General features: G+C 45.8%; 1 protein-coding gene across 1 annotated transcript; it reads left to right on the top strand.

The window, feature by feature from the left end:
- Positions 1 to 10111: 10111 nt before the first annotated feature.
- Positions 10112 to 29540, top strand: LOC119435081 (sorting nexin-17-like). The gene is made up of 10 exons (XM_037702038.2): positions 10112 to 10324; positions 11851 to 11925; positions 14410 to 14527; positions 18120 to 18295; positions 20399 to 20486; positions 23163 to 23247; positions 24535 to 24697; positions 27441 to 27581; positions 28913 to 28975; positions 29355 to 29540. Exons 1-10 carry the CDS (start codon positions 10265 to 10267, stop codon positions 29523 to 29525), a joined length of 1140 nt encoding a protein of 379 aa, XP_037557966.1. The 5' UTR covers positions 10112 to 10264; the 3' UTR covers positions 29526 to 29540.
- The last annotated feature ends 30461 nt before the right edge of the window (positions 29541 to 60001 follow it).

Here is a 60001-nt window from a genome sequence, read left to right as displayed (position 1 = left end):
TACGTTATAAGCAGTCTACACTGTAATAGTACGCGAGTCCAGGCTGACCACGACTGTGAGGGTGCACAACAGTCTCGACGCGGAGAAGTGGAGATGAGACGATTCATGAAGCGGCGTCAATCTCACCAAAGGTCGGTGTATTGGACCGTCGGACAGGCTACCAGAGCATGGCAGCTCTGGCTTGGAGGGAGAAGGAAGGTGGCTGGCCAGCACGAGTAGACGGCGGCGGCGTTCTGGCCAGGCAGCTGGGTGTGGAACTCGGGCCCGTAGCCCCACTGCTCTTGTTCTGCCCACGGGCGCAGAAGCTCGCCGGCCTTGGGCAGCAGTTCACAATCGGGTAGAGTGGCAACACCCAGGAACGGGTTGGCAGGAATCCCCGGTCGGGTTAAGTCCTGGTGGCTCGGGTCTGGAACCCGACGGCCCGTCTTCAACTCCCGGTCCGGTGGCCGACCTCCTCCTGGCGTCACTTCCTGGAACTCTCCCCTCTTCTGCCAGCGCGCCTCGCTTTTCTACCGCTCTGGCCGATTCGTCGTTTGCTCATTGGCCGCTCGAAGCTTCGTGGTCTCTTGCGATTGGATGCCTTTTTCTATTGTTTTCTCTTCTTGCGACGCGTGTTCACGTGCCGGACGCTCTTCGACGTTGTCATTTTCCATCCAGCACGAAATTCGCCTCCATGCGCGCACTACTTGTCTGCTACTTCTTGTTATCTCCATTCACCGCACCGTGTCGCGCGCTCCACACACCACATACGTGTACCGTTCGAAAAAGTCGCATTGTGGCACCAAACCTGCCTGCAGACATTTACAGATGCATGTGTGACCATGCTAAGCCAGAAAAAGAAAACGAAGTTGGTTATTGTGCATGTAAAATGTGCTTAAATCTATTTAGATTGTCGAGATGAGTGGGGCATAAAAGGGGTGATTAGAATTATAATTAGTAATGGAAACATCATGTGCAAATTGGTGTCTTCATACAGGAATCTGTGCATGGTATCACAACACCTTGTCTATACTGCAGTGTCTTTCGCTTATGCAAGGATCTTTTGTTTTTCTTAGACCTGCTGTGTTCTTGATTTTTGTTGCAGTGGTTGTGTGCATCAAATCCTTATGTGTCTTCTGAGCTGCGTTAAGCTTCGTATCCTACAAATTGTTAATATACTTGAAGAAGTACCTGCGGGTTGTTTTGGACATTGGAGAACTGAAACTGCATAATGTTTATAGTAGAGCCAGACAATGTTTTTAGGAATCTTTTAAGTGTACAGAAACATTAAACCGATATTCTATATTTAATAACAATTGTGAAAGCTGCAGCCTGGCTGTGGTTAAGTTGGAAGCTGAAAAATGTACTGTAACTAGGGGTGTGCAAATATTTGAAATTTATAATGTGAATCAAATAGTCCCTGTTATTGGATTTGAGAATTCACTTTTCTAAGTTGTCAAATATTCGTTTCTTTAGAGTCTCTGAGGATAAAACATTTATCACATGATCAAGGTTGAGGCCTGTTCCAAAAGATTATGCTGCAGAATAGCTGCGGTTTAGCAGGGCCACCAGTTGCTGAGCGTGCACGGGGCAGATAACTTCTACTCAGTAATTTCCATTCAATAAGAATGGCTCACTTTTAAGCATCTTATATACAAATTTGTTCTGATTTATAATTTGGCCTGTTTCACCATGTTTGCATCTCTTGACAACAATGCGTGGAGCTGTAGTGTCCTTCAGCGAACACAACACTGTAGATGCATCTGGTAACATGCTGTTGCCTTGTTTCATTACTGTCATTGCCGTGCTGCCCCAGATAATTGAAAGCAGTTGTTTATCACTTACAAGCCCCTCAGTTGTTTGGACATCCAATTGTGGACGGTATTACAGTTGAATCTCGATACAGTATAGACCACTTATAACGTAACCGTTTATAGTGCAGAACTGGCTACAACGCGGCCTTTTCCGACTCCCGTTTACCGTCCCATAGAACTCCATGTATACACATACCGCTTACAGTGCAGCCACGTGAGACGAAATGCCGGTTATAATGCGGCTTCCGCGGGAAAATCTCGCCGACAAGTGCGGCAGCGAGCACGCTTCTCAACAAGATGCGTGCTGCCGGCCAGCGTATGCATTATTCAATGCAATCAAACTCTCGTTACTTTGGACTTATTTGGCCGCACATTGGTTAATCCGGACTACTTTCGGAGCTAGGTGAGCGAGGAGCGCCGCAAATGTGCGACGCAAAAGAGCAAGAACGGCGCTAGCGTCCAACCGAAACGAAGCGGCGGAGTCCGCATCGCCACAGCCATCAGTTGAAATCATACGTGAATGACAGCAACGCCGGAACGCTTCGAGCCTATTTGTGTCTTTAAAGCCTGTATTCTTGCGTTTACCGCCGCGTATAACACCGCGTTGGCCGCGGGCTTTCTTAACTGCGTAGTCGTCATCCACGATCGCGTCGATAGCGGCCGCGGTTGCGGCAAACAGTAGTTTCGTTTTTACTCGGTACGCACGTTGGCCGCGTGCCTAAAAAACTGCGTAGTCGCCAACGATGATCGCATAGATAGCGACCGCGGTTTCAACTGCAGTTGTTGCAGCGAATGGTAGTTAATTCGTCCAGACTCCGTGTGTGCGTCGGGTGCGTGCCTTCAGCACCGCAAAGTCGCCGTTCATAATCGTGTCGATAGCGGTCATGGTTTTTTCTGCAGCGGTTGCGGCAAACAGTTGTTTCATTTTGACTCGGTGCAAAGCTGTCGAGCTTGAAGAGCACTGGCTACATCGCGATTATGTTTTCGCCAGCTCACTGGCGAAAACGTAATCGCGATGTGGGCGCGATAGTACAAAGCGTGTCTTCATGCTTGGTCTGCATGTTTTGCATACGTGCAGTGCTTGAAAATCGTTGTTTTGGTTATAGTGTGGTACTGCTTATAGTGCAGATATTCGCGACTACGGCGACTTACGTTATAAGCGGTCTAGACTGTATAATGAAGTCGGTAAAATTGGCACTTTAGTTCGTTATATTGAAATTATGGTATATTGAAATTTGGCTTTTTATGCAAATAAGTACAGTCACCAACAAATTTTTCTTATGCAGAAGGAGCCATAAGTTTTCCAAATTATGGGGTAATCGGACATTAATTTTCAAAAGAAAAGAAATTATTTTGTTGAACTTGTCATTACATTGGCTGTACGAAGCGAAGCCTGCAAAGATTTTGTGTCCACTCCGCCACCATAACTCACTCGCAGTGGGTCAGTGCTATCATGAAGAGCACAGGCAGAGGGTAGCAACTGCTTCATCTGTCTTTCGCTTCAACGCTTCTCTGAAACTCAAGATTACGCTACCTCCAGCGCAATTTGACAGTGCACATGACGCCACGGCCATCTCGGCTCCACAGATTACCACCCACCACAGATTACCTCCAGCATAGGGTGCACGGGCCACGTATGCACTCATCCGCGCTGACAGTCATGCGGCTAGGCTAAAAGAGGAGGCAGACTCACCTGCCTGCCCTAGTGCGCGCTTTATCACGTTACCCAGCTCACGCTGAAAGACGGCGCGCATCAAGCCATACTTTACAGCTCACCCTCACCTGCCTGTCCTAGTGCGCGCTTTATCACGTTACCCAGCTCACGCTGAAAGACGGCGCGCATCGATCGCTGAAAGACGGCGCGGGACCCGAGCCCCCTCCAGAGTTCCTTCCCCCCCCTCCCCTGGCGATGCCGAAGCATTTTCTTCTGCTCAATGTCTCCAAAGACCAGTGCAAGACATCACCTCAGCCTTGTGGTCACTGATGGTCAATTTGAGTCTTGTCAACTGCATGCAAACATGGGAAGACTGTTGCAGCTGTCTACAGCGTAGATGTCTACAAGAACATCTTCAACGAAGCAATTTTGGATAGGTGTGCCAACTACAGCATATGAAGGGCTCCAGTGATGAATATGACCAGGAAGCTACCGATACCACAAATGCACCTCCATTATTCTTGATATCGATTGCTTTAATCTTCATTGTCTCGCACCAAAGTCTTTTCACCTATAATGACGTCAACAGCTTGAAAAACTTCAGTGCCATTATCGGGTCAACACTGCTTAAACAGACTTCAATCGCCATTTCTATCAATAAGCGCAGTCTGCGTCATTTTCACCTATAAAGCCTCAATTCTTCACCTTGTTCAGTCCTTTATTGTTAGTTTTGAGGGCAAGTTCAGTTATAACAAGCTGCTGATATAGTGCACTCATTTTGGGCAACAAAGGTGTTCATTGTATCCGGGCTCGACTGTATATATGTACAATCGACCGGTTCCATAACAGTACCATGCAAGCGTCGACTAGCCAGCCAGTCAGCGCCTTCTAATGGCGCGAAGCGATGATATGTGCAAGAGCAAGATAGATCAGCAAGAGATGAGCAAGATCTTGTGGTTTTGCACCGTTAGAAGGCCTGACCGGCTGGCCAGTCGGCACTTGCGCGGTACCGTTAAAGAATCTGTCGACTGTACATTACACCAAGGTGTCTCAAAAATGCACATGCCATTGTTTTCAGTCTGTTGGGGTACAAGCTGACGGAAGGCAAACTAGTAATGTTCCTTTTGTCTTCTTTTCTCTGGTGTTGACTGCACCTGTGTCTGTATCCTACACATTTATTATAGCACTACAGTTAACCCAGGATATAACGAAATTGACAAATTCCCGAAAAACTTCGTTATAAAGAGGATTTCGGTATATGCAGGTTCGGCACGAAAATTCGAAAAGAGAAACTCTTACTGTATTTACTCCGTTCTTACGCGCCCTCAATTGTAACGCGCACCCGTTTTCCGTTTTCGTCGAAGCACTCAACCTTGGAATGTCACACCAGGTACTGGATGTATGGACGCGTGTCGTTTCGCAAAAGCGCGACATCGGAAACGAAGAGCGAGCGTAACGATGGCGTCGTAGCGTCGTATAGTGTTACAGTAGAACCCCGCTGTTACGTTCCAGGGGGCTGCGTTTTCCCTTCTGTTACGTCGTTTTCGGCCGGTCCCAGCACAGCTCCCATAGAAGCCAATGCATTGGTAACCCCGCTGTTGCGTCGCAACTGCGGGACCGTTCCCGCATCGTACGTTGCGAACTAGCGGCCATTTTGACTTTTCATGTCACTTGGCTTGGTGGCTTGACGATGGCATTGGCCGCCGAAAATGCCGGGGGCGACAACTATGACGTATTTTCGGTTTCTGCCAGCAAAAGTATGGCCCTTGAGATCTGTAATTGCTATGTAAAGATGGTGTCTATGACACATTGTGGCCCTAAAATTTGTTTTGGCTCATAGATATTGCTTATAAAGTCCAAGGGCGATAACGCAGTCGCTGCGCGCCGTATGCTGTATGTGCGAGTGAAAACGTGCGAGGGGAGCCGACGACCACGTCTAAATCTCGCGCGCGCAAGAAAAGCAGGGAGGAAGTGCGCCTTCTTCCGTTGCGCTCGAGGCACCGGTGAGGGTGCGAGGGGGGAGGGATAGCGGGGCGGCGTTGTACTGTACTCTGGCATCAACTGCGTACTGCGCGGCGCCGCGCGGACACGCGGGCCGTATCTTGAAAGCGATATGCGTTGGGGCAGACCCTAGTAGTGTAAGTGTGTCGGCGGCTCGTAGCTTTGTGCGTGCTGTGTGTTTTTGGCGCTCGGTTTGCGTTGAAGCGATAGACAGCAGCACGAAGGTCACTTCACTCGCTTCTCCAGCGGCGCTTCCACACGCCGCAAGCGTTTGACAACGCGTGTCCGCGCTCATCGAGTGTGATGTGTCACAGCGTGTACCAGCTAGCACTTCGGCGACATCAACCGGAAAAAGAGAGAGTGCCGGCTTGGGGGGGGCTAGGCCAGCTGCAGTAAGCGGCAGGATCAGGTTTGAATGAAGGGAGGGTGAAGGTCACGCCCGCGATCGCCGGGTCGAGGGATGCAGGCCTGCCTCGCACACGCATGCATGCACACGTGCGATCGCTTCGCATTCCGTCGCGGCGGAGAAGGTGCTTCTGGTTGCTGCTCGCGCAAAAATGACAAAATTTGGGGCGAAATCTCTAGGTTGCCGGAGGGGAAAATTCGTTATATCGAGGGGCTCCCGCGGCCACTTCGTTACATAGAGGTCTCAAATATATGTGCTTCTATGGAGTAACGGCGGGGAATAGAAAAACTTCGTTATATCCAGGAATTCGTTATATGCAGGTTCGTTATAAGCAGGTTTAACTGTATTTTGTATTATAGTGCCGGAGGACTTTGCTGAAAGAAAGGAATTGGACAATGCCAGTGATACCTTCCAATTCCTTTCTTAGTTTTCGAAGTATGCAATGATACGGACTTACTGAGCTGATGGTATTGTCCCATGTAGTATACAGTATGCCTGGTCAGCAATTCGATATCCCTGAAGTTTCCGTGCTCCAAAAATGTCTGTGGGCATCTGCTCATACAATGTGTAATTTTGTGCAACTCTGAACCTTTTCCTTTCTTTACCCTCCCAGGTGTGGAACCTGTGCAGAACGACTGGAATCCTGTGGACTGCATCAACTTCCGAAACATTGTAAAGGACAGGCTGTTTGTGGCGCGCATTATGGCTAAGAGGCCCGACACCAAGACGGGCGTTGAGGGTGCCCAGCACCTTGTGGTGCGTCTCGTCGACACCTCCAGCAGCGACGACGTTTACATTGCCCAGCTTCTCGCTGAGCGTGGTATTGTGCGCCTTGTCTCAACCTGATATTTACCATACAGCGCATGATCAGCTTTATAGCTATTGCTGCTGGAAGCTTCAAAATCTCTCCCCCACCTTTCCATTTGTCATGCCTTACTTTTTTTTTTTTCTTTTCACAATTTACTATCATCATTGCCTTGTAACTATTTTTTTGGTTCCCCTTCCTGAACTGGTGGAAAGGGACAATGAGTATGCATGCATATGTTTTCTGTTGTGTTTTTACTACTGGCTAACTTATTATTGCTTGCAAGTTGCAGGGAGGTACGAGACGGCCTTCCTTCATTTCTTTGCATTAGGGGGTGTCTGAAACAATGTTTTACCTTGACTGCCCCCACTGTAGCCCTTTGGTTTCGTTAACTTGGGGTCATCATGGTCTGTAACTACAGACTGTTTAATAGATGCCTCGATCTACTCATTTTCACCTCATTTGCAAGAGTAACTTTAATAAGTGGTAGGCCTCAGATGCTCTGCTCAAAAATGCACATGGAAGGCTAACATTCCCAAGGATTCTTCTTTGTGTGGCATTGTAAGTGGAAGCAATGTCAGTTGGTGCACTTTGCTTTTTTAGACTTCTTGCGAAATTGTTTGAAAGCTAGTTTTTTATGCTATGTTGCCTTACTAGACAGTTGCCTCTGGCTAGTTTGTGCTGAATTTGTGCGTGTGTTTGTGGTTGTAAGTCTGCCATTCTCCCTAAAATTTATTTCACGCCTTCAGGCACCAGTTGAGTTTATTTTTTCCGTCATCATCTGAAAACCTTACATTCAGGGAGAGAAACACCTGATGTAGACCATGCGTGCTTGCCGACTATGCACTACACCCCCCCCCCCCCCCCCCTTCCTGAGTGCGGTGCACATTGTGTGCGCATGTATGCAAAGATGTCATGTGGAGCATAAACACAAGCTTGTATAGTGCCGTTGGCACAGATGTGCATTTCTGGGATTCAGGGCCTTGTAATGCTCAAGATTTATGTATCTGCCTTCTGTTGACCTTTTATAGGTAGTGTGCTATGACATGGCCAAAACCTACCATTGTGTCATCTGGAAGCGTTGATCATGACCTTGCTGTGCTTGTTTAACATTTTTAGTGGAAGTACTGTTTTCTATCATCATCATGATAACGGCTGAAAATGGTTTGTTTGCGAATAAGCGATATTAAGTCTCCGCAAAAAGGCTGGTGGAATGACACAACGGCTGCTAAATTTTCATTTCTTACCACATGTACATGTGTACATGTTCAGTGTGTCAGTAACCCCACTTCTGTTCTTTTGCCTTTCTTTGTACCCTGTGGATTTTAGGGACAAGCTCAACTTTTTTATCTCCTTGTGCAATAGCAATAGTACTGTGATCTATTAAGGAACAAGCTTTGCTTTGAGACCACCAGATTTGCAGTGTGACTTACAGGTTTCAAACATGCAGAGGGTCATATAAATGGCATATGCACTGGATACCCTGTAAAGCAGCATGGTGTTCAGCGTGGGTTTAAGTATGCATAGCACTGTTTCACTCATTAATCTCAAGTTTTGCACATATGTTGCCTATGATAGAGCATTGCATGGAGCTATGAGTGTTAACATGTTTGTTTTTGTTTTTCCCCATACATGTGCAATATACTGAATTATGGAGAGTTTGTATTGATTGTCATGCTTGGTGCAATCATATAGCCACTCTCCTCTTAAGCTTTCCGTAAGGTACCACGTAGGCTTATGTTTGCTATTATATCCCTGCTTGGGTGTTGTGATCTCTTAAGCATTTTTCATTGCTGCAAGTAGGCTGCTAATTTTTGTTTGCATTGTTTGTGCTGTACTTTGACAAATTATTTGATGTAGTATAGTTTTATTTAAACCTTTGTAAGTTTGCTTTGGTTTTTTAGAAACAATTCTATAGCTGACCTCTGTCTTGCTTCATGCTGTTGTCTTTCAATTTATGTCTTGAAATGAGTGATGGTACAATATAGGTAGTTGAGTACTGTGGGCATAGCAATCATTAACTGTGTTATTTTGCAGGTATTTTGCCGTAACCTTGGTTATATATATTTCACTATATGGTATACTCTATTGTGGCACCTTAAAGCTATGTGTTGTTTAATATGGGTGTCACATGGTGCACTTTCGGTTGCGATTGCCTCCTTTGTGGAAGCTGCGAAAGGAGCCAATCACAGTCAATGATTGTGATCCCGATTGGACTAAATCAGCATAGAAAGTGGCTGTGTGACACCAGTATGAGATATGGTAAGCTCTGCATTGTTGCAACAGCATTGCAGAACACTTGTTACAGCTCTGTATTTAACACTAAAATCCTATTTAATATTTAAACTAGTAGGTACAAGTACAGCAGCGCTTTGCAACTTACGGGGGGGAGTGTTAAACTGTGCACTATAGTTGCTCCTGGGTACTAGTTCTAGAAACTAAAGCGAAGGTCCAAGGCTGCATCATTACTTTATGAATGCATGATGTTATTTTTTTTTTAATTAGTGTAACAAGTGTGTTCCTAAGTCACTTATAAAAAAGCTCTGTGTGTTGTCAGAGACAAATATAACTCAACCCTTTTGCTACTCTAGGGTGCCTGGCATCAACATTTAGCTGTATCATTTATGATTAGGTATGCAGCGCCGCAGTGCATTAACATTTGGCCTTTCTTCTTTTTCTTAGAAGCAGAAGTTACTGCTGCTTTCATACTCAGTGCCGTAAGCAAGCGGATGTTGGTGCCAAGTATTCCTTTTTCAGATCAGTTCCTAGATGCTCCTTTGCACCCATGTATAAGTTCTACATGTTAAATGCGTATAGGTGCAGGAGAATGCCAAACAGCAGGAGAAGGAATGTTACTGAGATCTGTACGTCCACATTGCTTATGCATTTTTCTACAATAAACCTGCATTCCAAATTGTGATCAAGTATTGCGTTTGTCGTGCCTCTCTGGAAAACGCGGCTATCTGTTGAATGTCGCATGTGCCGGCAACACCAGTAGGTATTTGCCACCTAGTGCAACACCACGCATGTTGGAAGAAATTTTCTTGGAGAGAGAGAAAAAACGAAACTTAACCCATGCACTGCGCCGCCGGCTCACAGGTGCGTACATTCGATTGCATGCTTTACAATCGCGCCTTCTTAACCGTAGCCCAGGCGCAGTTTTATGGCGCACTTTTACAGCGTTCCGCGGTAGAAAACTTAACAGCTGGCTGCGCAGCAGCTACCGCCAACGTTTGCTACCGCGCTACCCTAGCGCGCTGCCGCTGTGGCTGCTGCAGATACTAAGCCCCAAGCCGCGATGTGCAGCTTGCCAACGGTTTTTTTTTTTTTTTTTGCGTTTATTTTATTTTAAAATGTGCGTTTTTTAGCAACCGTGTACGGTTTTAGCATGTCAAGAACGCGAGCTTTCTTTTGTTGTAGCTTTTCGTAGAGCTATTTGCATTAGACTGCGTAAGGACACAACCGTCGCGGCGGAGGACCGCGGTGTAGGGTCGTCGTTCGGTTCAGGGGGAATGGCCAGCCGAAACATATGTAGCAGAAACATAGCTACTGCTACTTATTTTGTTCTCCATGTGCTCTGGTGAAGCCCCGTTGCTGGCTTAACGATGCATTTTTCCATACCGGATACGCAAGAACTTAAAGACGAAAGCGGCTCCACATACGTCGTAAGTAAAATGCTTGCGATCCGAGCAGCTTTGTTGGGGGAACCCCGCTGTGTCTCAAGTTGAGCGGGATCGCGTAGACCGTGGCGTAGTTGGAAGTTTGTCTGGATTTTTGATGATCGGTTTCACGACTACTTGCTGCCGCTCAATTTTCGATGTGCACAAACACGTGCATATGATGGTGGCAAAAAGTTCAGTCAACTCGCATGTGTGTTTCGTAACTTGGGTGGTTTAGAGAACAAGTGAAATTTTTCTCACTACTGCTGTTCTTTTCGTCCACTACACATCGCTAGCACTTCGATAGTTTGTATCATTTATAGGTGCAGGTCGTTCTTCCTTATTTTTTTTATTTTTTTTTTGCAACCATCGAGAGATCGCTGTATTGAAAGCAGTTTTCAAAGTAGGCCGCTGCTCCCGTTCCCCTGTTAGTATACTGATCACTGTTGTGGTTTAAAGCCAAAAACACTGATTGAGAGAAAGTATATTAAGTTGTGTAACTTGGTGCGTAGTCCTCATATGTGTGATCGAGCGTTGAAAACGTGATGAAAAAATCCGCATGAACTGACACCTTATCTTATTTTCATCTCGAGGATCTTGGTACTTAAGATGAAGACGCGATACGAAGTGAAGTATTACGTTGATGCTTCTCTATCATAAGATGTGGAAATGTAGGCAAAAAATCCTTCCTATCATATATTTATGGAAAAAAAGTGCAACGTGTTTTATTTTGTTACATGGCGCAATACGAGACACTGTAGGGTTGTATATATATATGCATGCATACGGACACGAAAATGTATAAGAACATGTACAGATCACTAAAGAAAATGTAGTGAAACTTGAGAGACTGACAACTTCATACAGTGATGTATGTTTCGTCAAAGGAAACGCATCATAATTATTATGATCGAAGCATCTGTAATATTGTACACTGTGCACCGCTTGAAAACCGCATGTGATATTCGTAACTTAAGTGTATAAGAGCCCTTCAGCTTGAAATACGAGCCGATGACATATTGGCAAGTTGCCACTTGTCGAAAAAAGGCTTTCCAATGTTTCTGCTTACATGAATTCACATTGAAAAATTACTTTAAGCTGCCTGGTATTGGAATGCGACAAGAATGCATATACGAAGTGGGGCACCTGAAAGAGCTCATGTGCTTTGATTTTGTTTAAAAAGTTCATTACAGCTTAACCTTCGTTATTTGAAACTTCCCTTGTGACACGGGTGTTAGGTCCTCAATGTACAGCCTTTTGCGAATTTAAAATACACTGACTACTCCGCACATTCACTATATATGTTTGTTCGGCTTATTGGTGCAGTTCTCCTGACAATCACATCTGGATGGCATGTATGAGAGTACTTTTAATTCCCAGGGGTGTTACCTATGGCATACAAAAGAAACTCCTTTAAACAGTCACAGGTAGTGTAGCGAGTAACATCGCCCATATACGTTTGACAAAGACTGTACATATACCAGGGCTGTGCTCGGTGTAAAGTAACTCTGGTGTGATGCTTTACCCCTCAGGCGTACAACATACACGTGAATGGAGCCTTTCATTGTGCCGTTCGCTACAAGCAGCTCCACAGTCTGCATGACCAGGTGAGTTATTTCTTTGCTTGAATTGTTCACTTGTCCATGTGGGAATGAGGAACTGGCATTTCAGCAGTGGGCTACACCTTGGTTAAGCAAAATTGGAGTATGGATCCCTGATTGTTGAGTGCTATTTGTTGCGGTGGCTACTGAATACAAGCAGGCGGTTGTGGGTTCAATTCCAGGCTACAGCGGCTGGATTCTTACAAGGGAGGAATACAAAAACTGTTGTCTACCAAGCTCTGGTAGGGTATTAAAGAACTCCAGGTGATTAACAGGGATCCGGAGTGCTCCACTACAGCGCTTGTCATAGTCCCTGTGTTGCCTTTTGACATTAAACCTCATCAATGAATCTAGTGGGGAGAGCTGTGCTTCTACAACCAGTGTTTGTTAAACATGTCTAGATTTAAGCAGAATTCTGAATCTCTTGAAGAAGGTTCATGGTTTTGCTGCAGTGAGAATACGTGGCTATCTTTTTCTTCACTGTGTGGCCACATCAGTCATGATTTTGAAATGAAGTATAAGGCTTGAGGCATTTTCTTCTTTTTGCACGCGAGGCTATTGAGTTTTCATTGCTGTATGTCTGTCTTTATTGCCAGGCATACAGAATGCACATAGTTTTGAACTCTCTCTTCTTTAAACTAATACCCGTGTCACATGGCCAAATTTAGTGCCACTTTGAGCAAGTGCACTTCGGCTCAATGAGTGTCACTTCGGCGGCGCACTGCTCCCTTGGAATTGATGACACTGGCAATGGGTGAATCAGAAACCACAACATATATTTGTGATTTTATTTTATAATCTTATAACATTTAGAATCACAAAACGGGTGGTTTGAAATTACTACCGATTCTGCTTTCTATTTATCGTTTAACCACTGCTACCAAGGCTGCGCACTTCGGCGCAGCGAAGTGAGTTGGGCGAACGCACTCGCCGGCAAGTGTGCATTGCAGCAAGTGTTGCTACGCGTCCCCGTGTGACAGCGTGCGAATGACACTCGTGGTGAAGTGCACTGAAGTTGCCCTGTGTGACACAGGTATAAGAGGGGAACAGAATAGTTTATTTCTGTGTTTTCTTTATTTTGCTTTCAAATGTTTTCAAACTCGATTTTACAATCATTTGAGAAGGAAAAAAAGCTTAAAAAATGTTGACACTAATTGTTACCTTACCTATTAGAGGCATATTCTTATAACTAGTGTCATTTAAGTCAAATGGGATCAGAAGACGTGCCATGGAATGCTGCGAAATGCTTTCTGCTGGCAACTGAGCCCATGAAAAAAGGAATGTTTGCCAAGAAACAAAATTAGTATGTTGACTTAAAGCACTAGCATTGTAAGCTGGGCAAGTTCATGCTTGTTTAAAGGAGCACTGAACATCTCAAATGACAAGGAGCGAAGGAGGTAGATGCGAGCAAGTGTTGGCTTGCAACTAAAATTTATTTAGGAAGAGCAATAACTATATGCTCAAGAGATCATTGAGCATGCATGAAAATAGTGGAAACAACGAAACACACACAAAAAAGGAACAGGCGCTGTATCTTAAGATTTTTTTCATTTTTCACTCTTCTTGCTATGCGTAATTGGCTGGCATGAAGCTGTGCCGTTGCTATCGCTGGGATCAGCCACTCAGCAGGGCACATGAGAAGAAATGAATTGCCCATGAAAAGAATCCTTAAAAAATACTGCGCCAGGTTGAGCTATTGCTCAACAATGTTCAGGAAGGACCTTTACCATGCAGAACAGCTGAAGATTTTCTTGGGTTTATTTTTCTTTTTTGTGACATGCCTATGTGTCAAACAATGGGATGCAGCCATACACCTTTCAGTGCAAAGCAAAAAAATGGATAAGAACTATAGAAAGTTAAGCTAGTTGGTAGGGTATCATTATGAAAGAAGGTAAGGCGTGCGGACACAGACACAAGAGAAGAGAACCAGACAACACAAACGGCGTGTTGTCCGGTTCTCTTGTGTGTTGCGGCGTTTGTGTTGTCTGGCTCTCTTCTCTTGTGTCCGTCGTGTCTGCATGCCTTACCTTCTTTCATGATGAATGGATAAGTTATTTTTTAGACAAAGGTTGTTTCTCGTTATCTAATCTTATATTGAAACACAATTCCATTTGACCTTGTGTAATTTATTTCATATGTGGTAGTTTCCTCCTCAATGCACTAAACAAATGATTTTGCTTGTCTGATTGACGAGCCTGGCTTGTAACAACCAATTTCATTTATTATATCTTTTGCCTTTCGCCATTGGCTCAGAGGCTGCAGTGTCACCGTTATCACCAGAATTGGTCACTTGGCATGGTAGATGATAAGAAAAGAACAATGGAAAATGAAATGAATCTTTACAAAATATGATGCCTAGTTGCTCTTTCATGGTTATATTAGTCATTATTGGGGGAGCTGCTGCAATATTCTAGTCACAACACTCTGCAGGGGTTGGAAATTGTTTCTGTAGAAAAGGTTGCAGAATAGTATTTAATCTTTATTTTTCAGCTAAAAAAGGTGTTTGGATCAGCAGCACTTCCTCCATTCCCACCGAAAAAGCTGTTACCATTGACACCAACGCAAACTGAGGAACGACGAGGATTCCTTGAAAAATACATCCAGCTAGGTGCGTGTGCATGTCAGCTGTGATTTGATGTTTGTGTTAATGTGTTTTGTGCTTGTGTGTATTGCATGCCTTCATTTGCAGTCAAGAGCATCATAAGAGGAAATGTTTAATTCGTTCTTAAGCAGCAATTACTCATGATGTGTGGGTTCGAATCTTGCGTGTCAACTTCTTGCCATCATGTATTCAGTCCCGCTCAACACATAGAAATATTGGCTTTCATCAGATGTCGAGACGCTGCCGATACACATGCTTGCGCGTGCTGCTCTTTTTTAAATGCAAAGCATTTCTTGGCGAACATTTGCCACTTTGACAGTACCTATCTATCTATCTAGCTGCCTAAGGCTTTGTGCTCTCACGTTCGTTTCGTTAATTTGATATGTACCAAAATTGGCATAGTATGACAAAGAGTGCATGACAAACATAAATGATAGGTCATAACATGAATGTCATGACATGCGTGTCATGTAGGTCATGAAACAGCCGCCGACGTCTTGGTGTTCTCGTGATCGTTTCGTTAACTTGGTATGTACCAAAATTGGCATAGTATGACAATAGTGTGTGACGAACATAAATGATAGGTCATGACAAAAATGTCATGACATGAGTGTCATGTAGGTCATCACAATGACACAGCGAACAAAGATTTAACACTCAGAAACCACTGAAATGGGTTCAGAGGTTGGTACTAAGTGAAGGAAACACTAAAGGGTGATTGTAGAAGTCATAGTCATGAACATGACTCAGAAAAAATGACAATAACTCAGCGGAAAAAAATTAACACTCAGAAGCCACTGAATTGGGTTCTGACGTGGTACTAAGGGAAGCAAAACACTAAAGGATGATGGTAGAAGTCATAGTCATTAGTATGATTCAGCAAAAATGCCGACTCAGCGAAAAAAGATTAACACTCATAAACCACTGAAATGGGTTCAGACGTGGGTACTAATTGAAGGAAACACCAAAGGATGGTGGTAGAAGTCATAGTTATGACCATGACTCAGTGAATAGATTAACACGCAGAAACCAATGGAATGGGTTCGGGTGTGGTACAAAGTGAAGGCAAAGGCTTAAGGCTGATGGTCATAGGTGATCATCAACCGAAGTCATAGGCATCAGCATGACTAAAGCGTTCGCCTTAAGGTCTCTTAGGCATAGCTAAAGCGACTCCTGAGGACTCATGACATGAATATCGTGACATGCGTGTCATGTCATGAAACAGCAGTCGACGTCTTGTTGCTCTCATGGTCGTTTCATTAATTTGGTGGACCTCCCGCACACTGCTTCGCGTAACATCGACTCTCACAGGGCATGGGATCTGCCGGCTTTTTTTCTCTTGTGCTTGTTACACCAAGTTTTGTGGACTCTTCCATCTTTAATTGCAATTTGCAACGTCTGTGTACTGAGGGCAGCTCTTTTTTAACAGCACACTTGAAGGAACTTGTACATGATTTTTTTCGTGGCTAAAATCTTTGAGATGACAATATAGATATATATGTATATTTTTTTGCATGAGCTGAGAGAAGCTTAAGGTAATTTTAGTACTGAGGAGAAATATATTCTGCGTTAAAATGACCACTAAATATCCTCAGATGAGAGCACTGAAGATGAAAGTGACAGTGAGAAAGTTCATAGAAAATGGTTTTTGTGGTGATCACCTACAACATGATGGTGTCCAAAGACTGTGCAGAGTACAAGAGCCCCAGGAAGAAAGGAAGTTATCACGAATAAATCTGTACATGATTGTTCATCCAAGTGCTCTTTCTTCAAATCACCTAAGACTCGCAAAATGGTTCCCGACTGGAACGACAGCTAAGTGGGACACAGAGTCACATGACTACAAAGAGCCAAGTGGGACACATGACGACACAGAGTCATGATATATAACAAGTATCTTTCGCTTTGCACATTGCCTTGTTTAATGTATTTATACAGGGAATGTGTGTATAGCCACTATGGTCTTCTGAAAGCAATTTTTATGTTCCCTTTCATATTGCTTGCGAGTGTAACAGCTGGTAGCATATGTGCTGGCATGATTATGACCTTTAGGGCTGCTTGACGTGGTATGCACTAATCACGGGAACTTGATCCTTATGTTTTAATGTGCCACTCGACACAATGCAGGTGTATGTCAAGTCATTGGTGAGGATTCAGTGACATTAGAGAGTTTTAGAATAGGGGCCCCAGAAGTTTGGGGCCCCAAAGAGCTTTGCGGGTGTTAGCGTTGGGGCATGCAGCAGTCAAGAGTTTTAGAATATGGCTTTGCAATTGCGGATAGCGTCATGCGCTTGCAGTGCCGCTACGGTGTCAAATAAAAACTATTATAAATATTAAAATAAACCATTCCATTTTATGATAAGAAGAGTAATTTTGACTTTTGTGTTTTTGCATTTAATTACAATTTAGAGGTTATTCTATTAGCAGCAAGAGGTTTGTTGCACCTAATTTTGAGTAACCAACTTTACGTGCCTTCACCAGCCAAGCTAATCCACATTAGGCCTACGAGCCATGAAATCGACAATCGAATTCAGAATCAATGGCGTCTAATGAATCAATCTTCATTACACACGTTAGTTGAGAGAATGCGATAACCGCAGTCACTTCTCCTAGCTTACGAACTTCACGCGTTACCACGAATCGAGCCCAGTTTGGTGCTTGGTTTAAGCCGTCGCTTCGATGGCGCCGCCATGTTTGTTGACTTGTGCAAAGCTTTTGGGGCTCCTGCTGAGTCAGTGAAAAAGTTTGCCTGACGCAAAACCCAAGCGCAGTTTGCGTCTTGCGCATGTGCAGTGGCTTCGACACAATTTCTTTGGGGCCTCAAAACGTTTGGGGGCCCCTATTCTAAAACTCTGTATTGAAACTTTACTGCCGTCTTACGTGTTCTGGCAATGCACTAAGTTATGTCGGAAGGGAAGCAAATTTCTTTGCCCTGTACATGCTCAGATAATGCGAAATGAAAGTAAAGCCATTTGTTGTTGTCACCGAAGTGTCAGCTGAACATAAAAAAAAAAAAAAAATTATTGCTTATTTTAGGTCTGTTGAATATTTTCAAAAACTATTGCCGTTTTTTGGGCCTACTGGCATATTGGGAATACTGGATCTCGTTCAGTATAGCTTGAAAGCTTGAACTGCATTTGCAAATAATTATTAGGAGCATGTAATAAATACACTTCATTTAAGGGAGGGGGTTGGGGAGCGGATTTGGAAATTCCTGGAACAAATGGCACTTTTACTAATAATTTTTAGCTACAGAAGAATCTCTTAGTGTCTGGCGAGCTTGATGAGAAGCAACGTTTACTGATCTTTTGCTCTGTTGCATTTGCATGTTATGTGTCATTTATTTAAGATTGAGCTAACAATTTCTTCAAGTTATTTCTTTATGCTAGTTATATTGCCATTTGCCGTAGTGGAAGTTGAAGTCCTTGACAAGTAATAGCGTGTACTGAGTATAGCGTATACTCAGTATATGCTATAATAGCGTACACAACGTATGCTTGTTTGTGAGACGTTGAGCTGGGAAAACTAGTTGAAGTAGTGATGGATGGCCCTTAGCCAACATCGGAAGTGCCTGCTCATGGCTGTGTTGTCTCTGCAGCCAGCCAAGATGCTCGTGTGTCATCCGACGAGGCTTTCACAGGCTTCCTGCTGTCTGCTCAGCAGGAGACCATGGGTGCCCCTCCCAAGGAGGTCGACTTTGACGTGTTTCTAATGAACTGGCAAAAGGTCACCGTCTCTGTGCTCTCTACAGACCCCACTGACGTGGTTATGGATGTAAGTTGTCTCATCTTACAGCAGTGGCTGAAACAAGTTTATGTGCACGCATGCATATGCTTAGGCTGCGCTGCAAGAGTACAGTCGTTCACGAAAGCTTACGGGACACGATTCGCCAAAAGCTGAATTTCTGTGAAGCCCGGGCACACAGCCTTGAACTAAAAGTTTTAATTTGTAGCAATTCTTGCACCCTACACTGTAATCCATTATATTAGAAGTGCCATGCCTAAACAGAGCCGAAATTTACATTTGTTGTGGAACCAGTGTCCCGTACACTTTTGCCGTGGATTGTATCTGCCTCACATAGCCTTCATAGTTAGTTCAGGTACGTGAATCGCATACATATACATCGCATACAATTCAGGTACATATACGTTCCACTTTAATATATGTGCGAAAATGCTTTTCAGCAGCAAAGAGGCACATTTCTCTCATTCGTTTGGTGCTGCCTTCTACTTGGAGGTTTCAACACTTCATGCAAGAATAGTTTTGAGAATGGGTACTAAATGGTGACAAGCAGGCAAAATATAGAAAACTTGTTTTCATTGTTGGAACGCTTTCTGAATTTGGCAACCACTTGCCAGAAAAAAAGTTCTCAAGATGCCTGATAAGGTACTCCTCTTTCCTGCATTTAGATATGCATCTTCGGCTCACAATAAGCACCGATTTTTGTATCCTGAGGTGATAGCTAGTCTGTAAAACTAGCTGAATGCATACGTAAAAGCACGCACGTGACACAAAGGCGCTGATGCCATTGGTGGTTGGTGCTCTGCCGAAAAGTATGCTCAAACATTTTGTTTGTCGCCTCTGTTGTGCCACTTTGTCTGTCGTGCTTCGGTCCGTTTTAGGAGGTACGGGGTTGCACACAATTTTTTATTGAGACCCTCGAAGGTCAGTGGGCCAAATGAGTGGCACTTTTTAAAATAAATGGCTTGCTGTGCAGAAGTGTAATTAGTTGCAAACTACTTCTAAACACCTCATTTGCTTATATGACAACGAAATATTTTGAGAGTTTTGGGTCATGAGGCAAGTGGTCAGAAATAATTTTGCATTGAGAGCCTAGAGGGTCAATGGGACGTATGCGTCCCACTATTTGAAAAACCATTTAGTGTCAGTGGGACAAATGTGTTCCACTCTTAAAAAAGGTTGGCATAGCGAAGTGAAATTTGTTGTAAACTATTTCTACGCATCTCATTTATTCATACCACACAAAAAGTTCGAGTTTTGTAAAAAAATATAGGCTGTCCTACAAAAGGAAAAAAAGAATGTTTTTTTTTGTGTTGCTGATTTCTTTTTAAATGCGTAAGCATTTCTATGGTTACCTGGCGAGAAAACTATCCGAGCGTACGTCCATCCTTCACATAAGACGATCGCTTTCAAGGTAGAGCCAGCAGAATGTTTTCGCCAGCTGTGGAAGAAGACTAAGAATGCATGAGCAGTGGCACGAGCGCGAGGGGCAGTATGGGAACGCTGGCATGATCAGTCGGCATTGGAGCCAGCTGTGGAAGAGGACGACGAACACGCGCACAGTGGCACGAGCATGTCTCTGTGACCATGTGACGTGTGTAATCTGGCAATGCACTAGGCACACCTTTAGTAAGCCAGAACTGTGGAGCAGCCGTGGCTTCGGATCGGAACGTCATCAGCGCACTTGGCGCCGCCACCTGCAGTAGTTTGCTTACCTCATCAATTCACTGTTGCGCCGCCTTCCGCAGCAGTTCGTGTCCGCCGCAGCCACTGAGCAGTGCTGGGATTACCAGCAGTGTTGAGCACTGAACACCACGTCACTACTACGAAATGCTTATGCATCATTCAGATTCTGTGAAGATTCTTCATAAATTTTTTTCTTTCTTTACAAATGGCTTACGAAGATTTAATTGAAGCCGGACTTTTAGCTTAGATTGCACTATTCACTTGCTTCCTAAATTTTTCTGTACGGGCAATTTAAATGCATCTTGTGTCTGCAAACTTCAGATTATAATTGTGTCTTGCCTGAAGCAAGAAGAAACCTTGAAAATATTTGATCATGGTAGCTATCTTGTCATCGTTTAAATCTGTTTCCTCAGTTACAGGCTCTTATCACTGTTTGTGTTCTCATTGCAGGCAGTAGCAAGGGAGATTGGATTGCCTCCAGACCTCATATGCTACTTTGCTTTGTTTTTAGTAAAAAGGGCAGATGCGGACATAATCAGTGAGTTTGAACTTCAACTATGTTCAAAATATTGTGTTTTAACACTCGTATAATTTTTCATGACAAGAGCACTTGCAGTAAGACAAGGCCGTTACATAAGGTTTTATTGGCTTGAGTGATTATATTGATAAAGTTGATGAGAAAGTAAAGAAAGCAAGGTGAAATGTGAGTAAAAACACTTCGTAGCCTAGAATATGAGCTGGGTTAGGAATACTACACCAATTGTGCCATTTTGATACTCAAGCAAATTGGTGTGCCAAATTGCGCCGAAAGTGGAAAAATGACTGATATTGTGCCATGCTGCACCAGATTAACTTTGAGAAGTGTCAGCAAAAGATCACTGGCGCAGTGCAGGGCATTGTGTTTTTAGTCTCTGAGGGAATGCAAAAGTAACTTTCATATTCTGGCCGCCAGTGGGCATGAACAGCCACACATAGTTAAGTCCCATGAATAAAACTAGAAGTAGCGACACAGGGGGTCTGGGGCTTATTCGTGCCTAACGGTTAGTGAAGCGGAATCACATGGTTAGGCTGGCACTGTTTTCGTGGAAACGCATGCTGCTGGCCGCGTCTTTTTCCTTGTTTTTGTGGCTCGTGCTGGTGCCATGACAGTTGCTCTTGATCACGGTGCTTAGCGCCACGACTGCGAATCCTGATATTGCATCGATCACATTGCTGCACAGTGCAATCGCGGTGATCAAAAATCTCAAACTGAGAAGGTGAGTGGTAAGGGAAGGCGTGTGCGGTGAGGGGACTTGGAAAAGAAGAGGCCAAGAAAACAGGAATGTCACTCCCTTTAGCTAATTGAGGGGGCTTACACCTAGAGCACTGCACGGGCCTGGGCCGACCCGAAAGCGTGAGCCCGACCCGGCCCGCGGGCCGGGCCGTCCGAAGCCATGTCGGCGGGCTCAGGCCGGGCTCGGGCTTAAGGCCGCGGGCCTGGGCCGGACTCGGGCTTGAAGCCACGAGCCCGGGCCAGACTCGGGCCCGCTCATTAAGGGGCGAAGTAGGCCTTCCGAGCACACGCAAACGTTATGCATTGCATGGTTCAATGGATTCTGTGCCAAGCTGAAGTGACACGTGCAAGAAAGATGACTGTATATCTTATCGAAGAAAATGGGAAAACAGATGAAGTTCCCATTTTTGACAGCGGAGCTGTTTCAGCCGGGCGTAATGTGTCTGCTGAATCCAAAAATGTGGGCCAATCCTGGCAGCAGTGCAGAAAGGATCCGAGCGCAATGGCACATACACCTGTGAACTACCGAAGCTGAGCCTTGATAAGCCTAGCTAATATGGTTGGGACTACTTAAGCTTAGTCAGTCATTGATAGGCAATTGACAGCAGCCAATCAATAGCTAATCGATAATCCATCAATAATCAATAAATTCCAGAAAATGCTGGGGATGACTTGGTAGTGCTTAGCCTAGCCCAAATACGTGGCCAATACCTTGCGATAGCCAATCAATAGCTAATTTATAATCAATCAATACATTCCGGGAAATGATGGGGATGACTTGGTAGTGCTTAGCCTAGCCCAAAAGCCAGGACTCTTTAGCATTGCGCCGCTAGTGCAAGCTATGCTAATTTTTTTCTTTTCCACAAAAACAAACATTGTTTCCGCGTAAAGAAAAACAAATTATACAAAGAACTGCTCCTCAAACCATTTCCATGTTAACCGTTTTTGCGATTGCACTATTACCAGTGTCGATACTATTGCATTATTTTAGCGCTAAGGCAAGGGGTGTCTTTACTTATGCGTTTATTTGATGCTGTATGCTTGTGAATTCGCCTGCTTACATATACATAGAAACAAAGCCACAAGAACACGTCTGAAGCCCCAGGCACGAAGATCAGACAAATCCATGTAATACCAATCATATACACGGGGTGTTTCACTTTAGCTGCCCCAAATTTTTAAAATTTGCCTGTGGCAGATAGCACAATTATAATCCTTGATCTAAACTACTCGATGAGGCAGCCATTACTTTCACGAGAAATCAAAATGCCTAATTAAATAATTAACCTTAGTACGCTAATTAACTTGTTAATTATTTTACGGCACGTCTTTCAATCTACAAATTATAGCCGTTGAGTTCGCAAGGTGATAGTATCCACTTGGAACGAATTCTCAGGAGTGAACCAGTTTCGAGATATCAATTTTCAAAGTGTCCGACGAAATGCATGGGCGTTTCAGTTACTTTTGTACTTTAATGCATAAAACAGCGTTTTCCTCAAAAAGTTAACTGGAACTGGAGTCTTATTACGTATAGTCTACACATCACGAGAAACACTACATTAGGTATGAGGCAATATGCTCAACATTTATTCATGCTCACTGCGCCATTATAATTATGTAAAGCTTACCGCTTTCCACCAACATTGTGGACAAGTAGCCCATACAGGGCTCCAAATGTTAGTTATAATTGTATCCGTTTTTCTGGTGGTAACAGATTTTATTTCAAATATAAATGTCTGCATAAATGTGAACTATTTTGCTATAGAGAAAAGACAACAAAGCAGAGCACTTATAAAACTGAGTTTTACCAAATTTTTTAGTGTTTGTCTGGACTCTTTCAGAACTTACAACTTCTTTGAAACAAGAAAAATTGTCAACTTATGCATGCACTTCCTGAAGTACTCTTTAGAATTTTCTTGCCTCTTTTCATTGCTTTTTCAGTTCAGAAACGGCTAGAAAACTTTGAGGCCCCTTACCTCTCCCAAACGTCAGCTGGTCCAGGTCACTGTATTGTTATCAGGAAAAGGTATGCCAGCAAAGCATATTCCAGCTTTGTTTAAGCTCTTAATGGTGTTGGGCTCATAAAATAAAGTGTCACAAAAGATGACTGAATGCAACTTATTAAGGATAGTTTTCATGTCTTACTCAAGCATTTGAAAGGACGGGAGTGTCATAGAGCACTTGGCACATGTCTGGCCTGTACGTCACATACTGCATGCATAGTAAATGTAATTTGCACTATGCGTTTTATAGTGGGCTTGGCCTCTTCGCATTGAAGAACAGATGTGTTTTCATCACTGTTGTTCTTGTATGTCATTGTGGTACAAGCGAGAGGTTTCGGGTTTTATTCTGAGCTGCGATGTCTGTATTCCAACAATGGTGGAATTAAAAATGTTGGTGTAATTAGATATACATGCACATTAAAGAACTCCAGGTGGTCGGGATTAATCCAGAGCCCTGCATTATAGCATTTCTCACAGCCTGTGTGTGGATATGTCAGATGCTACAATCAATCGAATCGAAATCAATCAATCAAATTATTGGTGTATTTTCTCTTATGTTAAATTTGAATAGCCAAGCCTCACTTCTTCCTCTTTTTTTTCTTAGGTTGTACATATTTTTAAATACAGTGGAATCTGGTTGATGAGATTCTGCATAATACGTTTTTCGGGACAATACGTTTTTTGTTAATTTCTGAGCCAGTGTCTTATAGGAGCAATGTGTTCCGGATAATACAATTTTCGGATGATACATTTTATTTTCCGGTTCACGTGAAAATCGTATCAACGAGATCGCACTGTAATCCTTCATTTGTCACAAGAGGAATTATGCCACTTCAACAGGTTTAGTTTATAAGGCGGACATGACTTGCACAATAAACATCAGTTATCAAATGGCTAACTAAACAAGTCCACTAGTCAGTTTTTAATTACTTAGCACGGAGTATCATTTATGGAATTGAAACTGAGCAGTGCTGAAGTCCTGTCTATTTAGCAGAAATCAAAAGAGAAGCACTAGTATTGGGACGTCCATTCTCAAAAGTGCCTCACAATGCATTGGCATCCCACTTATGATTTTCCCAAGAAGCGTTTCTTATGTACTGTAGGACAAAATGAAACATCATATTTCATGACACATTTTGAGGATGAGTTTCTTAAACTTAGTGCTGGTCACAGTAGTATTGCTGTTTAGTTAGCATGTTAGCACTGTCTGGCTTCAATTCTTTTTTGTCAACAGAAGCTCAAGTTTGTGATTACCTTTCTACTGGTTCATGTAATAATGACAAACCCTTCTTATTTTCCTGCAACAACAGCTACTGGGACAGCGGTTGGGACGACGCACTGATGGTTGACCGTGTCGCTCTGAACCTAGCCTACGTGCAGACGTTAAGTGACGTGGAACGTGGCTGGGTGGTCGTGCCCAAAGACACACAGCGACAGCTAGCCACCCTTCAAGCCAAGGGCTCCAAAAAGGAGGTCTGCCTGTTTCTTTAATGCATCCAATGCAATTCTGCAGAACTTTCGAAAACTTAGAAGTCGATTCTCTGCACTGGCATGGTAAAAGGAACATCTGCATTTCAATGCTTCTTTTACCATGGCAGTGCGTCTTTTCGGTTATGCATGCAATGCCAATGTCCTCTGTAGCATGATGGTTAAGTTCGTCACCATTGCTGGCATCTGGTTGGCTATGTGTTATAAGGCTGCACCTCAACTTTATAAAGGACAGGCCTTATTGCGATTGTGAGAGAAAAAAATTGTAAAGCCTTGTGCAGTGCATATGAAGTTGAACATTGATAGCCTGGTGCGTGCTTTCCATGAGCTTTATGCTTGCTGTCTTTGGCTGGTGTGAGCACTTCATGCAGAACCATTATGAAAACACTCATTATGACTGCTGCGGTGCTGCGAGAAGCCTTGGCACAGGTCACCAACATTCATGATTTTTCGAAAGTCCGGCACTTTGCAAATATGCAAAACCATGAGCTGGGAAAACAGGCTATTTAAGAAGTAAAACACTGTGCAGATGGTACAGCGAATTCGTAGCTATGCCAGAAGGCCCGTCAGTTAAGTTTCGTAAGTCACAGATTTCATTGCAAAGGTTCTTCCTCATGTCGTAAATCTAGATTGCAAACTAGTCAATGGAAGCTATAAACAGTGCATATGCTCACACAAGCCCAAAACCTCCACTCTTCCTGCTGCACTCTGTCTCATGCATCCATGTGGGGATTCACACTATGTGTAAACCCAAGAGAGCTGTTACTCCAAAGAGCAGAGCAGGTTCTGAGTCATGGAAGAATTATAATGCGGTTCTCTTTTAAAGGGAACACCGATTTAATATATTTGGCTACTGATTACAGCTTATATATAACATGAAGGCATGCAGACTACTTCTAAATGCATAGATGTGAGCCTATTTTAACCTTTTCAAGCAACGTTCGCCATTTTCCGCGGAAAAAAATTTTTTTTTTCTGCTATAGACCTTCTGTATTCCCAGGACCATATAAGACCAAATGACAAGGTTGGTAAAAACCAAAAATGGTGTATTTTTTACAAGAGTGTACACAATTGCATAAAATGTGCTCAGTGGTCGTGAAACCAGCATAGGGATTTTAGTTGTGAAATGGTAAGATGTGACTCCGTTTATTGGTGTTGCTCAGTCCTACCTGGCACTTCATGTAAAATATTCTCGAGTGGCCCTTGCATCCCTCAGAATTTAATCTGGACGAGTCTGCTTGTTTTGGCCCAAGCTTCAAGCCAGTGCTCAATGGCATCTTACTGGGCATCTGCATTTGGTCGCTGAACACATTTTTTTTCCTGGAAACTTCGGGCGACTGGTCTTAAATTTTATGTGGTAATATCCCACACTTCCTTGCACTTGGCACAGATATAATGAGTGCTGCTGTAACCTGTAGTCAAACGTGAATCAAGTTTAGGAGCTTTGTCCTTCTTCCTTCTGAATAATCCTTGATAAGCAATAAGGAGCTTTCCTACTTCTTAATTAGGATGTGCTGACGTTTAGGGGTGTCTGAACACTGTGTAGGTTGGTTCTGTAATGTGCTCAAAAACGGATTCGGGTAAATATGTGTATATTTCAAATATAGTTGTATGGAATAGTACACAATTCATCTTGCTGCCAGTGAGGCTGCAGAACTTCGTCTTAGGTGGAGGTAAATATTGTTTCCTTCTCTATTGAAAGTTCCTGTGAACATTGTCTGATTCTTGCAGTAATGCATCTGGCAGCTTGTTTTCATCTTTGTGGGCAAAACGCTGGGAATAAATCATTCCTGGCCAACCTCATCTTCATCGCTTTCACCAAAATCTGATACGTTATGAGAAGCAATCAGAAGCAGTGTCCTCAAGCAATGTCATTTCCACCTATTATTTTGTGACTTTTTCTTCTAGAATGTTGCACAGGGTACACACAAGATCTCTGGGGGAAAGAAAAAAAAAAAGAAGAGCTAACACATGCGGCTGGTTATTGCATCATGCACAAGGAGTGTGTGTGTGGGGGGGGGGGGGTCACTTCACGTCCATTATCATGCTTTGGAACACATTCGTCACCATGCACTAATTCCGCTGTTTGCCAGAGTACTCTAGAAGCAAGGCAATATACTTTGTTGTATGTACAGCCTGAAGAATTTCACTTAATTGTCGAATTTATAAACATTACAGGTTATTTGAGAAAATCAGAAAATAAATTTTATTTGCGCTTACCTGCTGACGCAGCCACAGGCATGACCAAGCTGTTTGTTTTGGTGTGCATACCATAGCAAAGGGTTCAGATCTTAAGGCTCAGTTTCAAAAGAGAGAACAAAGCAAGTTTATTTTCCCTGCCTGCTTTCTTCCTTTTGCTTTAGGACCAGTACAAAGAAATTGGCTTTCGAGTCAGTAGGATACAATGCTGGAGGATCACAATCTTGATTGTTTTTCTCGATAAAGTAGGAAGGTTTAAGTTAGCTTTTTTTACCTGCTGGGTGTATTCTTTTAAGATAGAACCGTACTGTACATTCATTCTGGTTCTCGGCCGTCTTGTCTGCCACATCTGTAAGATGTTTTAAGTTATTGAATCGGTTGTAAATCCATAATAAATGCGACAGAGTACTGTTATGCAGAATATAAGCTCATTAAGCTAGTACCGCTTGTTTATTGGTCTTAATTTGTTGTGCAGAACATGTGGTGTGCGTTTATGGCTGTGTTACTGAAGTCCTTTCAATTCCTGTAGTACCTACAACTGGCACGGACGCTCAAGTATTATGGCTATCTCCAATTTGCTCCCTGCTTTTGCGACTATCCACAACCTGACACTCGGGTTCTCATTAGTGCTGGTGGTAGAGAGCTCAACTTCAGGCTTGCCTTAGCACAGGTAAGTGGGCATTGGTTTAGGGGTTCTTGTCTCACTTATTGGTCGGATATTGCTAAGCTGTTATTATATGCCTCTGCCAAATTCGAACATTTAGAGAAAGTGCATATAATGTTATTTCCAAATACCGATAATCTTTTTCATTTTGATATACATTGGCACCATTGCACAGGGTGTGCTTGCATAAATGTCTGTGGTCATGTTATTCAGGATAATGTGGTCATGTAGTGTGCATCGGTTACACTGCGTGCGTAGCTAGCACTGAAAACAAGTTCTGGATTTAGCCCCACGCTTGGTCAATCCGTAATGCATCCCTAACGAAACGGTGCAAGTAAATTGCCGCCGTGTGGGTTGTGCCAATAAGACAAAACGGTGACATACACAAGTATTGCTTGGGATATAAACAGAAGGAGACTTGGTGGGCGGCTTTCTCTTCATAAACAATAGTAGAAGAGTGGGAAAGCTTGTCATCTCACCTTTTGTTGCGCGTATTTGCGTGTCGAGCTTGCTTACGGGGCAATGTTAGGTAATGCATCCGCCAAAGAAACCAAAAGCTGGACAGAGGGAGAACGTTTCATTCTTGAACATTCTTTTATTCTATTTCTTGTTAACTCAATGTAAGGTCCATCCTCCTCACTGAAGGGACAGATATTGTCCATTTTCTTGCAAATTTAGAACAAGTACACGCTGCTTTACCACAGTGACTGGGGGAAGCAGAAAGGGGGCCATGTCCATGTTCTCACAGGTGTCTCACACCAGTCATCTCATTTCGTGCATATTTTAAATATTGTCATTCTTTCTCAGTGCATTCTTCATTTCTATAGTAGACCTCATTAGTCATTGCCATGATTTTAGTACATGTATATTTTACGCACTTTACAGCGACTATTTTTAGGCCCCTTTACAGCCACGCCTCATCTACTTCTCAGAATTCATCGCTCCATTGCAAACTCACAAACACTGGCGTGGCGCTCTTTGGCCATATCTTGCCCTTGCGCCACTAAACAACACACATTCATTCATTTATTCATTCATTATTCATTCATTCATTCATTTCGTGCGTTCATGTCCTGGTGCAGTTTTTCGAGTAGAGGTGCATGCTAAGTTCATCTTTAAATACATCTTGTACATGTTGTTCCATGGCTTCTACAAAATTAATTTTTTAATGCTAAGAAATACCACTCTTGATTTATAATTTGATGAAAATAGAGCGAGAAAGAAAGAAGTGAAAGAGCGAATTGTATCAGGGAAAGTGTGCGATCTTAGGCTTCAGTTTCAGAAAAGAGGAGGAAGCAAATTTATTTTCCCTACCTGTTCTCTTTGTTTTTCGTTAGGACCAGTACAAAGAAATCAGCTTTCGAGTCACAAGGATACGATGTTGGAGGATCACGACAGCTGTGAGTCACTAAATAAGATCGTCTTTTCCATGTTGAAGTTAACCATTGTGTATTCTCAAAATCATGAGTATATATATCTAATATCAGAGTGTCATGTTCTTGTTCTCAGTGCCTTGAAAGGGCTCAGAATTGTTATTAGCAGCAGTGTATATATCTAGCAAGATGACCAGTATTTTGGAAGAATGGTGTTCTTTTGATTATGCTGCTGCAGAAAGGCAGTTCATGAACATTTATGATGTAATTGTAACTCTTATTCACACCCATTATACATTTCCATTGGAGCATCTCTATATTTTATTACAATTTCATGCATAGTGTGACCCCTTGTGTGAGTGTGCAGCATCATTTCCTGGTATACATGAGAATCCTTGCTTCTTAGGTGATAGACCATGCAAATGGAGAATGTTCTGGGAACTCTCAAAGTTCAGATGGAAAGCACCAGAGACTGGAGCTTTCGTTCGAGTACCTGATGAGCAAGAACAAGCTCCAGTGGATCACAGTGGTCAGCAGTCAGGTATGTGGCAAATTAAACGAAAAGAGTTTGCATTAGGCTGGACTTGCTGAGCATGAGTTGAGGGGCAATTTGGTTTGACATACTAAGACAGCAGTGCAGGAAGCACAAAAGAACAAAAGTGTGTGTAGGATCAACAGGCCATTGTCTCAACAGGAGGATCAGGGAACATAAATGCAACATAAGCATGCTGTTTCAATGCATTTAGTCTTCTGCGGCAGGGACTGTGGCTGCATGTCAGAGTTTGAAAAGATGACAGTTGTGAGTAGAAGTAAAGCTAAAACTGCATACGAAACTTTAAATGCTGAAGAAATCTTAACGCTACAAGACACCTGTGTCAGCAACCCTTCACATTCACTTTTCGATAAAAGAACTTGAATTCCTGCGCACTTAAATCAAATCTGATCACGTGCTGTAATAAGCGATTAGTCTGCCGTAATAAATCTTAGTGTTTGCGATGCTGCTTGTTTCCATGCTCACCATACTGCTATGCTGCACTTATACAGTCTACGTCCAATTTTTCGGACTCGCTAAGGACTGCGAAAATATCAAAAAAAATCTGACAGTCCGAAAAAAAAAAGAATGCATGCTTTTTACTGCCCTTACACTTATTAGACACCTTGATACTCATACTGTGACAGGAGACGGTGGGAGCGCACATGTTTAAATAACGAACACTACTATGTCCCGCGACAGTAGCCCCTCTGCACTCGTAGTATGCTTCACTGCAATATGTTGCAGTATACTTGACCGCGTAACATCACTGTATTGCGGCAAAGTTGACTATCGGGATGCAGAAATGCTTTCTGCGCTTCGACACCATCAGTGAGGATGACGAAGATGGAGTCGGTGCTATTGCTGACAGCAGCGAACCCTCTCAGTGAAAAACATGGCACCGAAGAGCAGGAAGCTTAGTAGAGAACATCGAAGCAGCTAGGCCTAGCGTTGCAGAGCACATGACTGTGCAAAACAACGAAGTCACTAACAAACATCATGTGGCCAAACACAAATGTCTACGGTGACCACGGTGGCTACAGCTGGCTATCCAGTGTATCGGCGCGAGAGCGCTGGTTCGTGGCTGCCAGATAATCATAATGACGGGGTTGGTGGCTTTGAATAATGCCGTTTCATACCTGCAGGCACGGCAAAAAGTCATCAAATGGCAAAGGGTTTTAATGTCTGAAATTTAGTATGTCTTTATACTTTGACTCATGGTGGGGACGCGAACGCATCTGAATTATCAGGCATGTCCGAAAAATCTGTCGTCGGAAAAATTTAGCATTTGAAAAATTGGCCGTTGGCTGTATATGTCGGTTTGTCAGCAATAAAACTTGGTTGTTCAGCGCTTGTTCTTTTGCCCTTCGTTCTTCCTGTGCTTGCTGCCTTAGTATTACAATGGACATTCATGACATCAGTGCCTGTTCTGGCCAGCTGGGAATAACCAAGGATTGTGTTTCCTTTGCTTTTTTTTTTACTGTTGCAGCTACAGAATCTTTTATCTGCAATTGGGTTGCCTGTTTCAAAAGTTTTTTTTTTTTTTTGAATGCAAGTAATCAGGAAGACAAAATATTGCTGTGCCTGAATGGTATCTGAAAGATCTTTAGTGCGGTTCTAATGCCATTGCTCCTTAACACAGTAGCTTAACATTTTTAAGTTTTTTTAACCAAAGCATCAATTAATATGTTGTCTTTGTGGCTCTCTGTAGAGGAAACATGCACAGGAGTTCTATGACAAATTGTTCATAAGAACTGCTTTGTGGCCTAATTGGTACTTGCTCAAAGGCATTGCTGAAAATGTCTTTGTAGCTGCAAAGATGTATTTCGACATAGTGTTGCTGGCTGAAAAACAATAGGGCTGTGATGACATGCTTTTAATAGTAAGGAATGGAAGGTTGTGATGAACTGTTGTTGAAGGCAGGGAAAGAATTTAAGGGGGCAAAGCTTGGTCACTAGTTTTGGCTGTTATAATATACAGTAGAACCCCGCTGTTACGTTCCCGGGTGCTGCGTTTTCCCGGGTGCTGCGTCGTTTTCGGCCGGTCCCGGCACAGCTCCCATAGAACCCAATGCATTGGTAACCCCGCTGTTACGTCGCAACTGTGGGACCGTTCCCGCATCATACGTTGCGAACTGCCACACCGCGCCGGCCCGAGCGGCCATTTTGACTTTTCATGTCGCTTGGCTTGGTTGTTTGACGATGGCATTGGCCGCCCAAAGTGCTGGGGGCGACATTTATTACGTATTTTCGGTTTCCGCCAGCAAAAGTATGGCCTTTGATATCCGCTTTTGCTATCTAAAGATGATGTCTATGACGCGTTGCGGCCCTAAAATTGGTTTTGGCTCATAGATGTTCCGTATAAAGTCCAAGGGCGATAACGCCGTCGCCGCGCGCCGTATGCTTTCTTTCGCGCGCGAGACGCAGTCGTCGGCTCCCCTCGCACGCTTTCACTCGCACATACAGCATACGTCGCCGCGCGCCGTATGCTGTATGTGCGAGTGAAAGCGTGCGAGGGAAGCCGCGCGGCCGTATGCTGAATGTGCGAGTGAAAGCGTGCGAGGGGAGCCGACGACCGCGTCTCGCGCGCGAAAGAAAAGCAGAGAGGAAGCGCGCCTCCTTCCGTTGCGCTCGAGGCACCAGCGAGGGAGCGAGGGGGGGGAGGGGGGGGGGGGTAGCGGGCAGCGTTGTGCTCTGGCATCATACTGCGCGGCGGCGCGCGCGCGGTCCCGCAGGCCCTATCTTGAAAGCGATCTGCGTGGGGGTAGATTCTACGCAGTGTAGGTGCGTCGGCGGCTCGTGGCTTTGTGCGTGCTGCGTGTTCTCGGCGCTCAGTTAAGGTTGAAGCGATAGACAACAGCACGAAGGTCACTTCGCTCGCTTCTGCAGCGGCGCTTAACTGCGCGTGTCCGGGCTCATCGAGTGTGATGTGTTCATGTTTGCCTGTGGGCGCTGACACTATGTTTGTTAATTAGTTAATAACCGAATGTTTACAAGTTTATACAGACGATAAAACTACTATTCTTACTTTGTATAGCTCACCGCAATCGATACTTCGGCTGTCGGGCGAAACTACTTTTTGTCGCACGTAAGAATTAATAATATTGTGTGCAGTTCAACACTACTCCCATTTCTCAATTTTTTCTGTTTCCTGGCTCTTGCGTTTCCCGGCTCTTACGTTTTTTTTTTACGGTCCCATGAAAAACGTAACAGCGGGGTTCTACTGTATTCATAATGCGGAATCATGTTCATAATTGCTGGTTCCAGGAGTTTTTAGAATTACTAAATGAAAACAGGTTTTTCTTGAACATAGTTCTTTGAGGCGACAGAAACAGGGCTCTGGTGTCATAGCTTAACTGCATGAAATATGGGATGCTGTTCGGGTAACGCACGTGCCACATCTCTTCCGCTGCTGGTACATGCCCCTTCCCCCTCATTCTGTGCTGTTGTGACGGGAGAGTGCAAACTGGTAGCTATATCATGTTGCAGAGTTCTGCCCATGGAATATATATATTTTTCAGCACGCGGACAAGAAACATTACCAGCTCTTAATGCAAATCTTGTGTCTCATTTTATATTGGCAAACTGTGTACATCGCAAAAGACATTTTGTGGGGTAGAAAAAGAAGGAATATGCTTGTTGAGGCAACATGTGAAAGCAGTGCAGTGACAAGATGAGTAGAGGAAGGCAAATTAAGTGCTTAACTATGAAGCTTTATTAATTGATGTGAAGCACCATTAGGATTGGTTAACATGTTTTCTGTGTTTGGCACCCATCCAGGTAGCCTTAGTCACACAATATTTATAATCATAAGCAATTGTGCGTCCGGTGGTAGGTATTCAAGCCCCAGTGCAGCAGCCCAATGTTCTACCTATTATGCCTCAAGTGCCTGCATAGGTTGGTATAATAAAACTTTACCAGTTCTTCTCTCATCCAAGTTAGCATTTCATAGCAACAGTTCACTTGTAAAAGTGAGAGCACGCCAGTTTCTTCAAGCAGGTATACTTCAGTGGTGTGTTTGTGTGTTTCCTAATTCTCAGCACTAATATGCTGTGCTTTGTACTGCAGATGACATTAGGCTTTCTTTCAATTGTAGCCTCTGCACTGCACCTGCAAAGCCAGTTGTAGGAAGATGTTTGAGAGTTCTCTCTCGTACACACCACTAGTACCATGCTGATGTGTGCAGGTGTTTCCTTGTTCTTGTGCGTTATACTCAAGGTGGTGTTGTGCGATCTGCTGAACATGGCTTTGGGGAAGTTCAAGTCACAATCATGCTGTATAAGCTTGGGTGCTTAGAGGCTCAGGCTGCTTCTGTTGACCATGAAAAACTTCTCAGAAGAACAGCCTTTCTTGGGATTTTTGTTTGTGTGATTGCTTATGTGTATGTGAGAGCGTTCTCTTGCACTCTGAAACAATTTACCAACCTGCTTCTGTTGACCCTTTAGCAAGTCCCGGCAGTGTAAGTGATGTGCACACAAATTGAAAATTATAGCATCTCATCACATGTGTTGTGTGGTAGACATTTCACATTGACGTAGATATCCATAGTGCATAGGAAATGTGTAAGCATGCATTTCTTTAAAACTTGCCTAGAACATAATCAGCAAACTTTGAACAGCAGAGATTGACAAGAAACTCGCTGCTTTTAGATGACAGTGACGAAAGGTTTGAAGACCTACGAGCAAATCTTTCTCACGAACAAAATTTTTCGTTATGTCTCGCACGAAGTTAGTACAGTCAAGCCTCGATTAACGAAATTTGTGATGTAACGGAACTATTTTATTTCCCAATCTTAGTTCCATTGAATTTAGGAAACCTCGAATTAACGAAATTTGCGATATAACCAAGTTTTTTGCTGCAAGTACAACTTCGTTATATTGAGGTTGGACTGTAAAATAAAAAAAAATTAGCCGAAATTTGTAAACTTCATGAAAACTTTGAGAGAGTTCGCGGGTATTGAGCAGAACACTTTATTTCAACCATTACATAACCTTGTTGCTGCAAGAACCCTCTCTGGAATCTCACTTGATGCGCCATTGTTCCTTAATGCTCCTGGAACTTTCATTGCACTTTGAACGGAACGACATAAGTTTAGTAGACACAGAAGTCATAAGATACAGAGAGAATAAACATGTATTGCTGGTCCCAAATGTGTGGGCCTTGAGTCCTTATTTGTTACAAATTTACAGGATGAACTCCACCAAGGTTTTCCAGAGCTGTGGATCGGAATACAGTTAAACCTGCTTATAACGAACCCCCATATAACTAATTCCTGGATATAACGAAGTTTTTCTATTCTCGGCCGTTACTCCATAGAAGCACATGCATTTGAGACCTCTACATAACAAAGTGGCAGCGGGAGACCCCCTCGAAATAACGAATTTTCCCCGCTGACAACCTAGACATTTCGCCCCAAATTTTGTCATTTATGCGCGAGCAGCAACTGGAAGCACCTTCTCCGCCGCGACGGAATGCGAAGCGGCGGCGTCGCGCCTGGCGCGCTCGAATTCACGGCGACTGCGAGGCCAGAGCGAGCGCGCGTGCGCGAGGCAGGCCTGCACCCTCGACCCGGCGATCTTGCCGCCGCGGTCGTGTCCCCCTCACTTCATTCAAAGTGAAAGAAGCCGCCGCTTGCTGCAGCTGGCCTAGCCCGCCAAGCCGGCACTCTCCTTTTCCAGTTGATATTGCCGAAGAAAAAAAGAAGAAAAACGTCCTTTTTTTTTTTCAACGCGCTGGCAGCGCCACTCTTTGGTTACTGCGCAAGTCTCTGCGCTTCACTTCACTAACCTGACACTAGGTGACACTATAGGGCCGTTTATACTAGGGTTCCTCGATGCGCGCGCCCCCCTCCGCCGCCGTGGAGGGTGGAGCCATTCTGTGAAGGGGTGAATGCCGCCTTTCGACCGGCGGCCGCCATTGCGCTCCCCACGCATCGTCGTGGTTGGTTCAGTGAGACACGTGTGCGGCGTCTTCTAGGGCAAAATGCCCGGGTGTTGCGTGCCACAGGGCACAAACCACTCGCGAAACGTTGCGCTTGGCATTGGAAACAATACAAGGCATGCAGATGGGCAGCACATCACAGTGGAAGCCCTCACAAGCAGGCCTCATGATTGCAACGACAGTGGTCCTTCGTTTGCAAGATGTTTTGCTCAAAACGGATGATTGATTACAAGTTCTTCCTAACTGGGAGACTTCCGCAGGACTGCCTGGAGAATCTTTTTTTTTTTTTTTTCTGTTGTGCGCCAAAGAAAACCCGTTCCAAACGCGTACGACAAGAAATGCGCTTTAAAGCTCGTGTGTGTCAGTGAATTTTTGCACACGCCAGCGACCTCGAGTTATGGGACAGATGATTCTGAGTATCTGGCTGACATGATTTCACAAAGACAACGAGAGTGTGGCGGAAATGTTGAAGAGGAAATCGATGATGCAGAAATTCTTTTCATTGAAGCACTGACTTCAATTGAGTGCAGCGTTCTGCACCATATTGGTGGATTTCTTGTGAAAGGAATTTTGAAAATAACGGACTGCGAGCAGTGCAGGGCCTCAATGCAGGGCTCGGCGAGCCATGAGCATGCATATTTAACTGCATTGAAAGAGTATGTTCAAGATGGTAGTAACTTGTGTTATCCGAGCGGTGAGGTTATGAGCTCGCTCATATCCTGTGAAGAACACTTCAAGGGGATCACATCCTGGACTGAAAACCTGTTCACCCTGAAGTCCCCCCTAAAAGCTGTCACAGAATATTTAATCAAGAGGGCCAAGTGCAGTCTACAGACGTGCCAGCGACATAAGGGTTCCCTGGAAAACATGTTGATATCAAGTTATGCACGAGTAAGGCTACGCATTCACCTGCGCCAGCTCGAAGCCGCGAGAATCAGTGGGAGTGGAAGCAAGACATGCGCTGCAGTTAATTTGCAGTGAGTTGTACCGCTTGTTCTTGAAAAAATTCTCAACCAAATAAACAATCCACGATATGAGAAATTGCTATGTATTGAATGCATTTTGTTTCCTCTACGTTGAGAATCCGTGCGGCCGCTTTATTTTAAAGATATCGATGACTGGCCGCTTTATAACAATTACCGGTTTACGCTATATTGCTGCGGAAAACATGCTCAACAAGGTTTTATAGTCAATGTCTGCATGAGAGCCATCATTTTATGCCACAAAAGCCATATGTAGAGCACCAAATCATCTGACATGTATTCCCCCCAACAATTTTTACCCATCTGCACATTTACAGGACGGTAAACGAAATAAAAAAATTCAGAATACCCTGCGTTGCAGCATGCAGTCCGTAAATGGGGTAGCTGATGACTGATTCGAAAACACGAATGTTTTTTTTTTTAACAATTTTCTTGAAGGCACAAAACACAGACACAACGAAATGCGATGGGACTCGTGTGTGTGTGTGTTTCGCACGTTTAACCAATATATAGCCCAACAAGACGTTATCTTAAGGTGTTTACGCAGCTGGCTTGGATGGTAGCCTTCCGCTGCCAGCGAGACCGGCTGCAAATTCCGCTCTAAAAATAGATTACAAAACGTAAATCGGAGACCTTCACGCTGCCGATGCGAAAACTTTGTGTTCTCGTCATATCGTTAAAGTACCACACGTTTTACATAACGAATTCTACGTGCAGTGGCGCAAAGTAACGCTTGCTGCATATCCTGGCTATAGGCTGCCTGCGGAGAGGGCATCGCAATGGCGGACGCCGTAGCAGACGACGCGGTTGTCTCCACCCTCCACGGCGGCGGAGGGGGGGCGCGCGCATCGAGGAACCCTAGTTTATACTAGAGTTACTGTATATGCTACCAAAGGTAGCAGAGTTGCGCGTCTGATTTATGAACGCCGATCGTGCCTCCATTGGCCGAACGCCATCACGTGGGTTCCAAGCAACCGTGAACTGAGGAGAAGGTGATGCTCCGGCCAGTTTTTTGTATTTCCCGCCGCCGCCGCTGCAGTGAACTGGATTGACGCAAGTTAACGCTAGCCAAGTTCAAAGCGAATCCGGCCGATCTTGGCGTTCGCTGTTACTTAAGTAATCGTGTTGCTTCCGAAAACTTACGCCAGCAGCGAAGTAAAATACACTTGGTTACTGCAATATTAGCTGTTTTTGTCTGTTTGCGCTCTGCGCCATCAGGTGGCAGCACCATACAGGTCGCTCACGTTTACGGTTCCGCCAACACGCCGCAACACCCGGTACGCCTGCGTTTACCCGATTACCGGACAAGCTAAACCTCTCTATTGACCGGGTGCTCTGCTTCCAACTGCACCAATCGCTCGGAAAGCGAAAAGTTCCGAGAAGGTGCACAGGGGAACGCACAAGTCCAAAAAACAACTAATAATATTCGTGCTGCATCTCACGTCGCGCGTTAAAAATCAGCAGCGCCTTTTTTCTTCTTGACTATTTTATCCAGTGAGCTGTTTCCATGCGCTTTGTTTGCGATTAGACGGAAAAGCGGTCCACACGCGATGGAAAAGCGCCCACGGTCGACCGATGACATGGTAGGCATGTCGCCTGCAAAAACGGAGTTCGGCTTCGCCACACAGTTTTGGTTGCTTGCTAGGCAAGATGGCGGACCTACGCGCAACTCTACTCCCGTAGGGAGCATATACAGTAACTCTAGTTTATACTAAAGTCCCTAAAACTAAAACCCCTCGATGTTGGAAAGTAGCGACACTCTTCGATCTACGCGCGACACCCTCGCCGGCGCTGTTAACTCCTCTTTTTCTCCGCCTCTTTCGCGGAGCCGGCGCATCTGCCACGCTGAATGGCTGCGGCGCGCGATCGTGCGACCCTGTCAAGGGCATAGAAGGGCATAGAAAGACGACTGGAAAACAGCGAATTAGGTTTTGATTTATCCTACATGCGTAATGGACAAATGGTGCAACAGAAGATCCCTGGACTGATGTACGCAGACGACATTGTGCTACTAGCGGACAATAAAAAAGATTTACAGATACTTGCGAATATCTGTGGGAACGCAGCGACAAATCTAGGCCTTAAGTTTAGCACAGAGAAATCAGGGATTATGATCTTTAATGAGCACACGAGTAACTTCGTGGTGTCAATTCAACAGCAAGTAATACCCATAGTGAAGCAATATAAGTACCTCGGCGTACACATAAACGAAGGAAAGAATTACTCAAGCAACCACCAAGATAATCTGAAAATAAAGGGGAAGCGGAATGCAGCATTAATGAAACACAGAGCACTGTGGGGCCACAATAAGTATGAGGTGGTGCGTGGAATCTGGAAAGGAGTAATGGTGCCAGCGCTAACATTCGCAAATGCCATTATATGCTTAAAATCGGATATATTGGCGGGTTTGGAAGTTAACCAAAGATCAGTAGGCCGGTTGGCTTTGGGAGCACACGGTAATACGACAAATGAGGCAGTGCATGGAGACATGGGTTGGGCCTCTTTTGAAGTCAGAGAAGCACAAAGCAAAATTAGTTTTGAAGAAAGGCTCAGGAACATGGATGAAAATAAATGGGCGGCTAAAGTGCACAAGTATCTCTACATGAAAAGCGTGGACACAGAATGGAGGAAGAGGTCAAGGAAGTTGGCAACCAAGTACAGGATAATCGAAACTGTAAATAGACAACCAGGGGTCATCAGAAAGAAAGTGAGAGAAATAGAGACCGTGAATTGGATGCAAAGAATGGAAACGAAAAGGACAATGGAGATTTACAAGAATGAGAAGAAAGAAATTAGAAGGGAAAATCTGTACGATAACACAAAGGGCAGTGCCTTGCTATTTGAGGCTCGAGCCGGTTGCCTAAGGACGAAAACATATCGGAACAAATATTCGGAATTAGATGAGACATGTGTATGCTGCAGTAAAGATCCAGAGACCACTCAGCACATCCTAATGGAATGCGACGGGATCCACCCAGCGAGAACCGTAGGTAACGTGCAACTCCCAGAAGCGCTTGGGTTTAAAGTGGAAGGAAACATAAACAGATCAGCCGTAGAGATCAGCAAGAGACGATTAGAGTACTGGTGGAAAAAAAAGTAGGGAAGAGATGGATGCGACCTGATCTCTTAAACTCATAGGCAGCGGTACAAGGTAAATTTTTGAAAAAGAAAAATAATGATAGGTATACAAAAATGCAAGATAAAGAACATGTATAGTATACCTGATTAAATCAAGCAGGCTAGGTGACTATTTGTCGCCGCCCCGTTTCAAAGGGGATGCCAATAAATCATCATCATCATCATCTGTCAGGTGACCTTGATGTCACGAAAACGGCGCGACGCGAAACTTTCTTTCTTTTTTAGTTCAGTCCCGCCCGCCATGCGCCTTCCAAGCGGTGGTAGCCCCGCCGCTCTGAACGTGCGTTTCCTAAGTTTTCCCGTGTTTCCGTAAGAATCTGGGCTTCGTTCTCCGTGTAAATGCCTTGCTGCTGCGCGTTTCAATGCAGCAGCAGGTCAGAGAAAGGGCTAGCACTATTTTCTATCCCCCGGGAAGAACGGAATGTCGTGCGCCGGAAGCAGTGGCTCCATAACATCGGGAGAAAAGATTTCGCCCCTTCTAAGCACGTCGTTCTTTGCGAGGTAATTGTTTCAGCTTTCCTTATATTGGTAGGTGAAGTTGCATGGAGATCTTAATGGCCTTTGCATAGCCAGACTTTTCGTTATGTTCAATACAGAGCACCTATAACTGTGCATATAGGTTTTCCCTCTTTTTTTTTTTAAGTGAGTCGCTGAACTTTTTATTGACTCTTCGTGCCGTGGCAGTTTTTTTTTTTGTGTGTTTTCGCGCGTGCGTTAGTTTCCAAGTGTATGTAATTTATGAGTTAATAGCTCTAACTCCTATTCTGTAATTGTGTGTGTGTGTGTGTGTGTGTGTGTGTGTGTGTGTGTGTGTGTGTGTGTGTGTGTGCATGCGCGTGTGTGTGCATGCGCGCGTGTGTGTCTATGTGTGTGCGCGTCGAGTTGAAATACTTCGTAGTTAACGTGGCACTTTTTTAACGTGGCTCTTTGGCCACATCTGGCCCTTGCGCCAATAAACCACAATAATCATCAACCATCATCATCACTTTTTTTCGAACCGCCTACAGGTCCAGTCCGCAACTTTCGGCGCCGCCTAGATCATTCTGTAGTTCAGTGGCGTCAGTTATGAAAACCTGGTAGCGATTTCCATCGTGCTAAAAAGCGCGAATAATGATTATTTCGTTGAATTAAACCAAACAATTATCCTCTTTCCTTCATATAGGCTTATGAACTTTAGTTTATTAAGCGAAAGTAAAGTGAATTAACAACCGCTCAATGATATCTTGGCAAAGTCCGACGTAACGCGAGCGCGCGCGGTACGTCACGTTGACGCGCCCCGACGGGCCCAGCGCCGAATTAGCTCCTGACCCATCCGCGCGTTAGTCGCGCCGACTGCGCCGACCCACAATGGCATTTCGCGCGAAGAAATAAAGGCTCCCACGCCACTTCGCCGACGGTCGCAGACAGCCGTTCAAAGCGGCGCGCGAGCTTGGGATCGTTCTGCCCATGCTCTGAAGATAAGCCGAAGATACATTGCCTCCAGGTCCAAAAAGAAACATTTGTGCATTGCTATTTGCTTTGTAATCACAATTAGCCTGCACATATCTGTGTAGCCTGATGCGCAGTGAACCATAAACAGTTAAACCTCGATATAACAAACTTCAATTAACGCAATTCTCGACATAATGAAGCATTTAACTTTCCCCACTTCTTGTCTATAGAAAACCATTTATTTAGAACCTCAATATAACGAAGTGTGTTTATACATGATTTCAAATAACAAAATTTCACTGCCGCTGCGAAAAAGTACCGGTACAATAAATGGAAACTTGAGCTGATGCATCTGGTCAAATGGTTGAATTACTAGCGGCTGCTTGCAAACCCACCTCTCAAATCGCTCACCATGTGACCGAGAGCGACCAGTCACATGGTACGCGTTCCGTATAAAGTCCAAGTGTGATAAGATCCTATTGGGCCCCTCACGCTGTACGCTTGGGTGCGAGGTTGAGCCAAGGATGGTGGCCTGATGACGCAATCTTCCCGTGTGAACAGTGGGAAAAGAGGGGAGGTGAGTGAGCTCGCGTTAACATGATCAAGCGCGTGCGAAAGCGAGGGGAAGGGGCGTCAGGTGCGGCTGCGCATGGCTGTCAGCGCGATGAGCGCATGTTTTAGAGGTAATCTGCTGCGTGTGCAGAGAGTAGGATGGCGTGACATCATGTGCGCTGCCTTCCTGCTCGTTTAGTACTGCAGGTTGCCTAATCTTGAGTTTTGGAGACGCGAATTGAAGCACATTATTACAGTGTGAACGCGCGAGGAAACATAGTGCGGCACAAAAGGTAAGGCTCACACAAAATACCGACGTTTGAGTATAATGTATTCCATGCAATAGCGTTAAACAAAGCGCTGCTCTGCAGTTCTCTAGTGACTGCCAATACAACACTTTCCTCGAGCACTGAAACTCGTGCGTCATTCAGGAACACGTCTAAGACGTAACGTCCTCCCATGGTTTCCACTTAAGTTTATCTTTGTCTGCGGTGGTTGGAGGGTCCCACACGGTACCAGCGTAATACAGGCTCGATCTCACGTTTAGTTTATTAAATTTATCTTGAACTAGCTCTGAGAAAATGAGTGCCTATTTCGACGTACAAGACCAAGGAATTCGCACGCTTTTGCAACTGTGTATGTAGTCGACATGTCGATGCCAGGATAAAAAGGAAGTATAATAGACACCCAGATGCTTGTAGTCTGAAACCTGCTCCATGGGAACTCCTTTAGGGTGTATGTGAGCCGGTACATTTATTTTGGAAACCTAACACATACTCCGTTGTTCAAATTTAATGTCATTCCCCATTTCCTACACCATGCTTGTACATGTTCAGATCATTTTGAATTTCGTAAGTCATTAGTAAGTACTTATCGTGATGGTTATAATCAGAGTGTGTATATTGAAGATGCGTGTGTCGAGATGGGGGGCGAAGCCGATAATACGGCGGTGTAATTTCGTGACATCTGCAGCTTAATGACACGGCAGTGCCAGATGGTGACGCCAGCACTGTTTTTCCTCCTTCGCGGTGGCCGCGAGGCAGCAGTGCACTTGTGCGTTCTGTTTGTCCTCTCTTGTCGCCGCCGAGCTATCTTTGCTTAAAATGATGTGAACCGACACTTGGCCGACATGCCTAACACTCCCCCCTGCGAAGGAGCTGTCCTGGCTGCCGTCATTTGCAATTGCCGCGCAGCCGCTATGCTCCCTCGTGCGTTCGGCAAGCTTCCCGAATTTCGCTGGGAGCGTGTTCAGTTTACTTTCGGTCGTCGCCCCACCGCCGTGGTTTGGGCGCAAATTCAATTGCGCACTGCAGCTGTTGACGGAAGTGCTTGTTTGCTCTCCTCGTGGTGCTCGGTCGCCATGCACGAACGCGTCGCACCAAGCGCAAGGCGGCGAGGCGGGAATTACGCAGTCGTTCTTTATTGCCACTTTAAAGAAATACGAAATTTCGAGAAATTCTTGCAGGTGTGTGCAACCGTGTTAAGCCGCGAACCACCAGGAGACCGGAGTTTCTTCCTTCTGGTTCGCGTCCCAGCACATTGCAATAAGTGTGAACCATGACCAGCCCAGCAACACACGTCGCAGCTGTTTGGCGTTGCGTCCACTCCGAGGAGTGTGTGTCGCGCTTTGATGTGCGCTCTTTGTTGTTGCGTCAGACGCGCGTCTCAAGAGCATATGGAAACGGGCCGGGATTCCATTGTCCGCCCCACATTGTTATTGCTTTGTTTGAAATCGCAGGCACCTGTTATATATGCAAACGCCCGCTGAGGTTTTTGCTTGCGCAGGTGTCAAGTTCAATTGAGTACTTATTTGTTTAATATGCAAAGTAAGACCGGCACGCGCAACAAGATGCCAAATGGTACAAAATATAGCTGAATAAAATACATAATACATGACAGAATAAACAAGGTTCGAATCTACATATGTAAGGCTCAGTTAGACGGTTCCACTAAGATATTGGGGGGGACGAAAGCGCCTCGCTTGTGTATAGTATCAGAGATAACGCGGCGCGCTCCTCACAGGTTTGGCTGACGGCGCTCAATAAAACACCACGCGGGAGCCCTCCTGGACATTTCTGTAAGTACTCTCGAAATGAGGGAAGTTTTTTTTTTTTCTGTCACAATAATCATCTTGGCCAAACGGAAAGCACAACATGGTTTACAGACGCAATCTCTTTACCGAATACGTACAGTAAACGCCAATTGTACGCGGTCGCCTGGATGGAGTCCCCCGAACCGGCTTTTTGCGTGAAAGGTAGGCATTCGTTGAGAGCAGCCTATGTGACATATGTTCTTATAGTGTGCTGTCCGTGTAACCAAATGGATCATAACAGAACGAAGCTTCAATGCACCCATCGCATGGGTCCGCAGCGACCGATTGCGCGTCTGAATGCATGTCTGCGCAAAATGTTCGCTTTCGCTGCAAGCGCGTTTTCGCAACATGCCGTGAGCTTTAGGCCGCAGCATATGAGCATTTGACAGTACACAAGCAATCATTGTGGTGTTGACGCTATAAGAGCTGTTTAAAAAGAATTTCGTTATAACTGGAGACTCCGACGTCTACGGCGACTTGTGATGTGCCGTCGCAACGATTCAATATTTTCATTTTCTAAATTTTTGGACGTTTCACTATTGTTTCTCAAGTTGCATCGCACTTTATGTTTATCGGTATTCTCTGCGAGCTATTTCACGCTGCTTCTTTTTCTTAATCCAGTAAATTGTTTGGTGCTACCACAAACATGAGCGTATACGTACCATGCCTTTTTTTAGTGTGCTTCTTACCGTTCCCTTACCATTCCTGTGAGCTGTCCAGTGTTTAGAATCAACAAGTTCATAGACCAAAGTTTCGTCACATTAGCCGGGTAGCGCGCGCGGGCGAGCGTCATAATGCGTGCTTTCTGCTGCTCACCGAACATCGCAGCCCCAAAGCCGTAGCAGAAATCTTCCTCGCGGAAGTGCTTGCTGCACACCCGAGTTGTAGGTGATGGCTGCTTGCCGATTTTAAGTTTCGCGATCCAAGAATCGCACATCTTCTTGTCCTTCGGGTACGTGTGAAGGTTGACACCGGGCTCCGTTGCGTACGTCTGGCACTGCGGCACCGAGCCGTAGCCTACCATTTTGGACGCCTTCAAAGGCAGCCACCGCCTATTATACTGCTTTCAAGTGTTGTCAAGCAGACACCCGAAGCGGGAAAACCTCTCCACTTAATCAGAACCGCAGCGCAGGTGGCAATTTCGCGAGTTTTAACACGAAAGTGTTTTATGCCGGGGTCCACCAAGACTTCACTGACGTATTTCCGTCACGGATATGACGTTCTTACAATGTACACGAACATAATACAAAGAAAGAAACCAGAAGAAAAAGTTCCACAAACATGCAAAATTTGGAAATCGAACCCACGACCTCTCGGTCCGCGACGATAGATCGCCGAGCGTTTAACCCATTGCGCCACAAACGCATTTGCAGAGAGCTACACAGACGCGCCTTATATATCTAACACTCCTCCGTGTACCCGCGCTCTTGCTCGGGGCGGTGCCGCCGCCTACGAGCAGAAAAGAGAAGTACTGCATTATGACACTAACGCGCACCGACAGTGAACGCTTCGGTGGTCTCAGCACTACGACGCCTCGATGCCAGCATTCGAAGGGACGCTGGCATCAAGAAGCACTACCAACGCCACCTAGGTTGCGTTCACCGTACTCAGCACAGCGGAGCGTGGCCTCCGCAATTAGCTCTGAAAATGTTTCTGAAGTTGATCGCGGAGGCTGCAATTACGACGCGCTGTACGCGCTGATTTGACTCGGTGACGATTCAGTTACGTGCTTTGTCTTGCGCGTTGTATTAGTGTGTCAGTTACGTGCTTCGTCTTTCGCGTTGTGCTAGCGTGTGCAGCGTAGTGCAGCTTCCATATGCACGACGGTTGCTCATGGTCATCGACGTTGGTAGTCGTGATGGAGGAGACGTGCCACCAGGCGTCAGCGTGGGTGCATCAACGCCTAAGGGCGCTTTAGCCACAAAACACCAATAGACATTATATATCAATGTGCAATAAACATTACACTACTTCTGTGAAGACACGTTTCACTTTCGTGTTCTATACCGATTCCTATATAAGAGGGATCAACCACATTTTTTTTCATGAAAAGCTCGCTTCGGCCCTTCGGAAGCAGCCGACGCGGCCGCTGTGTCCACGTGATCCCTCATACACGTCACGCCGACGGCAGCGCCAGCTTTTCCAGTGGTGGAGCTCGCCCCCAATGGGGCTCCTGCTTTGTCCAGGGGGCGATGCGAAAATGGTGCTAAATAGGGTGCCTCGATGCCCAGCGCCGCCGTCCAGGGTGGAGACAACCCCGCTGGCGCCGCCATATTGAGTCACACGAGCTGAGACTCGGCTACGCTTGCGTTCATAAATAGTGTTACTCGCGGCGCACTTCCAAGTGCTTTGCCTTGATGAGCATTTTTTTATCGGTATCGCATCTGCACATCTTTATAATCAATAGCCAAGGTCCAAGACGTAAATGTATGGCGCCGGGAACATGCCCCAATTTGCCTAATTCAATTTACATTTAACATGCCGTCTGTATGTTTGAAATACGCACAATTTTTTTTTTTGCGCTTCGATGCTTGGTATATAAGGTTTGCGACCCCCTGTGTGTGGAAGTTTTTCTTTTTCGCTGTTGTATTTTGGTTTACACGTCACGCCTCCTTTACCGTAGCCAGCCACTCGCGCACGGCGGTTAGTTTCCCTTGCGTTGCGCGTGCTCTTCGCGTTCGTTGCAATTATTTGACGATATCTACGCGCAATTTTGCTTTTTTTTCCCCACAATATTGTGTGCTGACAGGATTAAGCTGATGTAAAAATAACTGCGATGTGAAAATAAGGTTTAGTTAGTGCTGTAGAGAAACATGTAACGTAACTTGTCTGTGTCAATCTTGCGTAGTACACACAAGAAACCGAACGATGCACAAAATACATTTACTTATAATGTCTAGTACAATCAATCATGAAAGAGATATGTACTGTGTGGCGCCTGAAGGTTATGTTGAAAGACGAGATAAAAAAAAATTCGCAAGGTAGGCTCGACACACAATTCGGGGAGTTTTTTTTTATTTATTCATTACATGGGGGGGGGGGGGGTTCAAGTGAGTACATCAACCTTATTACACACAATATAAATCGAAAACAAGAATGCAAACAAGAAAACGTAACCGCGGGTAATATTAATCAAGATATCCAGCCAGAATACATCAGCTACCATCGAATACGTCGCATCAGCCAAACACATCGATGGCGAGTACAGAACATTTTATAAATAACCATTAGAACACTGATAACTACATTGAAAAAATAAAAAAACACTGCATACATATCGCGTACAAAAACCGTAAATGAAACTAAGACAGTCAAATACAGATTAGCAATGTTTGTCACTTCGAAAATATAGTCCATGATGATGTAGGGCTGTTGACTTTAACAGACGGCGCCCATCCTGTCGATTTCCCTCGTACTGGTCCTCTTCAAAGTGTTTCTAATGTACTGAAGAAGAACGAGCAGTATGCACTGCTTCAAGAAAGACGACGACGACGAGTTGGCCGAAGCCGTGTGCCTGTGTTGCCTGCGCTGTGTAACCTCTCGTTGCAGTGCTCTACGCTCTAATTAATTAAACTAGAGTGCCTCTCTACATTTGGTGGAGGTGCTGGGCCCTTTACCGACCTGGAACTCCGCAGCCGGACGCTCCCTCTCGTCTCTGCCATGCCTGAGGACGCCGAGCAGCCCGATCCTCCCCAGGCATCGCCTGTTGTCTGCTCCGGTGCCCTACGCCACCGCGATCCTCCTGTCTTCAGTGGCGCCGACGATCATGACGTCGAGGATTGGCTCTCCTCATACGCCCGCGTAAGTGCGCATAACAAATGGGACGACAAGGATAAACTGACTAACGTCATCTTCTATCTTTCTGGAGTCGCTCATCTCTGGTTCCGGAATCATGAATCCGACCTTACCACCTGGACTGCTTTTACTAATTATTTCAAAGAGGTCTTCGGTCGCCCTGCTGTGCGAAAGCTTCGTGCGGAACAACGCTTGCGTGGTCGCGCTCAGCAAAAGGGTGAAAACTTCACCAGCTACATTGAAGATGTCGTTGACCTTTGTCGGCGCATCAACCCCACTATGCCAGAAAGTGAAAAGATAAAGAATGTCTTGAAAGGCATCGACGATGATGCCTTCCAGATGCTCTTGGCGAAAAATCCTCGAACGGTTGACGAGGTGATCACCCTGTGCCAGAGCTACGACGAGCTCCGCAAACAACGCCTCACTACGCGCCGAGCTGCCGCGCCGGACGACTCGATTTCGGCCCTCACCGACAGTTTCAATGCGGCTCCCGCCCACTTCGCGTTCCTCGACCAAGTCAAACAATTTGTTCGAGAGGAAGTCGCGCGTCAACTGTCCCTTTTGCCTGCTACCCGGTCGTCTGAGTCCTCCTTGTCTCCGGAACTACGTCGGGTCATACACGAACAAGTGAGCGACGCACTACCTCTCGCTCATCAGCCCCCTCCAGCGCCGGTTCCGCTCACGTACGCTGCCGTCGTTGCCAGTCCAAGACCTCCGCCTGCAGTTTCACACTACACGCCCACAAGCGGCTTCTACGCGTCGCCTTCTGCAGCTGCAAACTACGTGCCCAGAAGCGACGTCTGCGCGCCTCCGCAGCCCCTACGCCCGGCTCAACATTGTGCACCCCAGCCTGGGCCCCCTGTTCACAATCCGTGGCGTACCCAGGACAATCGGCCGATCTGCTACGCGTGTGGCTTTGCTGGCCACGTGGCACGATTTTGCCGCCGGCGGGGTTGGTACCCTCCCGATACTGCGAGACCACGAGGGAATACACCTGACTCTCAGCCCCGCTATGTTCCACCTGTTCCGCACTTCGCTTCCTCGTCTCCTGCTCCTCGAAGTTTCACCACTCGTCGGTCTCCCTCTCCCCGTCGACGTTCCCTGTCCCCCCTTGTCCGCCGCACCCCCGCTGTGGAGGAAAACTAAAAGGCGCAGTTCCGGAGGCAAGAACTGCGATCTCATCGAACTGCTCAAGCCCTCGCTTATCCCCTGCGAACGTCATTGAAGTTTATGCGGAAGGTATCGCTGTTCACGCGCTTGTCGACACCGGTGCCGCGGTGTCAGTGATTGCCGACCAGCTTCGCCGTACGCTCCGAAAGGTCGCGACGCCGTTTTCCGCTATTTCGCTACGTACAAGTAAAACAACAAAAGTGATTATTGATATGAAAAGTTGCCTTGTAAATACAGAAAACCCATTAAGTGCTTAAAAATAAATTTTCGCAGAAGTAATGCTGTATTACCTCGCTTCACACGTTTCGAAGAAATGCACAGGCTACAACAGACACCATGCCAGAAAGCGCCGAAACATTTTGGTCCCATGATGCCCCTTAACTCTACTACACCTGGGCATACCGTGCACAGGCATTTAAAGACCGTCACAGTACCCACTACGATCGGGAATGAGCACGAATGACCATCGGCTTACGAGCACCACGCTACAAATATATTCGTCTAAAAAATCGGCTATATAACGTAACAACCTGAGATCCGCAAGATATCTGCTGAGAAATCAGAGAAAATCACAATGCTTCGCTTGCCACGTACACTGAGGGAAAAAAACTGAGGGGAAAAAAAGAAACAAGAGAGACACGATGTATGCTTCCCGTGAAAAAGTAAAATAGGTGGTTTGCATGACGATTTGTAGCTAATGTAAGGCTAATTCGCGGCGAAGCATTTTCGTCAGTTCTTAAAATAAGGGTACTACTCGCATAGACTGCGCTGATCAAAACGGCAAAAGCCTATGCGACGCGCGCTCGCAAACCATAGGCTACTCAGCATCGGTGCAGTGCTTAGTTCGTGAGCGAACGTAGGTACGTGAGCGAGGATCAGAGAATACTTTCTTATTTATGAAAAACACGATGCGATAGTCTAAACTTTCTTGACACTTACCTCGCAAATGTAGGAGCTATTCGTTGCCTTCCAGTGATACCGCTTTACTTGGGCTTCCTATCTCTTCCTTCGCTCTGGGTCCCGGGGGAAGCGTAAACAACGAAGCCCTTTACGCGTCGATCTGGTGCACTTGGGAACACAACAGCCCGTCATGTCGACTCGATGCACTTGACAAGCTTGTCATTCATGCGGCTGAACACTGTCCAGCAAGTAGAAGCGTCAGCGAAACATCCGCGCGCACTGTGTCTCGAACTAAGCACCGGCACCAAGCACTCGCAACCGCTCGCTGTGACTCAAGATGGCGTCGCAGCGAAAAAGCGGCGGCGCGGGTGCGGTCAAAGGATGGCACCACCCTGAACGGCGGCGCTGGCATCGAGGCACCCTAAGACGGTAAGACGGTAACATCTATTACCGTAAGACGGTAACATCTATGAAGGCGATGATGCGCTGCGGTACATCACAGACGTTATCAGGCATAACTTCAGTACGAGAAAAAGCGTAGTTCAGACAACAGATCCAGCAACAACAGAGAGGCTTGAGAGATCAAAATTCAGCATAGAAAGCTTTTATTGGAAAAAGGCAACAGAAAATGTCCCTAACAACACGGCAGCAGGACCCGACGAAATCCCAATACAGCTAATCAAAAACCTCGGTCCAAAAAGCAAGGCACTGCTGACTAATGCCATAGAGCAAGTGATTAGAACAAAGAATATTCCCGTTGGATGGCGTGAAAGCAAGATGAATCTCATCTACAAAGGCAAAGGAGATAAGGATAAGACGAGCTCGTACAGGCCAGTTACAGTAACGTCGGTGATATATAGAATGGCAATGCAAGCCATAAAATTAGAACTGTCGAAGTGGGTGGAGGAAAACGGTGTATTGCGGGAACTACAGAATGGGTTCAGGCCAGGCAGACGCTTAGAAGACAATATGTTTGTACTAACTCAGTGCATAGAGATTTCAGTAGCTCAGAAAAGACCTTTATGGGTAGCATTTCTAGATATTAAAGGAGCTTATGACAACGTAGACAGGGAATTGTTGTGGGATATTCTTCAATACGAAGGCATGGATGACGATTTCGTGGAGCTGCTGAGGGAGATATATCGAGACAACCAAGTACAAGTGGCATGGGAAGGCCGAAAAGGAAATGAAATGGTGGGAATTCACCAAGGATTGAAGCAAGGATGCCCTCTGTCACCATTGTTGTTCACGCTTTACGTCAAGGGCATAGAAATACGACTGGAAAACAGCGAATTAGGTTTTGATTTATCCTACATGCGTAATGGACAAATGGTGCAACAGAAGGTCCCTGGATTGATGTACGCAGACGACATTGTGCTACTAGCGGACAATAAAAAAGATTTACAGATACTTGCGAATATCTGTGGGAACGCAGCGACAAATCTAGGCCTTAAGTTTAGCACAGAGAAATCAGGGATTATGATCTTTAATGAACACACGAGTAACTTCGTGGTGTCAATTCAACAGCAAGTAATACCCATAGTGAAGCAATATAAGTACCTCGGCGTACACATAAACGAAGGAAAGAATTACTCAAGCAACCACCAAGATAATCTGAAAATAAAGGGGAAGCGGAATGCAGCATTAATGAAACACAGAGCACTGTGGGGCCACAATAAGTATGAGGTGGTGCGTGGAATCTGGAAAGGAGTAATGGTGCCAGCGCTAACATTCGCAAATGCCATTATATGCTTAAAATCGGATATATTGGCGGGTTTGGAAGTTAACCAAAGATCAGTAGGCCGGTTGGCTTTGGGAGCACACGGTAATACGACAAATGAGGCAGTGCATGGAGACATGGGTTGGGCCTCTTTTGAAGTCAGAGAAGCACAAAGCAAAATTAGTTTTGAAGAAAGGCTCAGGAACATGGATGAAAATAAATGGGCGGCTAAAGTGCACAAGTATCTCTACATGAAAAGCGTGGACACAGAATGGAGGAAGAGGTCAAGGAAGTTGGCAACCAAGTACAGGATAATCGAAACTGTAAATAGACAACCAGGGGTCATCAGAAAGAAAGTGAGAGAAATAGAGACCGTGAATTGGATGCAAAGAATGAAAACGAAAAGGACAATGGAGATTTACAAGAATGAGAAGAAAGAAATTAGAAGGGAAAATCTGTACGATAACACAAAGGGCAGTGCCTTGCTATTTGAGGCTCGAGCCGGTTGCCTAAGGACGAAAACATATCGGAACAAATATTCGGAACTAGATGAGACATGTGTATGCTGCAGTAGAGATCCAGAGACCACTCAGCACATCCTAATGGAATGCGACGGGATCCACCCAGCGAGAACCGTAGGTAACGTGCAACTCCCAGAAGCGCTTGGGTTTAAAGTGGAAGGGAACATAAACAGATCAGCCGTAGAGATCAGCAAGAGACGATTAGAGTACTGGTGGAAAAAAAGCAGGGAAAAGATGGATACGACATGATCTCTTAAAATCATAGGCAGCGGTACAAGCTAAATTTTTGAAAAAGAAAGATAATGAGAGGTATACAAAAATGCTAGATAAAGAACATGTGTAGTATACCTGATTAAATCAAGCAGGCTAGGTGACTATTTGTCGCCACCCCGTTTCAAAGGGAATGCCAATAAATCATCATCACCTAGGTGCTAAACGCGGTAGGCGAAGGCGGTAGATATCTAGAGACACAGGAAAAGATAATAGCAAAAGGGAAGAGAAATGCGGCCATAATGAAAGCCATAATGAGGAGGGGTTGAGTTTTTGTGTTGGTAATGGGTGGGGGGAGCGAGCAAGCACTTTGCATAATACGTAATTTCCTTGCTTTAGCCAGAGGAATCCAACAGCAAAAAATTCCTGATAATTATAATAATAATGACACCAAGGATGATGACGATGTTTATTTCTTCAGCGTTTCACTCAAAGTATAATTTAAGAGTGAATGAATAAATACAAGACAGTGATAAAGTGTTTTTGTTAATCAGGAAAATTCGACCTCAAGCCACCTCCTGAATTGTAATGACAATGTGAACAGAGCACTGAAGGTACACGTTGAACTAGTGGGGCTGAAAGCGTGGCGGGGGTCGATGCGCCACTGGTTCGCTTATACCATGTAGCGGCCGTGCCAGCACTCGCCGGGACGCGGTGATCTAGATGAACGCTGGCGTGACGGGGATCGAGAGCGTGCTGATAGGGTGGTAATCTGCGCGGATAGATGGCTGCGAAAGTCGTCGTGAAGTGCCTGTAGATCAGGTGCCGAGAGACGAGCAGCGTCATTTGTTGCGGACGTCGTCGCGATCGAAGAAATGGGTGGGCAGGCGACTTCCATCACGGAGTCGGCAAGTTGCGCGAGATTCGCCAGAGATAAACCAGTTGCAGCGGCGAGCACCATGTGGACCGTGGAAGGCAGGCGCTGCAAGAACAGTTCTCGGAGTAGGCCTTGATCGAAAGAGGCAGCCCCAAGAAGTTGCTTAAGCACGAGTAAGCACACATCTACAAACAGAAACTTATTTATATAGAACCGTTGCGAGGTGAGAAGGTGGCAAGGACTTCCGACGATGCTCGACGAGTGTCCAGTTCTGATCTGGTCGAAAACCTCCGAGCCGCCGCCAGAGGCACCGGCAACAGTCACGGACGGCGCCGACAACAATTCTGCGCGTTGCTGGTGCTGCTACAATATAAACCGCTGAAAGCAAATCTACATAGCTGAGCTGCTGCCGCCCGAGAGACGCGTTGGACCAAATCTGGCAACAACAGCACAGTTTTGGCTGCACGCGCTCCGGCGGTTGCGGTACTTTCCAGGTTCCAGTGACTTTAGGAGAGCTTACAGTTGCTATATATGGCTCTCTAAAGCTCATTTCAATGGTTATATGTATGGTTATATATAGGTTATATAAGTATATGGTTATATAGGTATATAGTTATATGGTAATAGTTATATACATGGCTCTCTAAAGCTCATTTCAATGGTTACTGGCGATCAACGCGACTGAGAACGTAGCCAGCACGAGAATTCACGCTGAAGCGCGAGCTATGGGTGCCGCCATGGTCGACAACGCTATTTCTTAGCGTGTGTAAACATTAGATATATGTGCACCCGCCACTCCACCAATTGCTTCGACGAGTACGATCTGTCCTGCACCATCTGCGCATGTGCGAGGCGTGCACGTGGGCGCGAACTATCGCGCGCCGGCACGCGTACGTGTAGTTTGGCCTTAAGAGGTGGTCAGTTTACGTTCAGTAGAACAGCAACAAAGATGTCAGCGGTAAGTTGGCACGAAATGCTACGGCCGTGGTCAGTATACGTAAATGTCGCGGTGCGCCGTAAAGTAAGGTAACGTTACCTAGCGGAAAGTCCGCAAGACCAGTTACAAAACTGGTCGGCAATTCTCCGGTAATCGGAAGATATTTAAGGCGCCAAATTGCATGAAACGAAACCAGCTACCTGCAGGACGGGCGCTCGAGCGGCCGTCCTGTCGTTTGTTCTCCTTCCCTTTAAGTTTTGTGCTCGTTGGGAAGCTATCCAAGGAGTATATTGCGTAATAACGCGCATAATTAAGCAACATTACTCGTGCTTTAAGCATTTTTTACGTCGCAGGCTTTCGTGAATCTCGGGTTTGTTTACGTTGACTGTTTTAGCGTCGTAGCTAACTCGTAGCTATTCGACGCATTGCGGGAAACGCGAGCAGCTCTCCCTCGGGTTTTCTAGGCTTGCTACAATGAATAATGGCAGAATGGTTGTCGCAATGAGCCCTGTGAAATCCACAGACAAAACCGTATTTCGCTTAGCTAATTCGATATAGATTGCATGTATTCGGAAAGTGAAGCATTCAACTATGCGCCACCGGGTGACCCGTTCTGAATGCAAAACGCGCCCGATGCTCGTGTGTCACGCAGGATTTTTTAAGCTGATTAGGTAGCAAGCGCTGCCAAGCATCGTTTATAAGCGCGGATGTAATCGCTTTCTAACGTGGCTACTCATTTACCCGCGCTCGGAACGATTGATGCAGATCGACTAGCTTCTACAAAAAAAGAAAAGAAAGATGGTCTCTGACTGCAGTACAAGAAAAGAGATGCTAAAACAGAGTTATCCAGGCCACGTTCCCGTTGTTTTAAGCAGTAATAAACAGCAACACACGAGAAAATGTACATTTTAATATTCGACATGGACAGTTCGATAGATCTTAATTGCAGTGGTTTTCTCACTACATTATGTTATTTTTGACTCAGCTGCCCGCATTCCGACGCCTGTCGAGCCACAGTTTGCTCACTTCTGAGCATCTCCTCGCTTGTCGTGCGCAAGGCAAACAGCAGTCCGCTAAGAAAAGCTCTTGTAGAAACTTGTATTGCGATAGCAATTATATGGACACTTCAACCGGATTTCTGCCGTCGCCGTCGCCGTGAGGTTCCCTATAGATAAAATCTTCGCCGCGCGCCGTATGCCCGAGCGGAAGCGTGCGGGGACGCGCGCTATCACGGAGAGCCAACGCACTCAATCACCCACGTGCAAGCAAGGAAGCGGGAAGCCAGCGCCGGAGGGAGCGCGGGCGGGCGGGGGGGGGGGGGGGGGGGGGGGGGCGCATTTCTACTCTGCCAACAACCGCGCTCGTCGTTCGCTCGCCCGCACAGTCTTATCTCCACACGGCTCTGACCTTTATGCGCATTCGCCGCTCAGTTTCCGTTGAAGCGATAGACCGCACGTACCTTCGCCCGCTGCGCGGCGTATGCGCTCGCTGCCAGCGTTTTGACAGTCGTTGGCTGCAGTCATTCAGTGTGATCTATTCATGTTTGTGCGCGCTCACACCACGCTTGTTCATTCAGTTAGTAATAGTCGGGCCACATTTTCCAACGCACGCTACACATGCAATGCTGCCCAGATCGGCAGTGCAGCACTACAGGTGTGTCCCTTCGCACGCGCTGCCCACGGTAAGCGCTTCTCATCAACACCACCGTTTCACACGCGCCTTCTCGTGGTCATCGAGTCTCTCTTCATGTCGGTCTACTTACGCCGCAGCACACCTGCTTACTTAATCAGCTCATGTTTACTACAATTCATATTGCTACCAAGGCCGCTCACCTTACTTCGTATGACATTGCTGTGTTGCTATCGCATTCATTGCTTCGCCCTTAGGGTGAAACTGTGACATTTTTTTTGATCACATCAAGGCATATACATGCAGTTCGATGATACGGCGAAGCTTCTCAGCTTTGCGATGCCATCAAATTCACCTGGTGGGAGTGAATTTGCCGAGCTTTATCTGGTACAGCCAGACAACAGGGCGTTTGCTGTCGCTGTTTCCATGGACTTGGTATCGCGAAAAGCGCTTTTCCCGGACACCCTGCGGTTGCTACACCCAAAAGCGCGGCACTCGGGCATTTCCTTTCGTTTTGTTTTAGGTCCACGAACTTTACATATGGCCTAAATTACACAAATACAAAGTCCGACCTAGTCGATAGCTAATACGGGCGGCGTGTGCGAGCGATGCCTTTGCCTGCGTGTCCGCTCCGGCGCGGCGTGGACCATCAATGGCGGAAAGTGATCGCGTGACGGCAACTGACCAATCGGTGGCGCGGCGGCGAAGAGAAAAGGGCTGCGGTACTTACCAGGTTCCAGTGACTGTAACCTCTCCTAGAGTTACTGTATATGGTCCCCTTGGGGAGCAGAGTTGCGCATCTGATTGAACGCACCGCTCGCGCCCCTATTCGCCAAATCTGGTCACATGCGCAAAAAGCATCCTGTAGAAGGAAAGCCACGGCTGCGCCTGCACCATGGAGTTTCTATGGCCTGCACTGCCGCCCGCCGCGCCACCTTGCCTTTGCGGAATGCAGGCGCACGCACACTCGACAGCTGAGCCGCGCCGTATCCTGCATTCAAGAGGAGTGGCTTTGCTGCTTAACACGGATGCGTCGGCGGGCAAGATGGCGGACATATGCGCAACTCTGCTAGCATGTGCAGTAACTAAATATAAAGTAACCCGCGGAGAGAGCCGAGCAACAAGCTGCGAATGAACCCTGCGCGCATTGCGATGTCAAGGTTTCTGTGCCGGCGCTTGCCGAGATTGTCATCGCGTAACGAAAGCGAAAATGTGAGCCAAGTGGTTCAAACCGCCATTATACTCGCGAGGAGCGGCAAACGCAAGGCGTGCGAGCGCGAGTTTTCACGCGCTGGCACGCGCATACGTGTAGTTTGGCCTTTACAATAAATTTCCAGACTGACGGAGCTATTGAACCGCACTTTCCCAGCCATGCCGGCTGTGTATGTTTCGGCGGACTACCGTGATTGGGCTCTTCTGTATGCGCTACATTTGCTTACAACTCCTCGTTATGATAGTGCTGGATTATTTCGCTTCTGTGTATTTTATGAACGAGAGCCGACGCCGTTTGTGCATACTGCTACATCGATTCTTTTAATGCGAAGCATTCTTTGCCTTATTATCGGCAGATTCTAGGAACTACAAAATCCATCAAATTTGGTGCGCATAGGGAGAACGTTATGGCTATTGTTCTCCCGAAGCTATATGTGTGTGCGGATATATGACTGCCTTTATTCTGGAAAAATTTAAGCGCTCGAAAGCATTGCGCGCGGAAAAGGTTTCAGACGGGCAAGTCATATGAGGGCAACGTTTCAAATTACGTGGTTTAATTACAGGCAACTAAAATACTTATTGCAACTGGTCGACAGAAACAGCTTTGCTGGATTCTGCGCGCTCGCACATGCTTCTCTTTTTAATCTTAGTCACTTTCCTGAAGGTCGTTTCGGGCCTCTTCGATAAATGCGTGGCCGACTCCCAGGCCAGGAGTCCGATGCTATGTAGCCATTAAGCCACGATCGCGCGCATCTTCTACAAAGTCGAATTACTTGTATTCTTACTGTTGTAAATAATTTATTGCCCATATATTACGAATGTATTTCTTCTACCTTTATTATTGTAACTCATTGGCTGCCACTTCCGAGGCGCGTTCACCCCGTGCACAAGAGCACCAGATGCGCATTTCAGCAACCACCGGCGCTGTGGATTACCGGCAAGATGCGGGGTTTTTCCCCCTCTGGTTTTCTCCCGCGAAAACAAACGCGTTGTGAGCAGCAGTGCGGTTTACAAGAGAGCGCACGCACTTGTTCGATGTCGGCCAACAGTGAAATCAGCTGGAAAGACGCCTTGATGCGAACACAGGTGTTGCCTTCCCGCAAGGGATTAAGCGCGCTTTCTTATTAAGCTTCGTTTGATCGCACTATACAGTGCGTTGTTTCCCAGTTGGCTAGAAGAACCGAAAGCGTGGCGACGCCTTGTTTGCTGCGGCATCGATTGGCGCGCGATCACAAGCAGCTGCCGCGCTTCGCTTGGAGCAATAAATAAGGCAGTGCGGTCTCTTGCAAGGCCAGCGCTAATCGAGGCCAGCGGATATGGCACAGATTAGACTCGGCGGCAGCCGCATCTCGGGTCAGCGCGCGCGCAGTCTGGTTTCTTTCCCGCTCTTTCTCTCTCGGTCGGACAACCATGGAGTTGCAGCCGCGGAGGCGAACCTGGCGGTTTGGGCAAAGCGAGGCCGACGGATTGCCCTGCTCCTGCCCAGTGAAACATTTACGAGGTCGGCCACTTCGCTTCAGTTCGCGCAGCTTCGTTTCATTTAATCGTTTGGATGAGGTGAGAGCCACTGATTCAGAACGAGACTCGCAGAAACTGCAAATAATAAATGCAGTGATTCCAAGATCCGCCGCGGTGGTTCAGTGGCAGTCGCGTTCTGCAGCTGGGGAAAAAAAAAAAGTAGCTTGGGTTTTCGATTCCCGGCTGACGCGGTCAGATCGATGGCTCTGCCATGCAAAAAGTGCTCTCGTGCTAAAGCAGTGGCCAAATATGACCCTTCCGTTGCGGCTTCTCCTATTGGCCCCACTCGGAACGTGAAACCCGGCCATCCATTAACTTTAGAGCAGCTCAAGTTTGTACAAAGTCCAGATAATATAAAAAAAAAAAGAGACAGAAGAAATACAGGGGGGCCACGCTGGGGAGAGAGGGGAGGAGCAGGTAATGTGACGGGAAAGAAAGGGAGCACAGCTGAGGACGAAGGCACTGCCGGGTTTGGGGCGGACTGCACATGTCACAGGAAGCTTCGACTCGTGTTCATTACCGGTAGCCGGAGCGTGTAACACTGCTCACTGAATCGTTTGTCCAGCTGGTCTGTCGCGAAGACTCGCTCGCCACATTAGTGTGCCATCTGCTTCTTTCTGATCGGAATGCACGACAATGCCGCGTCCAACGTGACACGTTTTCTGCGAGTGCCCCTACATTATTGCGCAACTACATCGTTTGTTTCATGCGGTTCCCGCTCACGAAAGAAATTGTTTCGGTCAGTAATAAGAGCACACCGTGCAGTGTGAATCACACTTGTCGAGTGGTCGATCGGCCCGCTGCGCACTGCGCGAGCGTCCGAAGCTGCTGGGTTATATATATGTTTGTGGGTTTAGCTCATGAGCCGAGCATGCGGCACGACCACGTCTGGTCTTATTGCGGCGTCAGCCCGTGTTTCGTCTTTTTCTCTCTCTCTTTTCGAAAGATGGCAACCAAATCGTTAGCTGATTGACCGCTCTAGAAAAGCGGGATTCAAACTTGACAATCCGCAAGGGGCTTAAAACCGACTTGTTCGATCTTGTTCGGCCCGACCTCTACCACGATGCAGTCACCCGTTTTACGGAAATGGTGTCCTGACTAATTGCCGTCGCATTCTTTTCATGCAAACCTCATTGGTTTACAGGTCAAAAGGCAATGCCGCAGCACAAAACGTATTTGTAACATACTGATTTACAACCGCAGTGATCACTGTGTTTAGCAATGCCATCGGCTTCATACAGAAGGCTAACATATAGACATATTGATTTCAAATCCATACTAGACTTGAAATGAGTGACGATGCCGGTGGTTGACACAAATATTCTATAACGATTGGCGCTTACATGTTCCAGGGTTGCATTCGGATGGCCGTGCGCGAGCACTCTTGTTTCAATTCCCACACCATGCAAGCGATCAGATAGTGAGAAAAGTTTCCAATTCACGCTGGCAATTTACAGATAGCGCAGCTCTTCGTCGAGTGGAAACCGATCGAGCCAAAATAGTCCACAACGCTTATGCACTCCGCAGCGGATGTCGTATGTTTGCCAAGCCACTAGAAATTTCTACATGTGGTGATGCTGAACCTAAAGGCTACATATGCTTCTCCGACTACCTTTTATTAACTGATGTCACGTAAATTTCTTGGAGAACGAGCTAAAGCATCTCCAAATCGTTCCGCAGCACGCGACGGGAACACATTTAAGCAACGCCACGACGGCTCGCACTAGCCAGAGAAGAAAAAAAGCCTCAGAACGCCTGCATATCTTTGCAGACCACTCCTCACGTGCTGGTAGCACGGCCGTAAAAGCTGGTTTGCATTTTAGTGCGATAGCAATTAAGTATATGGGCAGTCCAGGCGCACTTCTGAAGTCGCCGACGCCGTGAGGTTCCGTATGGC

Source organism: Dermacentor silvarum, unplaced genomic scaffold, assembly GCF_013339745.2.
Source record: "Dermacentor silvarum isolate Dsil-2018 unplaced genomic scaffold, BIME_Dsil_1.4 Seq434, whole genome shotgun sequence".
In the NCBI taxonomy this organism is placed as follows: domain Eukaryota; kingdom Metazoa; phylum Arthropoda; class Arachnida; order Ixodida; family Ixodidae; genus Dermacentor; species Dermacentor silvarum.
Note: the sequence above shows the minus strand (reverse complement) of the source record. Positions and strands in the feature narration are given on the sequence as shown.

Coding starts and splice junctions, on each gene's coding strand:
- LOC119435081 (XM_037702038.2), top strand. CDS start 10,265: ATGCATTTTTCCATACCGGATACGCAAGAACTTAAAGACGAAAGCGGC. Junction 11,926..14,409: donor TCCACAGTCTGCATGACCAG/GTGAGTTATTTC, acceptor TTTATTTTTCAG/CTAAAAAAGGTGTTTGGATC. Junction 24,698..27,440: donor CCAAGGGCTCCAAAAAGGAG/GTCTGCCTGTTT, acceptor CAATTCCTGTAG/TACCTACAACTGGCACGGAC.